Below are 71,890 nucleotides of genomic sequence, written 5' to 3'. Positions count from 1 at the left end.
ACTGTGAGGAGTAGATGCAACATGTCTGCCTTCACTAAACCCATCCAGACTATGCAACTGACTGAACCACTGCTTAGAACCCCTACCAACACTTGATATGTTATGTTGATCCATTGTCATTGAAAAAGTGAAAAAAAATCTCACAATCAAAAGCTAAGAGCCTGATACCCTTTTTTTTTTCTTTTTTTTTTTTAGCTTCAAGTAACTAATTTCCCCCTTTTCTCTCTTGACAGTTATCTCAAATGGAAAGAAAAAAACACCTTGGGGGATTTATATAGGCTATTCAATGAACCTCACTTATGATGGCGAATGACAAAAAGAAAAATATATATCCCCACTAACACACATTAAAATACACCTTCATATCAAAAACAAGTTCATTACTGCAACCCACAAGGAAACTTTTTTTTTTTTTTTTTTTTTTTGGTTTGTTTGTTTGTTTTGGGGGTTTTTTGTTTTTTTTTTCCGTGGCACTAACAGGCCACCATACAACAAAAAAAACACAGTCCAAACCCTGGTTCAATGCAATAACCGGACTCAGGATACCGAGGGAATGAATGAAGAACAGGCGAAGCGGGCGCGTGGAGAGCCACCGGTCCCACGTCAAGCTCACGGCGTCACCATGGAGACGAACCGACCACTGCAGTCACGAACGGGTCACGGCACCATTGTAGCGGTTCTTGTACTTCACTTGCGTTGTGTATTTAAGGACGAGGTAGTCTGTTTCACCGTTGGCACACTCGCCATTTATTTCTCGTCTGGACTGACCTGGCATGGAGATTTAACACACAGTCAGCTTTTTATAAAAAAAGGACAGGCTCGACTGTACGGGAGCTTTATGATTCAAAATATAACTTAAACCACTCCTTCATATTAAAATAAAGTAATTAATATAAAACAAAGACAGAGCTCATAAGTCATACACCTGCCCCGGAGGCAGCGAGGTCCGACTGTTGCTACCCCCCGGGGTGCACGACCCTAAACCACAGGGGGTGCTGCCTTTAATTGCAGTAGGAAACCCCAGTTCCCGTGTTTTGTGAATGTGTTTTAAATGGCAAGTGGGATCACAACTCTTAACTTCGTTACATCAGCATCACTTTGAGGTTGTTCGAAACTCTTACTACATTACTGTAAGCATCACTGAGTTGATTAGCAACTATCACTACATTACTGTTAGCATCATTTTAAGTTTATTAGCAGTTCTTCCGACATCACTGTCGCAATATTTTGAGGTTCGTAGCAACTCTTACTACATTATTGTTGCATTATTTTAAGGTTCGTCGCAACTCTTACTACATTACTGTCAGCATCACTTTGAGGTTATTCGAAAGTTTCACTCCATTACTGTTAGCATCATCTTGAGTTCATTAGCAATTCTTCCGACATCACTGTCGCAATATTTTGAGGTTCGTAGCAACTCTTACCACATTACTGTGTCATTATTTTAAGGTTTGTAGCAACTCTTACTACATGACTGTCAGCATCACTTTGAGGTGATTCAAAACTTTCACTCCATTACTGTTAGCATCATTTTGAGTTTATTAGCAATTCTTCTGACATCACTGTCGCATTATTTTGAGGTTCGTAGCAACTCATCCTACATGACTGTCAGCATCACTTTGAGGTTGTTCGAAACATTTACTTCATTACTGTAAGCATCATTGAGTTTATTAGCAACTATCACTACATTACTTTTAGCATGATTTTGAGTTCATTACAATTATTACTACGTCACTGTCGCATCATTTTGAGATCATTAGGAATTCTTACGACATCACTGTCGCATCATTTTGAGCTCTTTAGTAATTCTTCTGACATCACTGTCGCATTATTTTGAGGTTCGTCGCAACTCTTACTACATGACTGTCACCATCACTTTGAGGTTATTCGAAACGTTCACTCCATTACTGTTAGCATCATTTTGAGTTGATTAGCAATTCTTACTAAATCACTGTGACATCATTTTGAGATCATTAGCAATTCTTCTGACATCACTGTCACATTATTTTGAGGTTCGTAGCAACTCTTACTCCATTACTGTCAGCATCACTTTGAGTTTATTAGCAACTATCACTACATTACTGTTAGCATCATTTTGAGTTTATTAGCAATTCTCACGACATCACTGTAGCATTGAATTGAGTTCATTAGCAACTCTTACTAAATGACTGTCAGCATCACTTTGAGGTTGTTCGAAACTCTTACTACATTACAGTAAGCATCACTGAGTTTCTTAGCAACTATCACTACATTACTGTTAGCATCATTTTAAGTTCATTAGCAATTCTTACTACATTACTGTTAGCATCATTTTGAGATCATTAGCAGTTCTTCCGACATCACTGTCGCAATATTTTGAGGTTCGTAGCAACTCTTACTACATTATTGTTGCATTATTTTAAGGTTCGTCGCAACTCTTACTACATTACTGTCAGCATCACTTTGAGTTTATTAGCAACTATATCTACATTACTGTTAGCATCATTTTGAGTTCATGAGCAATTCTCACGACATCACTGTAGCATTAAATTGAGTTCATTAGCAACTCTTACTAAATGACTGTCAGCATCACTTTGAGGTTGTTCGAAACTCTTACTACATTACTGTAAGCATCACTGAGTTGATTAGCAACTATCACTACATTACTGTTAGCATCATTTTAAGTTCATTAGCAATTCTTCCGACATCACTGTCGGAATATTTTGAGGTTCGTAGCGACTTTTACTACATTACTGTCGCATTATATTGAGGTTCCTAGCAACTCTTACTACATTACTGTCAGCATCACTTTGAGGTTGTTCGAAACTCTTACTACATTACTGTAAGCATCACTGAGTTTCTTAGCAACTATCACTACATTACTGTTAGCATCATCTTGAGTTCAATAGCAATTCTTCCGACATCACTGTTGCAATATTTTGAGGTTCGAAGCAACTCTTACTACATTACTGTTGCATTATTTTCAGGTTCGTAGCAACTCTTACTACATTATTGTTGCATTATTTTAAGGTTCGTAGCAACTCTTACTACATTACTGTCGCATTATTTTGAGGTTCGTAGCAACTTTTACTACATCACTGTCGCATCATTTTAAGTTCATTAGCAACTCTTACTACATGACTGTCAGCATCACTTTGAGGTTATTCGAAACACTTACTACATTACTGTAAGCATCACTGACTTGATTAGCAACTATCACTACATTACTGTTAGCATCATTTTGAGTTCATGAGCAATTCTCACAACATCACTGTAGCATTGAATTGAGTTCATTAGCAACTCTTACTAAATGACTCAGCATCACTTTGAGGTTGTTCGAAACTCTTACTACATTACTGTAAGCATCACTTTGAGGTTATTCGAAACGTTCACTCCATTACTGTTAGCATCATTTTGAGTTCATTAGCAATTCTTACTAAATCACTGTCGCATCATTTTGAGATCTTTAGCAATTCTTTTGACATCACTGTCACATTATTTTGAGGTTCGTAGCAACTCTTACTGCATGACTGTCAGCATCACTTTGAGTTTGTTCGAAACTCTTACTACATTACTGTAAGCATCACTGAGTTTCTTAGCAACTATCACTACATTACTGTTAGCATCATCTTGAGTTCAATAGCAATTCTTCCGACATCACTGTTGCAATATTTTGAGGTTCGAAGCAACTCTTACTACATTACTGTTGCATTATTTTCAGGTTCGTAGCAACTCTTACTACATTATTGTTGCATTATTTTAAGGTTCGTAGCAACTCTTACTACATTACTGTCGCATTATTTTGAGGTTCGTAGCAACTTTTACTACATCACTGTCGCATCATTTTAAGTTCATTAGCAACTCTTACTACATGACTGTCAGCATCACTTTGAGGTTATTCGAAACACTTACTACATTACTGTAAGCATCACTGACTTGATTAGCAACTATCACTACATTACTGTTAGCATCATTTTGAGTTCATGAGCAATTCTCACAACATCACTGTAGAATTGAATTGAGTTCATTAGCAACTCTTACTAAATGACTCAGCATCACTTTGAGGTTGTTCGAAACTCTTACTACATTACTGTTAGCATCACTGAGTTTCTTAGCAACTATCACTACATTACTGTTAGCATCATTTTCAGTTCATTAGCAATTCTTCTGACATCACTGTCACATTATTTTGAGGTTCGGAGCAACTCTTACTACATCATTGTTGCATTATTTTAAGGTTCCTAGCAACTCTTACTACATTACTGTCAGCATCACTTTGAGTTTATTAGCAACTATCACTACATTACTGTTAGCATCATTTTGAGTTCATGAGCAATTCTCACGACATCACTGTAGCATTGAATTGAGTTCATTAGCAACTCTTACTGAATGACTCAGCATCACTTTGAGGTTGTTCGAAACTCTTACTACATTACTGTAAGCATCACTTTGAGGTTATTCGAAACGTTCACTCCATTACTGTTAGCATCATTTTGAGTTCATTAGCAATTCTTACTAAATCACTGTCGCATCATTTTGAGATCTTTAGCAATTCTTTTGACATCACTGTCGCATTATTTTGAGGTTCGTAGCAACACTTACTACATTACTGTCAGCATCACTTTGAGGTTGTTCGAAACATTCACTCCATTACTGTTAGCATCATTTTGAGTTTATTAGCAATTCTTGCTAAATCACTGTCGCATCATTTTGAGATCACTAGCAATTCTTCTGACATCACTGTCACATTATTTTAAGGTTCGTAGCAACTCTTACTACATTATTGTTGCATTATTTTTAGGTTCCTAGCAACTCTTACTACATTACTGTCAGTATCACTGAGTTTATTAGCAACTTTCACTACATTACTTTTAGCATCATTTTGAGATCATTAGCAATTCTTCTGAAATCACTGTCGCATTATTTTGAGGTTCGTAGCAACTCTTACTACATTACTGTCAGCATCACTTTGAGGTTGTTCGAAACATTCACTCCATTACTGTTAGCATCATTTTGAGTTTATTAGCAATTCTTGCTAAATCACTGTCGCATCATTTTGAGATCTTTAGCAATTCTTCTGACATCACTGTCGCATTATTTTGAGGTTCGTAGCAACTCTTACTACATTACTGTCAGCATCACTTTGAGGTTGTTCGAAACATTCACTCCATTACTGTTAGCATCATTTTGAGTTTATTAGCAATTCTTGCTAAATCACTGTCGCATCATTTTGAGATCATTAGCAATTCTTCTGACATCACTGTCACATTATTTTGAGGTTCGTAGCAACTCTTACTACATTATTGTTGCATTATTTTTAGGTTCCTAGCAACTCTTACTACATTACTGTCAGCATCACTGAGTTTATTAGCAACTTTCACTACATTACTTTTAGCATCATTTTGAGATCATTACCAATTCTTCTGACATCACTGTCGCATTATTTTGAGGTTCGTAGCAACTCTTACTACATTAATGTTGCATTATTTTAAGTATCGTACAAACTCTTCCTACATTTCTGTCAGCATCACTTTGAGTTTATTAGCAACTATCTCTACATTACTGTTCGCATCATTTTGAGTTGATTAGCAATTCTTACTAAATCACTGTGACATCATTTTGAGATCATTAGCAATTCTTCTGACATCACTGTCGCAATATTTTGAGGTTCGTAGCAACTCTTACTACATGACTGTCAGCATCACTTTGAGGTGATTCAAAACTTTCACTCCATTACTGTTAGCATCATTTTGAGTTTATTAGCAATTCTTCTGACATCACTGTCGCATTATTTTGAGGTTCGTAGCAACTCATCCCACATGACTGTCAGCATCACTTTGAGGTTGTTCGAAACACTTACTTCATTACTGTAAGCATCATTGAGTTTATTAGCAACTCTTACTACAGGACTGTTAGCATCATTTTGAGATCATTAGCAATTCTTCCGACATCACTGTTGCTTTATTTTGAGGTTCGTCGCAACTCTAACCACATGACTGTCAGCATCACTTTGAGGTTATTCGAAACTTTCACTACATCACTGCTGCATCAGTTTGAGATCATTAGCAATTCTTCCCACATCACTGTTGCATTATTTTGAATTTATTAGCAACTCTTGCTACATTACTGTCAGCGTCACTTTGAGGTTATTCGAAACTTTCACTACATTACTGTTAGCATCATTTTGAGTTCATTAGCATTTCTTCCAACATCACTGTCGCATTTTCTTGAGGTTAGTAGCAACTCGTACTACATTACTGTTGCATTATTTTAAGGTTCGTATCAACTCTTGCTACATGATTGTCAGCATCACTTTGAGGTTGTTCGAAACTCTTACTACATTACTGTAAGCATCATTGAGTTTATTAGCAACTATCACTACATTACTGTTAGCATCATTTTGAGTTTTTTAGCAATTCGTACAACATCACTGTAGCATCATTTTTGATTTCATTAATAATTCTTTCTACATCACTGTAGAATTATTAGCAACTTTCATTACATTACCATTAGCATCATTTTTTAATTCATTAACAATTCTTTCAACATCACTGTTGCATTATTTTTTGGTTCGTAGCAACCTTCCTTCAAAACTGTCAGAATCCCTTTGAGGTTATTTTAAACTTTCACTACATTACTGTTAGCATCAATTTGAGTTCATTACCAATTCTCACTCCATTACTGTCGCATCATTTTGAGGTTATTAGCAACTCTTACTACATGACTGTCAGCATCACTTTGAGGTTGTTCGAAACACTTACTACATTACTGTAAGCATCACTGAGTTTATTAGCAACTATCACTACATTACTTTTTGCATGATTTTGAGTTCATTACAATTATTACTACGTCACTGTCGCATCATTTTGAGATCATTAGCAATTCTTACGACATCACTGTCGCATCATTTTGAGATCATTAGCAATTCTTCTGACATCACTGTCGCATTATTTTGAGGTTCGTAGCAACTCTTACTACATGACTGTCAGCATCACTTTGAGGTGATTCGAAACTTTCACTCCATTACAGTTAGCATCATTTTGAGTTTATTAGCAATTTTACTACATTACTGTTGCATCATTTTGAGATCATTTGCAATTGTTACGACATCACTGTCGCATTATTTTGAGGTTATTATCAACTCTTACTACATTACTGTCAGCATTATTTTTAGGTTACTCGCAACTCTAACCACATGACTGTCAACATCACTTTGAGGTTATTTGAAACTTTCACTACATTACTGTTAGCATCATTTTGAGTTCATTAGCAATTCTTACTGCACCACTTTCGCATCATTTTGTGATCATTCGCAATTCTTCCGACATCACTGTCGCAATATTTGGAGGTTCGTAGCAACTCTTACTACATTACTGTTGCTTTATTTTGAGGTTAGTAGAAACTCTTACGACATTACTGTCAGCATCACTTTGAGTTTATTAGCAACTATCACTACGTTACTGTTAGCATCATTTTGAGTTCATTCGCAATTCTTACGACATCACCGGAGCATTATTTTGAGGTTAGTAGCAACTCTTACGACATGACTGTCAGCATCACTTTGAGGTTGTTCGAAACTTTCACTCCATTATTGTTAGCATTATTTTGAGTTCAATAGCTATTCTTTCTCCATCACTGTCGCATCATTTTGAGATCATTAGCAATTCTTCCGACATCACTGTCGCAATATTTGGAGGTTCGTAGCAACTCTTGCTTCATTACTGTTGCATGATTTTGAGGTTCGTAGCAACTCTTACTACATGACTGTAAGCATCACTTTGAGGTTATTAGCAACTTTCTCTACGTTACTGTTAGCATCATTTTGAGTTTATTAGCAATTCTTCTGACATCACTGTCGCATTATTTTGAGGTTATTAGCAACTCTTACTACATTACTGTAAGCATCATGTAGTTTATTAGCAACTCTCACTACATCACTGTGAGCATCATTTTGAGTTCATTAGCAATTCTTACTACATCACTGTAACAAAGTTGTTTCTATGGCAGTTCCCAAAGAGGTAGAAAATGATCCAACACTGTATTTAGTTCATCAATGTACTTCTTTAATGTTAGTGACGGATCCGGGATCTCCTGCTCATGCATCCCAGGCAGAATCAATGACTTAGCTGCAAGTCACCTTTTTTGAACTCTTGAACATCTGGAAGTAGTTAAAGGGGTTTTACAAGGGGGTCCCACAAATCTCCTGAGCACCAGGATTAGTTGGTACCGTTCCGACACCAGGAAGGAACTCATAAATAGTGGAGATAACACAGATAGACATTCCAAGAACAATTGTCTTTTAGATCTACATAAGCTTATATCATGTATATGCTTGACTTGTAAGTATGCGTGAGTACAAAGTATTATTAAAAGATAATATATAAGACAACAGAAAAACACTTAATATCAGTCAATGAAGAGAGCTCTGGACCCAGGTGCTTCCATCTCGGAGGAATGAACAGCTCCCTGCCCTCCAGATACCTGCTGCCATACAAGAGACACAGCGAGGGGAACGTCAACCACCCCCCCCCCCCCCCCCAGAAGAACAGGGTCCTGAAGGGCTTGAGATCCTTTAATAAGCCAAGAAAGGGATTCCAGTCATGTAAGTGATTTCCTTTAGAGTCCCAGATATTCTGAGGTCACAGAACTGTAAAATGCTAACATTCTAATCATGATCTTACTAATTAATTAGCAAAGGAAAGGAATCCGGCCATGTCAGGGATCTCCTTTCATTCTGTAGAATCTCGCTTAGTTTCTTTATTGTTTGAGCGTTCTCCTGTTCTATGTTTCTCTTATGTATCTTTTTCTGTGATTTAATGTGAGTTCTTCAGAAATGAGCTAATGGAAATATATGACTGTGCAGCTGAAGATGACCTGTTGGTTTCTATGTTTCTCTGCAAACGTCAGGCAGAATGTGGAAGAGCGTCACAGCTGAGACGGTTAAAACCTTAGAGAATGTTTGCTCATGTTGTAAAAGTGCTGTTCATGCAGAATAGGATGCTTATTCATGGACGTTAAAATATATTTGGGTCAAACCACAGGAGCTGAAGTGTGTACCCTCATGCTCCAGGTCTCAAAGTTGTAAACTTACTTTGTGGTTGGCAGATTGATGTTTGCATTTGTTGATTTTAATAATCTGAACTATTTGACCTCAACCTGGGCGCCTATTTTGAGATTTTGAGAATTCTTGGATGTGACATGACTCTACCTCCAATCTGTATGTCCCCTCCCCACGGTGGTAAATAGCTGACTGTTCCTCAGAAACACCAGAGAACTTCTGATGCTCTATGAGTGCTGTAACTTCTCTCTCATGCATGAATAAAGTTTGTAAGGTTTGAGAAAGAGACCACGCCTCCTTTCTGTTCACTGCTCCGCCGGACGACCCCCCCACGCAGGGCCACTTGACCACAATTAATGGCGACGAGGATGGGATCCTAAACACCTGAGGTTACAGACTCGATGCAACGACTCCACTGATCATGTAGACTGGTAGGAGAACACCTTTTACCAGTTACAGCAGCAGACTCCCAATAGCAAACCTACTCAGTCCTCCACCTCTGCTTGAGCAGCTGCTGCTGCCAATGATGATCTCCAAAGTCCTGTTCCGTCACTTGGTGAACTGTCTAAGCTTCCTAAAAGAGAGCAGAACTTGTCTGCCTCACTCTCTCCCACTGCTCAATGGAGCCCTGCATTTAGAAGAAGAACTAGAACCTGGAAACCTAGGATACCAGGACAAAAATGTGTTAAATGATGAAGGAGAAGAAGTGATTAATGAAGAGGATTGTATCCTAGAAGAGGTAGAGGGTTTGAAGGCCAAGACCAACAAGAAGAGGAAACTGGCACCCCAGACCTCAGACTCAACAGGGCCCCAGACCAGGACCGCCTCTGAACCTGTGGCATCCCCCTCAACAATAGGACAGCACTTCAGTGTCTTCCAGTGTGCAACAATGAAAATGAAAAACAGAAAGTTGTAACTGAATGCTCTCAAATAACTCTAACTGCTGAACCTAAAGTTGAATTATCAGGAGATGGAAAATCTGCTGAACTATCAGTGGACACAGGTGCAACAGTTTCCACCATTCATAAGTCAGATGCTAACTGTGTAGGATTAGTTCCTACTTCTGAAAATATAAAAACAGTAGCAATTGCTGGAGCAACTATGCAAAGTCCATTGGAGCACCAGCCAAAGTTCAATTTGGACTCATTTCATGAGAGCATCCATTTGTAATCACTGATAACTCACCAAGTAATCTATTGGGTCGGGATTTGTTCACCAAGTGGCGTGTAACTATTCATTGTTCTCCTGAAGGCGTTCATAGCACAGTCCCTGACCATGATTCTGAATGCTTCTTCAACATGCTACAGGCTGTAAATACAGGATGCTATTATTCTCTCATGTACTCCTTTTCAATCAGAAGCTGACGGTGTCCTGGATTCAGACGGATGATTTCTTAGCAGGAAAAGAAGACCTGCCAGATCATTCCAGGTTAACAGGTTTACAAGACCTCCATGTAACTCTACATGTTGATATGACAGGAACGGATGTTGCCTACTTCAAACTGTTAGACCCAAATATGGGATCACAATTCTCTGTGTTCTCAGATACTTTGGCAAGAACCCAAAAGGTGTTTTCTATTTACCAAACGTTGGAGGTTTGGCTTTGTCACTGTTTCAGGTTGATAAAACCTCGCCCCATATTTCCGTGGCTGTAGTAGAAGGAATAGAAGCACAACGACTCGGCCCTGTAGCACATTACATGACTCACAATTCCCCAGAGGAAGGGTTTCTTTATGATGACATCATGTGTGTACATGTGTGTATGTGTATATATGTTTTGACTCTACACATGGACACAAACTGTCCTGTTGCATGTGGCTGTATTGTTATTGGAAGACAAGTCGTGGCCAGATAGTTCATCAGTGGGGGTGGGGTGAGAAGATGAGGTTGCAGTTTGTTAATTGGAAAATCGTGTGTGTCTGTGTGTGTGGTTGTGTGGTTGTGTGTTATGGTTCACAAAATAAAGGAAAGACGATTAAGTCCCATTTATGTTTATTATGATTGTAATTAATTTACCAAGAAAAGGGTTTCAGTCGGCTCACATAAATATCTGCAGCCTGAGAAATAGAATAACAGAAGTGTCCCAACTCTTGTCCTTGGATATCCGTCTATTGGCAAGATCACAAACTCACCTTGATGATACATTCAATGAGGATGCACTGGGAATCCAGGGGTACAATATTTTTACAAGAGACAGGAACAGCTATGGAGGAGGTGGAGCAGTTTATGTACAAAATCACATTCCAGCAAAAGAAAGATTGGATTTGATGGCTGCAATACTGAAGTGATCTGGGTGCAAATCAGTCTACCTCATGTTCAACCATTGCTTGTAGGGTGTGTCCAGACCACCAAGTGCAAGGTTTCATGTTAGATAGAGGACGCCATCTTGATCGAGACATTTATTTGCCTGGAGACACAAACATAGATTGGAACTTGTCCACTTCAAGAGAAGCTGCGATGCAAGAACATGTAATTGAACACAGATGGTGGAAAGATCAACAAGAGTGTTCTAGGAAAGATGGGGCGAAAGTGAAACATGCACAGACCACATACTCCCAAACTGGAGCTGTTTCTGTTCCAAAGCATTATCTAGACCAGTGGGGTGTTCTGATCAGAACCCAGTGGTAACTGCAAGGAAAGGACATGCTCCTCTAAGAAAATATACAGTCAGGAATATGAAATCACCCTGGGTGGACACAGAACTAAGAGAAGCAGTGAGATGGAGAAATGAAGCAAAACAGGCAGCGATAATATCTGGTTTTGAATCGGATTGGCAAATCTATACAGAAATTAAGAAATTATGTTACTTCTCTTTCTTCTTTTTATTACTATTCACCACAACTGGGTTCCATTTGCAATCGTTCGAAAGAATAAAAACACAAGAACACACCCGAGGTTCCTTTTTAGCTGGAATTTTCCTTTCAGAGCTTTAAGAGTGAGGAGAAGGATTTTAAACTGTGTTCTGGATTGGTGATGTGGTCTCTCCTCCTAGTTCCTGTCCATGCACGTGCAGCTGCTTTCTGGAGCAGTTGCAGTCTTGAAGGGGAGGTTCACTTTTTTGGACCTTTGGCCTTCCCAGCTCACCAGGGTGCTACCAGCAACTGGAGACAGTTTTGGACCCATTGGGTCTGGTCCTGCTGACGCTATCTGCAATGCTAGTGCTAGCGCGAGTGGATAGGCCTGCCATTTAAATACCATCTTACTCACTCCACAGCACATTCCAGGCGACTGAAATAAAACTCCAGAATATCAATTTAAAGTGTTTGTTGATAGAATCATTCTGGGGAGGAAACTTTTAGTACATCGCGGTTCTTTTTGAGGGACAAACCTCAGATTTCAGGTGTAATTTTACCTCTCCTCTAGTCGGTAGAAGTGGGCTCACGTTACAGCTTCAGAGGACTGATATGCTACTGACTGAATGTATTCCTCAGCCATTGATGAGTCGGCCGATATTTATCTATAATATATATTTATATATACAGTAACTTCTACCAGTGCTGTCTCTGTGCTGGGCTCTAAAACCAGGCTGAAACCCTCAAATCAACTCTTGTTATGGAGGAAGTCACTCAGCTGATTAGCAGCTGCTTTCTCCAGGATTTTAGAGAGGAGGGGAGGTCAGCTATCAGTCCATAGTTGGCTAGAACCTCAGGGTATCCACAGCTTCCCTGACCAGGACTTGAACCCTAGGCTGTGGCAGTGAGAGCACCAGTCCTAGCCACTGGACTATCAGGGACCACACTGACCAGAGTTTGTCCTTGCAGGAGTCAGTGACTTAATAGTGTCTAACAAAGGGTTGAACATGAATGAGACAGTCACCCATCAACATGGGGCCATGGCAGAGTGAACCAAGAACACTACAATGGGGGTGAGAGTGGAGCCATGATGGATTCACAGTTCATCACCTCCACCATCATGTGGACCACCTGATCACCTCTCCCTCAACCTCTAAATAACTCATTCCCTGACCGGGAATCGAACCCAGGCCGCGGCAGTGAGAGCGCCGAATCCTAGCCACTAGACCATCAGGGACCACACTGAGATCTCCAACAACAGAGACTATAGACAATGACTCAAGAACACAGGACTCTGTGGTCTCAGCTTGAGATGCAGAGGGTCCACCAAGACCACCAGACACCTCAGCCCCCCCAGGATCCTGCCCCCCTCTGCTCCAACTCAGCCCTCCATTCATAACTGACTTTGTCTCAGTCTCTTCACAATGCCAGTCACTGAAACACTGACAATGTGATGGGGCTTCCTGTCTTTACTGCATTTTCTTCAAGGCTCACAACTGCTACTTCCTACAGTCGTCTCTACTGTGTACTTGTACTACCAGTTGTTATGAGCATCTGTGGATTTCTAAATATTCCAGTCCTCAGTTTGCAACTGTATAGTGATGATGGGTCAGTTTAGAGCTGTCAATCAATGTTAATAATTGATCTTAGCATCTGGAGATTATTTTAGGAACACAAATACTTTTACTTCATTCTGAGGATGAGCAGACGTTCAATATAATTCTCATTTCCTGGTCAAAGACTCCTGCTAGTCAGAGAGGATCTGGGCTGGATTGGAAAGCTTCAGAGAGGGAAACCTTCACTCTGGACTGGACTGAGAACGGAGCAGCCTCAGCTTCCGGGAGCCTGACTTGCCTCTGTGGTCTAAGGTTGTGAGGGCTGACATCACAGTGAAACTCCTGAGATCACAGAGCCTTTGAGATCACAGGCTGACTTCCTTTTTATCCCTAAAATGAAGAAGAAAAATGTTGTGTCTGTGTTTGTGTTGCTGCATCAGTGAAACAGTGACTCTGACAGAGGGGGTGTAGCTCAGTGGTAGATCGCTCAATGCTTGAACTCAATGCTGAATCCCTCGTCGTCATCACTGAGCTGCAGAATTGGTCCATGCAGGAGGCTGAGCAGGTCTTCCTCTCTGGTCCAGTGTCTCAGCACAGGTCAGAGTAGAGAATTAAAACATGAACACAAATCTTTATCAGCTATTTACTGATATCAGTGACTACCTTCAAGTAAGAGTGTTAGTGAATGGACCCTTTTTAAAGTTTATGTTATAATGTTTGAAAAATGATGCTCACAAAATCACAATAAAAGTGTTTGTGGTAAAATGATTCCAGTAGATTTTATTACCATTTTAAAAGTTCAAGCGTATTTTGATGACATTGTTTGATGTCATGACTCACAGTTACTTTAGCAGGACCATCGTGACATGAAATCTTCCTCATCATCCCATATCGACCCTCAACCCCTCACACAGAACCAGGAGCCCTCAACTGAAGGAACCTTTAAAACTGAGAAGTTGGACAGGAAGCAGTATTTTGGTGGAATGAACCTTTAAAACTATAAATTAGAAAGTATTTTGGTGGAACGAACCTTTAAAACTATAAATTAGAAAGTATTTTGGTGGAACGAACCTTTAAAACTATAAATTAGAAAGTATTTTGGTGGAACGAACCTTTAAAACTATAAATTAGAAAGTATTTTGGTGGAACGAACCTTTAAAACTATAAATTAGAAAGTATTTTGGTGGAACGAACCTTTAAAACTATAAATTAGAAAGTATTTGGTGGAATTGGAAGAAACCATTTATACTATAGTTAGAAACGAAAGGACAGGAAGTAGTATTTTGGTGGAATAAACCTTTTATACTATAGTTAGAAAGGAGTATTTTGCTGTCATCTAATTCGATAGGTGGCGCTGTCACCAAAAAGCTAAAGTCCGCGGGAAAGCCGCGATTGGCTTTCCCATCCATCAATCAAACTGATCAATCAGCTTATCTACAGCTGCTCCGCATCAGGTGATCAAATCCCTCGCTTCTGATTGGCCCCTCTCAACTTAAATGTCACCCGGCCTCAACGACCGCTCTGCTAGCTTCTGGCTATGCTGCTCTGCCTGCTGCTATCTGCTGCCATTTCCTGCCATTTCCTGCCATTTCCTGTACAGTTGCTCCTGCTCGCAACTTGCTACCCTCCACCTCCCCAGCTCCACCTTGTCGTGTATACATGGCATAGTTCATTCCATGTCATGTTGCTGCTCTGTTCACGGGGGTATGTTTGCTCTTCCAGTCTTAAACTGGGAGAACCTTCCCTCATGCTGCTGGTCCCCTGTTTCATGGTGCTCATGAAAAATTCTCAGGGGACTCCTCTGAACAGAGCCGTACCACCAGTTTGTGCTAGAATAAACAATCAAGCACATTATCATCTCTGTGTTTCTTGACGTGAATGGACCTGACAGAACTTGTGTTCCTCAATAAAAATGCAGAAATGAATCACTTTTTAGTCTTTTATTTTATATGATTCAACACTTAAGTTCACAAAATTCCATAGAGATGTTGAAAATTTCAGTTCTGAATTTTTTTAGAGACAAATTTGCTCCATTTTACAGAGCGACTCATTTCAGCATTTACACAAACAAATTGAACAAATGAAATTCTACAATGATGAGATGATATTTGAAGGAAAGGATGAGCGATTAAATGTTATTTCACAGGCTGATGTTGGGTTAGCAGTATGGAAGCTTTTCCATCTTTTTTCAGTAAGTTTACCTGCAATGATTGAGAACTCCTGCAGGGGTCGCTATTGAGTGGCCAACACAGTGTCAAAACAGTGCCGACACAGTTACTGTAGTGTGTCAGTTCACTCCTTAAGGGATCATCATCCAATCACTACCTTGCAGTCCTCATCCATGCTGAGGAGGACAGACCTGAATCCTGTCTCCCTTTAACGTCACATGGAGTTTGGTACTCTTTCAAGATGAACCTCACTTCTGACTTCCTTTGCTCAGCGGTTCAAGGAGTTGGGAGTCCTCATCTATTTAATTCTAACATGGATAGAAAAGAGAACGTCTGCTGGCCCCAGGGATTCATTTCAGCTCAGCTTCAACAACCTTTGACAACCTGAGCTCTTGGGAATCAAACATCTGTTTCATTTTAACGTCGTTGTAAAGTCTATAAAAAAGTTCATGTCAAGAAGTTCTCTTTGAATGCACCAGAAACCTTCATCAGGAGGGTTACCAGGGTCAGGGGTCAGCAGGAATACAAACATGAGACAATCAGGAACAACCTTCATCAGGAGGGTTCATCAGGGTCAGGGGTCAGCAGGAATACAAACATGAGACAATCAGGAACAACCTTCATCAGGAGGGTTCATCAGGGTCAGGGGTCAGCAGGAATACAAACATGAGACAATCAGGAACAACCTTCATCAGGAGGGTTACCAGGGTCAGGGGTCAGCAGGAATACAAACAAGAGACAATCAGGAACAACCTTCATCAGGAGGGTTACCAGGGTCAGGGGTCAGAAGGAATAATAACATGAGACAATCAGGAACAACCTTCATCAGGAGGGTTACGAGGGTCAGGGGTCAGCAGGAATACAAACAAGAGACAATCAGGAACAACCTTCATCAGGAGGGTTACCAGGGTCAGGGCTCAGCAGGAATACAAACATGAGAGAATCAGGAACAACCTTCATCAGGAGGGTTACCAGGGTCAGGGGTCAGCAGGAATACAAACAAGAGACAATCAGGAACAACCTTCATCAGGAGGGTTACCAGGGTCAGGGCTCAGCAGGAATACAAACATGAGACAATCAGGAACAACCTTCATCAGGAGGGTTACCAGGGTCAGGGGTCAGCAGGAACACAAACAAGAGACAATCAGGAACAACCTTCATCTGGAAAAGTTGAGAAAGCCTGAATCTTGAAGCTGTCTAGGGAACTGAGCCTCAGGGAATCAACCTCCACTGGTTGGGCTCACGAGCTGCACAGGGAAACTCAACACTCCTTTTCTTGGCAGGGAGAGACCAGCAAGGACGCACTCAAGTCTATCACACTTTCATACTTCAGGATGAACCACAGGAACAAGCTCCTCCTCCACTGTGTTACCATGGTGACGAGTCCCCACCCACATCAAAGAGAGACGGTGTTCAACCAGAAGCACTTGGAGCCGCTGCACTAAACAGGCAGACACCTCTGGGTGGCTGGAGCCTTTTTATGGAGGCGGCAGCAAACGCTGCTGCTGCCTGGAAACAACTGGAAATCCAGGCTGGAGGTCAGGAAAACAAGACATTGGACTCAGGCACTCGTGCTGAAGTTGACCATCACTTCTTGAGTGACGTCCCACTGCTACATGGTGACCACTGAGGGAGGTTTGGAAGGTGACCATTTATAAAGAACAGATTGACAGCAGTAGTTGACAGGCATTCCTGCTGTTGCCATAGCAACCAACCTGCCTCCGTGATGTGGCTCATCACTGTATAAGTGTCAGGTGACCTGAGGTTGGAGAAACGGCTGGTAGTTCTGCTTCCACTGTAGGAGATCACGACGACGCTGACCGACACTTCTGAGCGTTTGAAATTCCTCCAAATGTCAGACGGCCGGTTGCTCACTGATGAGGCAACGATCGACCCTCCAGAATAAAACTGACCTTCATGTGGCTTGAACATCGGCTCAAATCTATTCATTAAGAACATGTTTTGTTGTCACATGACCTTTGAACCCCAAAATCTAACCAGTTAATCATGAACGTTTGAGTCAAAGTAAAGAAATTGTGGGTGGAGTGGAGGCCTGCTAAGATGAGAGCTGGACTCTGACCTGAGAGTTTCCAGGTGACAGTGTGGATCCTCCAGTCCAGCACACAGCAGCTCCACTCCTGAATCCTGCAGCAGGTTCAGGCTCAGGTCCAGTTCTCTCAGACTGGAGGACTGAGAGCTGAGAACTGAAGACAGAACTGAACAACTTCTCTCTGAGAGCTCACACTCCTCCTGCCTGAAGAAGAAATGGAAACATGAGCAAACATGGCGTCAACACCAACTCATCAATGATGAAATCTGTTCTCATCTCTGGTTCAGGATCAGCTTTGATATGTGGACGTTTGGAGTTGATGCCTCATTTGCATAGGAAATCTTCAAGAACTTTGATAGAACATTGAAATGTCATGGTGGGAAAATGAAGTCATCATTGATCCTGAAGATGTCACTAAGAGGCCTTCAGTGATGGATGATGATGTCACAGTCAAGTTGACCTTTGACCTTTAGGATCCGTGTCATCAGTCAGAACTGGGCAGTCCCAGTCCTGAGCAGAACCAGAAGCAGAGCCACATTTCATGGTTCTAAGTCTCTCCACTGGTTGTCTTCCAGTGTGCACATTGATGGTCCTGTTGTGGGCTTGTTGTTCAAGCACTTCCTGGTCTCCACCAGCATGTCTACTGGTCTTCAGTGGATGAACCAGTGCAGCCCCTCAGCTCCTCCTAGGAGTTGAGTCACTGCTCTAAAGTGCCAACTAAAACCTCTGGCAAGGCCCCTTGAGCTTTAGACTCCCAGCTGCTGGACCAGTCTGAGCCTGTCCATGTAAAGAGACACCAGTAAAGACACCAGTCACCACTGACAGGCTTTACTGGTTGGAAGTTGCTCCTTGAAGCATTTGACTCCAAATGGTTTCTACATTGTATAAATAAATAAATGAATATACATATATATATACTGTACATGTGAATACACACACACACACACACACACTGATAATGTCATAATTATATAAGTATGTGAGCAGAGTCTCTGCTAACAGTTCTCCCCTGATGGAAAAATACGTGACATCAGCAGACAGTGGGAACCAGAAAAGTGTCTTCCTGACAATGTCCCATCATTCGTGAAGCACGTAGACAGAGGCCAAACCCATCTGACTTGGCAGGTTAATGATCTCTTACGCTGTCATCATGGAGACAAGACAAAGTAACATTCATTCTCCACAGCAGCAAAATTAAAGAAGACACAAAAATGCAGCTCTTCTGGAACATTTTCATATCCGTCTACCTCAGTTGCCAGAGGCAGAGAAACTGTTCATAGCCCTGCCAGAAGCTGCCTTCCCTTGATGTTACGTGTTCTATTTGCTTCTGTCCAATGTTGTTCTTCAAGTTGAACTTTGTGTCTGAGCTTCGGCTTCTTCTGTCTCCTTATTCCATTGAATGTTATGGATCTTAAGCAGTGTCTGTTTGACTGTATTTACTGTATATCACACTGGAAATTCTTGTTTCCAAATGTAATCATATGTGTATAAATAACTGCATTTCATTTCCTGTGTGTTTGATGATGAAGAACATGTGCGCTCTGACAAAAGTCTGACGGACAAAAATGAAGTGAAACCTGCTAAGAAATGCAGAAGTCTTTTTCACTTCAGAGTTTTCCAGCACCTTGCAAAGACATGATTGGGTGGAGGTCATCCTGCACAGTCTGATTTTTGTAAAGAGGATTAATGCGCTGACAAACGCCTCCGCAAGACGCTGTTAACCTGAAGCATCCATCCATCCATCCACTGTTTTCTGCTTATTCCTATTAAGGATCAGGGGGCTGGAGCCTATCCCAGTGGCTATGGCCGAGAGGCGGGGTTCACCCTGGACAGGTCACCAGTCCATCGCAGGGACAACATAGAGAGACAAACAACCATTCACACTCACATTCATACCTACGGTCAATTTAGAGAATCAATCAGCCTCATCGCCAATTGCATGTCTCTGGACGATGGGAAGAAGCCAGAGTTCCGGAGAGAACCCACGCAGGCACAGAGAGAACGTGCAGACTCACACAGAAAGACCCCGTGCCCTAACCGTGACTCGAACCTGAATCTTCTTGCTGTGAGGCCACAGTGCTGACCACTGCACCACCGTGCTGCTCCCTGAAGCATCCAGCTTGAATGAAAATGGTGTGCTTGACTCATTTCTTGAAATGTGCCAGGAATTTTGAGACTTCCAACAAAGACAATAAAAGACAACAGGAGAAATTCTTTTGGAATGTTCTAGTAACATTTCCACCTGCCTCAGCAGAACCAGCCACAACACACTTTTACTTGAATTTATCTTCTGTCCCACTTTTTTGATTTGTACATCATCCATCCATCCATCGGCTCTCCCAGCCACGCCTTTGGTCACCGTGGGCTCCACCCACAACCTTCTTGCTGGGGGGCCACGGTGAGGACCACTGCTCCATAGATGCAATATAGCAACTGCAGGACCAAATCAGATATTTGGGATTCTGTTCCCCTTCCATGTCACCCCAGTGAGCACATTACTCCTCTCCTTTTTTATGGATACAACCAAAGTGAAAAAGTAAGCAGCCACCACCTGGATATAAACAGGAGTGCCAATGTCTACATTGTCCTGAGGAGAACCTGACCAAGCTCTCTGGGTGAACTGAAGCTTGAGCTGCACAGTTCCCTGAAACTGTTTCCCTGCACCTGAAGCAACACCAAGGAAGACACTCCAACATCCAAACATCTCAGTAGCACTGCAGCACCTGGGCAGTTTTAGAGGCGTTCTCATGCTGTCATTGTCGACCACAGTAAGTCTCTGCATGTTGCCTTTGTCTATGCAGCCGAGCGTAAGCAGGGAGCAGAATGCTCTCCCCACAGTTACCTTCACGTTAACAGCGTACATGCCAAATTGACAAGCTTGAATATTAGCTTGAGCATATATTTTACTGCAATAAGAGTTTTGCAGTGGGGAATGTACCCATCTTGTTTTTCTGCTCTGAGAGGCAGAAAGGATGTTGACTACCTGACAAAGCTGCTGATATCCATGAACAGAGAGGTGACTACAAACGCTGGCCCCCAACACCATGATTGATGATCAGAGAGAGTTGAAGACAACAGAAGCCTCAGGGTTTCCAGTGGTACTCAAAGTAAGTCTGGGCGTGACAGCTTCTTTCAAAGTGTTTTGATTTGATACACATTTTATTCTGACACTCCCACATGAGTTTGTGATGAGTCATCTTACAAGCTCATCAACATTTAATTAAAAATGTGGCAGTATATATTTGTGTTGCTGAGACATTTGCAGAAGCTAAGCTTGGCTATGCTAGTGATCTGATGCTGACAGCTCCAAAAAGCCTCCAAGAAACTCACCATCTCTCACCTGGTAAAGGTCAGTGACCAATGATGTCAAGGATGATGTGACAGGGTTTGCCATTAACATTAAGGTGTTTGATCATTTAACCCTGGTTGTTTTGGTATTACTTCCATAAGTAACTTGTAAATTCACATCATATGTTTGGTCACCAACAGGCTTCTGCGCTGCCGGTCTCATCGATTCTGTCCCTCAGAAAGCCACTGCTAGGCAAGTAGACAGACAGGAAAATAATGGTCTCATCTACCTGTAAGTAGTAGTACTTGACATTTATTGAATTTGTATTTCAACCTTAATCAACCCCAAAGAAAGTCTGAATGGATGAAGTTTGATGTAAAATCTCCTGTGTCGTTTCCAGCAACTTTGCATCCCATGATGAAGGTGCTTCAGGGGACGCTGGTGCTCCTGCTGATGCAGTCTGTCACAGGAAGCACAGGTAAAGTGTCGATCATATTTTCTCTCTTTGCAGCCAAAAGAGGTGGACACATGTGGTCGGTTGAAATGGTTTAATTGTGTGGTTCATTCATCCTTCAAACTGTCATCTGACCAAAACTGACAGCCTGCAATTATCTTTCTTTAAATGGTTTGAGTTATGTCCTGGTTCCCAATGAACAACTTCATGAAGTCAGGTTGGTTGGTGCTGGGACCCAGGGGGACTCAACAATGAAGGGAATGGCCTGAGCTGGTGTACTGAATGTTTTTCATGTTATTGATTTCCGTAATTTCCGGACTATAAGGCGCACCTGACTGGAAGCCGCACCAGCAACATTTAGGTAAAAAACACAAGCCGCACTGGACTATAAGCCGCAGGTGTTTTAATGTTTCATCACCATATGTAAGGGTTCATGCACAAAGGGGATTGTCAGGAAAGAGACGGCTGTTTGGGGAAGCTTCCGATTTGTTAACATTTCCTACAAACAACAAGTTGCATATATGCATAACTTATAACAACAGTATGGAACATGTACCTGCTGTGTAAACTGTACTGTATCACATCACACCACGTTTAAGACACACAAACTTTCACAGCATTCGAAACGTATTTACTGAGGAGAAATAAACGGTGCGCTCTCAGCGCACGTACCATAAACAAAGCTTACAGCGCTCGTCGAGGCAATGCTTAAATTAAGTGTTTTTTAAAAGTGCTAAATTAAAAGTGCCTGTAACAGAGCAGTAGGCCTAAAGGTGCAGTAACATCTGTTTGAAATATAACCAGCCTACCAGAAACTGCCAGCTGCACCGTTGTATAAGCCGCAGGGTTCAAAGCAGGGGGAAAAAGTAGCGGCTTATAGTCAGGAAATTACGGTTATTATATCCACCATCCGTACATTTTCTATGCCGCTTCACGAAAAAGCGGCATGGGGGCCACCCCTTTATTTATCAAATGACAATTATTATGATCCTTTTTTCATTTTCTCCAGTGAGGCTGGTCAACTCTGACAACAGCAAATGTATTGGACGAGTGGAGGTCTTGCACAACAACCAGTGGGGGACGGTGTGTGACTACCGCTGGGGACTGAGGGATGCCGAAGTGGTTTGTCAACAGCTGGGTTGTGGCCAAGCTGTGTCCGCACCACGTGAAGCAGTCTTTGGGCAGGGCAGTGGACCAATCTGGTTAGATAATGTGAAGTGTGCCGGAGACGAGCCATCACTATTTGACTGTCAACATAAAGGCTTTGGGAGGAACAACTGTGAGCACTCTGAAGATGCCAGCGTCATCTGTGAAGGTACTGGTTTAAATACACGTGAGCTTGATCTGATGATATCGGAGATCCTGTTTGACAACTAAATTCAAATGAACCAACAGGTGGTTCTTGGTCCCAGTGGGCTCCAAGTGGTTCGCTTTGTGTTTGTGCTGTGTTCAGCTTCATTTTTTTACATTCAGAGGGCATGTAATCAGTGCACAAACCATGGTGCAAAGAGGCAGGGCGGGACCTAATTATTCTTAGGTGTGGATCAGGCATGACATCACTCAAACCAACCAGAGTGCCTCGTATCGTTGCCTTTAGGGTATGCCAGGATTTTACATGTTGCCATATGAGAGACGCACCCATTTCAGCTCAGGAGGAGTAAGCGCTTCTTATCTGGAGAAAGTGACCTCCTTGTGTGCCGGATGAAGGCGGGCATTCAGGTCATGTTTAGAAACAGGAGCAGCAGGAATCCACTGAAGCCATCTGAGGTGCAGCAGGCCTGGGAGGAAGTGGCGGCCGCTATTCCAACTTTGTCCGGCATCAATAGAACTGCATTGCTATGTTGCACATCTGCTCATCTGATTGATGCGCCCTTTAAATAGCGCTTGAACCATAACACGATTGACCAAAGACCAACCTCTTCTTGTTCTACGGTGCGAATTTATTCTGGTATTCTAAAATGTCAGTGCAGCATGGTTGCACCACACTACACCTCATTAACATACTTAAGCACCTGTTGGCACAGTCGGAGTGCAAGTTCGTTTGTTAGTTCAAGGGCGAGGGCTCTTGACACTAAAACATAATTTTAGCTGGCTCGAAACTATGATGACGCTGACACTTCACCGGGCGCCAGCTTTTAGATCACTTAAATAGGGCCCATAGACTGAAGAACCCTCAGGTACCGTTCTTTCTTTTTTGTAAAACAGCTTCTGCCACTGGATGCCAATATTTAGCCTCTGGTATGCCACAGCTGGCAGGATGAAGGAGTCCGGCGGGTTGGAGGGAGCTGCTGTTGTAAGCTACTCAGTACTCAGTTGATAGCCAGTGGATGTAGCTGATGTAAAAACAATGGATGAATCTCATGGAACTGGCCTTAATCAGGCTGCACTCATTGTTCCTGGTCTACTTGTGATGCTGCAGCAGCAGCTGCTCTCCTACTCCTTCTTGCTCCCCCTCCTCCCAGAACTGATCTCATGCCACCAGCGACTGTTCCCTGTCTCTGCAGATCTGGTCTAATTTCATTGTTCTCCTCGGTCTAAAAACAAATGAAAAATGTCACTGGGTAAGACCTCTAGTTTGCAAACTGACTTACTGCGGTCTGCCATCATTACTTCAATACAGACAAGAAAAGTGTCTGGTCCTTTTCCTGACCACCATTCATAGGAAACTCAATATTCATTCAAACTAACCTTGTTGTATTCATAGTCCATTTCACTTGTGTCTCCCCCTCACCACCCAATGACAGCAGCCGTCTGTGTGCTGTGTTGTGTGGTGTAACACCCTCCTCCAAAGGCGTTCAGTGCAGGCCTTTGGTACATCACATAGCTTGTGCCTTGCATTTTTTGCCTCCAGTATTTTGCATCCTGAGGTAAAAACCCCCATGCTGCATATTGTTGTGTGCTGAAGAGCCAATTGGTCAAAAATAATGATAACTGATAATTATAAATATAATTAATAATATATATTAATAATTCGGGGCACCACCCTGGAAACTATAAGACAACCAAACTTGTAACAGTTACCAGTCTCTAACAGAGTTGATCCACCAACAGTCAATATCCTGTAACATCAACTACCTGGGGACAGCTCTGATGTTGGAGGAGGAGGTCCGAGCACTGCTGTTGCTGAGACACGTGACCACAAGTTGGTACACAAAAGATACTACGACTTCTCTCATGTAATAAAAATATATTTATTAACACAGTGCATCAATCAATCAGCAACACGTTGGTGTAACGGTTATCGAACCAAAAGATACAAGTGATAATATGTGTGTGTGTGTGTGTGTGTGTGTGAGTGTGTGTGTGTAAACGTGTGAGTGAGTGAGGGAGTGAAGAAGGGGAGGGACAGTCTGGTTGCCTAGCAACCAGTTAGCGTCGCAGCAGGGTTAACAGCTAGGCTAGTTAGCTGAGGCTAGCTAGCCGCTAGTTAGCACCGTGGAGGTAGAACTTACGGAATGTTCATAACTAAGCAGAGCATTTAGTGATTCAACGAGACTGAGAGAGAGAGAGAGACAGACAGAGAGAGAGAGAGACAGACAGACAGAGAGAGAGAGAGACAGACAGAGAGAGAGGACAAAGGTAAACCCAAAAATGTGTGTTAACACATAACCGGTAACGCCTTCTTGAGAGGTCACGGTTATTAATAACTAACATCAATAAATAATGTATAATTCTATGTAATTTCTGCTACTTACAGGACTTCGTCACATAAACAGAGCATTCATAGACATCATACAACACACTAAGCTATTTCTCTGCCCAGAAAATGCCTAGTTAAGGGAATCCTTACTTGACCCGGTGGAGCGGTAAGGGATTCAGTTTCCCTGTTCCGGAGCGCGGTTCGGCTCGACTCGGAAGGCCGCAGAGCGGCGGTGGGGCAGCCTGCAGGGTCTGCTGGAGTTACTGGTGGGAAGGATGAAGAAGCTGGGATGGGCTTTCTTTCTCCTGGGACCAGTTCACGCGGGTTGCGTGGCTCGACGGTGGCTTCTCTGGACGAGTGGACAGGAGAGAGAGAGGTGTCCTTGTGGGGGCTCTGTCGTCGCTGCACTGTACTCGAGGTCCGAGGTGGAGAACCGGAGGGTGGGATCTTCTGAAGACGTTGCAAACCACCCGAGGGAAGAAAATCCCCGAGAGGCGAAAATCACAGAGAGAGAGAATCTTCTTCGTGCTGAAGTTTCTATGTGGAGGCCGATGATGTCACTTCCTGTGGGATGATACTGGCTCTCAGCCAATAGCATTTTGACAGGTTCTTGGATGTGGTCAGTGGCCAGGTTCTCAGAGGGGGGCCAGTGGCCAGAGTCATCACACCTCTTTTGTGACCCTTTGTCCAAGAACATGTGGTCACTTGAATTCAGGCTTTGTAAAGGGGTGTTAGGCCTCACAGGCCGAAAGCCTCTTCAGCTGGACTGATTGTCACATCTCTGAATTAATCTCTTGGTCTGGTTGAGTTGGCACAACAATATTCATCAAGGCAAATGTGCTGAGTCAGTGTTTGCTATCGTGCTCATTTGAGAGACAATCCTCAGTGTGCACCCTTAGCCCACCTGTTTGCAGGCGTTTGTGAGTGATGTCAATTCGTAGGTTTTACAAGTGAATGTTTCGCGAATCGGGTGCTTGTTGGTGGACCAAAACAGAGACTGCTGCTGACAGGTCAACGAAGACGGCTGCTAATGGTGAGAATGTAGCAGTGGGTTCAGTAATGACAAACCCCTTTAGAGATATCAGAGGATCAGGAAAAACAGAGAGATAGAAACCAAATTACAAGAGAGTCCAACACTCAAATGTTAAAGGTCAGACAAGGTGTCGCCACCAGGCTTGGACACAGGCGCAGGGTTCAGGTGTGTCAATGAAGTCTTTATTGAAGGTTTCCAGGTGACTCCAAGTTTTAGGAACAGAAAACAGGCTCCGAACCTGTCTTACAAGATCACCCCTCTCCTGTAGGGGAAGAGGCGTGGCTATGAGAAATATATGAAAGAACACTCCTCTGAAATGGAGGAATAAACGCAATAGGCTACGAAAAGTCAGCAAACAAAGGCTATAAAAATGTTAATTAAAAACTAGACTAAGGTTGACAAATTAACAAAATCTCTTCCTTGGTGGTAGGAAAACACAGAACACTGATTGAGGCTGTGGTCAAAGGACTGGGGTGAACCCACGGAGACGGAACACTGGCACAAGACAGAGGGAGACACTGACAACATAGAAACACAGGGTAACAGGGATCAGATGCCATAAGACCAAGCCACAAGAGGAAGGGCAAGTCAGCTGAAACAAGAGGGCAGTTTCTTTTCAAAATAAAACAGAAAACGACGAGACAAAACATGGAGACGGGAGAAAAACCAGACTTGACCTCACAGGTGACACAAGGAGCTGTGACGAGATCATTTTAGTTATTCTACTCACCTGTAAGTTCTCAAGTCATGAAAAACACTGACTTCTTTTAATCCTAGATTTACTGTCTGGCTCACTGGAACCTTGAAGATTCATACGGTGCCTTTTTCCATAATTTCCAAAAATGTGGCAGTAAAACTGGTATTTACGGACTTTATTTTCCATTTTATCAGGCGCTGACAGCACTTCGGCACCAAATCCTCCAGTGAGGCTGGTCAGCCCTGACAAAAGCAGATGTTCTGGACGAGTGGAGGTCTTTGTAGGCGACCGGTGGGGAACGGTGTGTGACGATCGCTGGTCACACAGGAATGCCAAAGTGGTTTGTCAACAGCTGGGTTGTGGCAAAGCTGTGTCCGCACTACGTGAGGCATACTTTGGGCAGGGCAGTGGACCAATCTGGATGGATAATGTGAAGTGTCAAGGAGACGAGTCATCACTATTTAACTGTCAACATAAAGGGCTTGGGATGAACAACTGTGATCACAGTCGAGATGCCAGCGTCATCTGTGAAGGTACTGGTTTAAATACACATTTCCGATTTCACCAACCGTACAATGAGAGTAGAAGTACATTTTCTCACCATAACATTGACAGTTGTAAATAAACCCAGCCTGCAGCACCAGTCAGTACAATGTGATACTTGGGTCTGCTTAGGAGGGGAAGATATACAGGTTTGATTGACCAAGGATGGGACACCTTCCACAGTCGGTCCACTTCACCTGCAGCCCCCCTGACAAGCTTGATCCGATGATATTGGAGATCCTGTTTGACAACTAAATTCAAATGAACCAACAGATGGTTCTTGGTCCCAGTATTCCAGTCACTACCACTCAGCAACACAAATGGTGTAATTTGTGAGGGCTAGAAGAAATTTGGATTTTAAAAGTAGAAAAAGAACTCCCCCAACCAACAGTTGTCCTGAGGTAACAGCTTCAGTAGCGTTCCAAAGTCGCTCGTGTACTGCTGACTTTTACTCCTGAAATTGACTTTGCAGATCAGGAAATATCTGCTTTGTGCCTCTGGAAGTGAACGTCAACCATCTCAAAGCTGCACCCAAGCTTTTAGGTCTCCTAACATAATTTAACCAACAGGGACAGAAAGAGCTGAAGTGGAGCATCAAAGCCTTGAGACCAACCAAAGGAATCCTAGTTTTGTTCTCATTCAGCTGCACGTGACTGTTGGTAGCATATGGGTAATATAAGAGGGTGTGTTTAAAACGCCCTTGTTGACGTGGAGGTGCCTGACACCTGCAAGTCCTCAGAATGGTGACTCAGGAGCAGTGATTAAATCTGGTCAGTGGAACAACAAGGTGTCTGTGGGGTTGAATGTCACTGTGAGGAGCGTCACTGGTGATGCAGAGTAGGAGCACCTTTATGATGGTAATTCAGTCCCCTCACAGGTTTGGAACGGATTCATCAGGACTGTGTATTTTCACATCTACAGAAATGCTAGGTGGTATTTCAGGACCAGGAACAGCATTTATAACCATGCTTTCTTTTCATTCTTCTATTTTTAGGGCCTTAGTGACTTGGTGTTGGACCGGCCTGATAAACTCCCTGCAGCGACCCTCCTGATCCAGTCTAGTGTTTCCAATATCAAATGTGGTTGGTTTTTGGTGTCATGACTGTCAAGATACTTTGTGGGTTATCCTCAAGCTGGCTCTGTTAGGCTCACTTGTAATGGAACTCCTTCATCCTTTCCTGTTTCCACTGGGACAAATTTCTCTGTTCTGTTTTGGTGAAAGTTAAACAAATGGTGTAACTTGATCTCAAGGGTCGTGCTGTTGACATTAGTAGTTAATCAGAGGAGCCAACTAGGCAACATATAATTTGGGTTCTTCAAATTGGGGGAAGTGTGACAGTCCTGTTCTGACTGCTGATTGTCAGTGAGTTCATTTTAAGAAATTCATCTGTAGTCATGTGGTTTGTTTCAAATTGTCAGCTTTCTTATGTTGTTCTCTGTCCTGGTTAATTCCTGTTTTATTTTGAAATCACAGGTGTCTGTTTTCCCTCCTTTTTTCTGGGGACTGTACCATGAAACAGAGTCAGCATATCCAGGTCATTTTCTCACTGTGGTTTGGCAAATAACATCAGTCAGGGATCAGCGGTAAAACTCAGTACATCAAGCCAGCATCTCGTCTCCTGTTTGTGTGTGTGTGTGTGTGTGTGTGTGTGTGTGTGTGTGTGTGTGTGTGTGTGTGTGTTCACATGAAAGGGGCGGAGCCAGCACTAGGTGACCGTCCTTCAACATGGAAAGGTGGAGAGCGGTGTGTTTCACTCCAGAGGAACATATTATAATCCCTCAGGCAACATTTCTCCATGTACACATTTTCTGCAGCCAAAACAGGAAGGAGCTGATTAAAATGACCAACTGTGAGAATGATGAACCTGTAACTCTTAATTTCTCTCATTTAATAAATCACGTGGATGGCATATTCATTTCAGCGTCCGTGTCATTCTTTCAGCTGCAGCTGGGTTTGGATTCGTCAATGCGCCAGTCATGCAGAAACATGGCGGGAGACCCGGTCGGACTTGGATCCATCCCACTGGCTGTAGAGACATGTTCCACAAGCTGCCAAATAAAAATAGGGGAAAATTCAGTTTGTTCAGAGAGACGTCTGTGACTGAGCTCAGCTGTTCAGGACACGGAAACTCTGAAGATGTGGGTTGAAGGCAACTGGATTGTTTCAGCTTGCTTGAAGAGGTTGGGCCTCTCATCCAGCAGGCTTCTCCAGGTCTAAGTCACAGGTGAGAAGTTGAAGCTTTAAAGACTGTGAGGGCGTGACCCTCAGCATGTTACTACACTTTAGGAAGCAACCTGGGTGTAACGAAGAGCCCTTCGTTAAGATAGTAATGTATGAAGGTTGCACAGGGGTTGTTTTAACAGTACTTCACAATTAGCACAGCACTTTAATAATGGCACACGCACTTTAAGATCGGCACTTTATTGAGTGTTGCACAGTAAATTACAGAGCGGATTTGCACACGTCTCCCTATCCAGCTTGCAGCATCTTTATTTATTGATTATGTATATTTATTTATCTATATAACCGTGCCTTGGTGGCGGTGGTCCTCAGGCGGGGGTGTCTGCGCCGGTATCGCTCCACCTGTCGGCAGAGAGATGTAACGATGAGGACTGGAGGCGTCGAGCAGTGGAAGGAGGTTTCGGGGTGTCAAAGCTCCACAGGGTAGAGTGCAATAGGGTGCCAGTGTTGGATTGTGCCACTCACCTTTCTGCTGTGTCCGCGTTCAAAAGAGTCCGGGCGGGTACCGTCACCGGATAAATGTTCCGGGAGAGACCACGGTCGGAATGGAGAGGGGGGGTGTTGCTGCTGGAATCATCTGGGCAAATCTAGTATATTGGGGAGTTTGGCCAATTTTTAAGGACCTATAACCATAAATCATGGGTGAATTTTAGACTGGTAATTTCTGGGTTTTTTTGATGTGGTGTTGGGACCTAAGAGATTCTGGGGATAGAGGGAGATCCCTGCTCTAGGTCGGGGCCAGGGGGGGAAATTCTTCAAGCGGGTATATAAGGCGCCAGTTTCCATCTGCCCGGGGAATGGTTGAACCTCTGTCACATCTGGTCGTACACCTGTTTGCCTGGGAATAAAAAGGTCCTCTTGGAAGGAACTGCTGTACCGGACTCTTTCTGTTCATTCCATGCCACCTCCACCGCAAGGAGGGTCAAGTGTTCACACTGGGACTTTTCTGGCCTTTTCTTTTTTTAAAGCTTTGTTTTGATTTGTATTCTTATAGAAGACACATCAACAATATGCAACAGAAGGGAGACACCCATTTTAAAGAAGGAAAAACACTCAGTCACTTCTCCACCCATTCAGATGTTATACTGATGGATTTACACTTCCCATGATGGCTCAGTGAGCATCTCTTCTAGCCATCTATTAATCTATCCATCTATTTGTCCCAGTGCTGCTGATATTTATCAGTCCTTAGATTTAACCAGAAGGTCATCCATAGTTTGGATACTGGTCACGATATCAATCCAGTCCCACTCTGTTGGAGGTGTGGCTTGCAACCATCTTGGAGTTCCAGTCTTCTTGCTGCTTGCTAATAATATTTAGAGAAGATCATATTTGTCTCGCCCCAGCATTTGAGGTGCAATGTTTCCCAGGTAAATTGTGGAAACAGAACTGTGAATTTCATGGTCAAATTTTGTTGTATTCCATGCATCATCTAAGCCAGTAGGGCTGAATAACTGAGCAGCTCCAGAATAAATGAAAATGGTCTGCTGGCTGCTTACCACAGCTCCTCCAACACAGCCCCTTGGCCTTCTCCCCTGTCTGCAAATGCTCCCATAGGTGGTCTTTCCTCACTAGGATCAGGGCCCTGCCGTGTTTGTACTGACAGTCAGTGTGTGGTTGTGTGCGTGCGTGCGTGCGTGTGTGTGGTCATGTGGGTTGGGAAGGCCGGGTTCTTAACATTTATTGTATTGCTTCATTGCTTTATATCGTATTTAATGTTGCCTGTTTTTCTTTCATTTCTGTGAAGCACTTTGTGTTGCAATTTCTGTATGAAAAGTGCTGTATAAATATAAGTAAACATTTCAACTTAGGAGTTATGAAATATCTCACCAGAGTCCACCAACAAAAACCTCTCCAGAGACCAGAACTCCTGGAAGTTGACCGCACAGAGCAAATATTCCACCACCCTTCTTCTGTGATGACCATTCCAGATTCTTTCTCCCATTTGAATGGAACCTTATCTGTTGACCGTTTGTCATTCGATCCAATCCTGGAGTGCAGTTTAGTTTCTTACTGTCCTTATTTTTGCCCATGTCAAGAAATATGTCAGTCAGGCTGGCCTCACTTTCCATGAGTAGTTTGATCTGAAAATAAGACCCGGTTTGAAGATTTCCAAAACAAAAATCCTTTTGTTCCTAACACATATATGACAGACATTTTTGAAAATGATCAAATTCTCCGTTTGATGTAACTGACCAGTATGAGGTGATTCCCCTTCCTTAGCAATGATTGGACCTCCCGTCGGGCCGTGCAGGCTTGAAATCAGGCTCAAAGGCCATCCATCTCAGTAATTTGGACTGACTTTTGAGCAATGGAGACGACCGTTCCTTAAACCATACAAAGGCACAATGTAGACCATTGGTTCAGGCTTAGGGTTAGACAGATGCAAGAAAGATCAAATTGGCCCCCAAAAATGTAGAAACATTTCTGTCCATTTAAAATGAGATTATTGTCAAAGAATCTGAAAATATGAAAACCTGACATTTTAAGATTATGAGGACGGGGCGGGAGGAGGTGTTTCCTAGCACCACAGTGGATTCTGAGGACCCCCATTATTTATTGGGACATTTTCCATACACACACACAATCAGGCCAAAACCCTTAATTATGAGGACCACACTGGTTTAAGTGGTCAATACTAACACACACACACACACACACACACACACACACACACACACACACACACAATCAGGCCAAAACTCTTACCTATGAGGACAGCACACTGCTCAAACTGTACACTACACACATACATTAGTGTTGTTTGGCAATGCATCAGTGAAAAAGTACCCCACTGGCCCATTACCTGGTATTATCAGAGAGTAATATTACTAAACTTTAAGACTAGTACTCTCTCCACAATACTCTGCACTGAAAATTTATTTTATACATCAAATTTGCACTGAATGCTATTTTTAACTAAATTTTGTTCCTTTTATGTACCCTCATGTCCTGAAATGACAATAAATGGTGTTTGAATCAGTTAATAAGTAATGAATAATGTATTAATGTGTTTTCACATCTTTCAATTCAAATCAACTGTTGATTTACGATTTAAATCGACATCAAAAATCTGAAGTGCAGAGTAATGTATCCCACCATAAAGTGCACAGCAACACTTGAGTAAGGGAATGACTTCATCACAAGTACTGTCCTGAGAGAACTGCAAAATATTGATTTCAAATTTAAACAACAGAAATTGAGCGGAACAGGAAGTCCACTGCACAAGAATCAAGGGGTAAAAACAACCCTCAACCACAGACCCAACACATTCACTGTAACAGCAAAGTGGTCTTTATCAGACCATATTTCTTTAAACATCAGGCCCCTGGTCCTCACAAAATCTCTGATGTTTTGAATGGTCCTGCTCATCAGAACAGGGTGCTCAGGAAGCCTGCACTGCTCACACTCCAACTTTGTGTCAAGGTGTCCCTTTGAAATGGGAGTTTTGAAGTGTTTCATGACAGCACTCATTTCATCCTTGGTCCAGGGCCTTTCCACACATCTTCTTGATTTGAACTCTGTCAATCAAAAAAAAAATCTCAATTAAGATAGTGAGGACAGTAGCTGTTATAAATTCAGTTTAATATTTTTTAAATGACCTTTGAGCTGCTGAAATTAAGGTTCATTATGTTCTACACCAGGCTTGTCCAAAGTCCCGGCCAGGGGCCAATCATGGCATGACGTCAGCTTCTATACGGCTATATAGTTTTGGCCCACCACCACTGTCAAACAGAACTAAGAACGCATGCAGACCCAGAACACAGTTTCTCTTTCCACTTCATGGTGACAGCAGCACTCTGGAACTTCCCCTGACTGTGTGCCCCATACAGGCCACTTTGTTCCATGGCAACTCTTGATGAAAAGAGGACGACTGATTTTTAGGGCTGATGCTTCCAGGGAAGGTGGAAATTACAATATGTGTTCACGTCAATTGCTTAACACAGCAAATATTTTGCCTTTCATGGTTAAAGTACAAGTACATCAGCTCTTGGACATTTGCACATTTTAAAATCTGGCCCTCTTTGAAAAAAGCTTGGACACCCTTATGATATACAAAGGTCACACACAGTAGTATTTCTCTTAGTGATGTACACATGAGATGATGACACCATGTACTACATTGAACTGTGCTTGTAGTATTCTGTCAAAATTTATCTATTCACTTCCATGTGCTGATGTACTGATACCACACTCTGGGTCACACACAGTAGTATTTCTCTTAGTGATGTATACATGAGATGATGACACCATGTACTACATTGAACTGTGCTTGTAGTATTCTGTCAATATTTATCTATTCACTTCCATGTGCTGATGTACTGATACCACACTCTGGGTCACACACAGTAGTATTTCTCTTAGTGATGTACACATGAGATGATGACACCATGTACTACATTGAATTGTGCTTGTAGTATTCTGTCAATATTTATCTATTCACTTCCATGTGCTGATGTACTGATACCACACTCTGGGTCACATACAGAAGTATTTCTCTTAGTGATGTACACATGAGATGATGACACCATGTACTACATTGAACTGTGCTTGTAGTATTCTGTCAAGATTTATCTATTCACTTCCATGTGCTGATGTACTGATACCACACTCTGGGTCACACACAGTAGTATTTCTCTTAGTGATGTACACATGAGATGATGACACCATGTACTACATTGAACTGTGCTTGTAGTATTCTGTCAAGATTTATCTAATCACTTCCATGTGCTGATGTACTGATACCACACTCTGGGTCACACACAGTTTTGTTTGCCCTGGAGAAGCAAGAAATTATTTTGTTGAATAGCTAGTACAATATCCTATCCATCTATGGAGAAGTTCACTTTCTACACCAAACAATACTACTTACTGAATAGCAGCTTGAACTTCTGGGTTGAACCTTCATTTTTTTTCTCAGTGGGGTAAGTTGGTCAGAGATCTTACTGGCTTAAGTTATTTTTCACTTTCCTTTACCAGGGGTCTGCAGCCTTTTTAGGCAAGGCAAGGCAAGGCAAGGCAATTTTATTTGTAGAGCCCGTTTTCACCAACAGTTTGTCTCAAAGGGCTTCACATGGCATCATAACAACATCCTCTGCCCTTAGACCCTCACATCGACTGAGGAAAAACTCCATAGAAAACCCTTTTAACAGGGAAAAATCTGAGAAACCTCAGGGTGAGCAACAGAGGAGGATCCCTCACCCAGGACGGACAGACGTGCAGTAGATGTTGTTACAGACAAGAAAACAGTTTACAATACAAAATGTGGGAAACACGGAAATGTTAATAACAGTTGAAGAAGGAAGCTTCTGGAAGGGGAGGCAGGGAGAGCAAGCCAGCTTGATGGGGGACTGGATGGCAGACTGGTTCATGGAAGGGGAGCGCAGGCCGGTGTAACAGTAGGGAATAAGAGGGGGGGGGGGGGGCGATGCAGGCGGCGGTTGGGGCTCTGGTGGATCTGTGGAAACACAGAGAGACTGCGAGACACCAAGGCCAAACTACAAAGTGCAACAAGTAGTGGTCGGGACAGTTCCAAAAATGTGCAGGGAGGAGAGGAGGAGAGAGGAGGGGAGAGGAGAGGAGAGGAGGGAAGGGCTCCATGTAACCTGATGTGTCCCCCAGCAGTCTAAGCCTGTAGCAGCATAGCTATCAATGGTTCAGAGCTACCTGAACCAGTCCTAACTGAAGGCTCTGTCATAGAGGAAGGTCTTAAGCCTGGACTTAAACGTAGTTAAAGTGTCTGCCTCTCTGACCCATGGAGAGATGCTGGTTCCACAGTAGAGGAACCGGTACCTGAAGGCTCTACCTCCCAGTCTGTTTTTATTGATACTGGGAGTCACTAAAAGACCTGCATTCTGGGAGCGGAGTGCTCTGGTCGGACAGTAGGGACTAATGAGCTCTTTCAAATAGGATGGAGCTTCATCATTGAGAGCCTTATAAGTTAGCAGAAGGACTTTGAAGTCGATTCTAGATCCTACAGGAAGCCAGTGGAGAGAAGCTAAAGTGGGAGAGATGTGTTCTCTCTTCTTAACTCCCGTCAAAACCCTCGCTGCAGCATTCTGGACCAGCTGGAGACTCTTTAGGGAGTATTTAGGACATCCTGACAAGAGAGAGTTGCAGTAGTCCAGCCGAGAAGTGATAAATGCATGCACCAGTTTTTCAGCACCACTCTGGGAAAGGATGTTCCTCATCTTAGCGATACTTCGCAGATGGAAGAAGGCGGTCCTGGTCACATGCTTTATGTGGGAGCTGAAGGAAAGGTCCTGGTCAAAAATGACCCCAAGGTTCCTTGCAGTTGTACTCGAAGTTAGGGTGATGCCATCTAGAGGAGTCATCCGATTAGAGAGTGTGTCCCTGTGGTGTTTAGGTCCAAAAATGATTACCTCAGTTTTATCTGAATTGAGCATTAAGAAGTTAGAAGACATCCAGGATTTAATGTCTTTCAGGCAGTCTTGCAGATGAGTAAGCTGGCTTGTGTCGTCTGGCTCCATCGACAAGTAAAGTTGTGTGTCATCTGCATAAGAGTGGAAGTTGATCGAGTGCTTCCGGATTATGTCACCTAATGGGAGCATGTAAAGAGTGAAGAGAATCGGTCCTAAAACTGAACCCTGTGGTACACCATATGTAACTCTGCTATACTCCGAATGGTCATTATTAACATTAACAAACTGAAACCTGTCAGATAAGTAGGACTTAAACCATTTTAGGGCAGTTCCTTTAATCCCAATGTCATGGTCTAGTCTCTGTAGCAGGCTGCTGTGGTCGATGGTGTCAAATGCAGCACTGAGGTCCAAAAGGACAAGCACAGAGACAAGACCTCTGTCTGAAGCTATAAGAAGATCATTAGAGACTCTGACCAGTGCTGTTTCAGTGCTATGGTGTTCCCTGAATCCAGACTGGAAGGCTTCAAAGAGCTTGTTGCTGTGCAGATGTTCATGTAGCTGCTCCAGGGCAACCTTCTCAAGGATCTTGGAGATGTAGGGGAGGTTGGATATCAGCCTATAGTTGGCTAACACATCTGGGTCAAGAGAAGGTTTTTTAAGTAAAGGGTTGATGACAGCCACCTTAAAGGCCTGTGGCACATAACCTGTGACTAAGGAAAGATTAATTTGATTTAATATAGAAGTGTTGACTAGAGGGAAGGCATCCTTAAGGAGGCTTGTTGGGATGGGATCCAGCAGACAAGTGGCTGACTTGGAGGAACCGACTGCAGAAGTTAATTCTGACAGGTCGATGGGGGAGAAGCTGTCCAATTATGCACCAAGTCTGGGAGGTGCTTCTATGGGGACTGTAGTCTGTCCTCCATTACCGGCAATCTTCGTTCTAATATTCACAATCTTTTCAGTAAAGAAAGAAAGGAAGTCGTTACTGCTGAGAGTTGGGGGGATGCATGGCTCAACAGCACTATGGTTCTTGGTGAGCCTGCCCACGGTGCTGAAGAGGAACCTGGGGTTGTTCTTATTCTTTTCTATCAGGGACAAGTAGTAAGCGCTTCTAGCATCACGGAGTTCTTTTTTATATATTAATAAACTCTTCTTCCAGGCTTGGTGGACTTCCTCGTGCTGGCTGGAATGTGTCTTCCTTTCCAGTTGTCTGGTCTTCTGTTTTAAGGCACGCAACAGCTTTTGTCTCTTCAGACGTTTGATTTTCTCTGTCAAACTGGTTTTGGCACCTGAACAGACATGTGAGGACGGCTGTTACAACACGCTTGGTACAAGTCAAGAAGAAACAGCAGGACACCGAACACCAGAGCAAGAGGATCAAGCAGAACCGGGCAGAACAGAACTGCTCTCAAGAAGTCGCTTTCAACGCCGGCGTGCGGGAGCGACGCACGGAACATCCCAGCCGTGCTTTCATCACACCCGTGTCCAGTATCTTTACCTCCAGCTTTAACCAGCGGCAGGAAGTGAGTCAACATGTCTCTGGTGGCGAAGAAGTTCGTCTTGAGCGTGACCTCGGCCTGGACGGCGAATGGAGCCGTGTCCGCCACTGTGGGGGGAGGGGGGATTATTATAACATGTATATTCTATAATATATTATCAACTGATATTTACTGATGTTATTAGCATTAGTTATGATATTCAGACGTCCTACACACTGAAAGAACACAACATTGTGAATTTGAAAAAATATTCAAGAATCTGACTGAATGGAAGTAAATCGATTCAGATCTCAGTGTTGAGCCTGAAGGAGCCACTCGTCAGTTCAGGACGTTAAACGCTGCAACTGATCCTCAATCCAGCATTCAAATATGAGATTAACAACAAAATCAGAACAAAACAAACACATTTATTGTAACTAGGAATCATTATGCTGGTTAATCATTCGTCATCTGTCTGAGGTAAAGTGTGAGTCATGCAGCTGAATCTATCCGCCTCCTTCCACCTTTGAAGGCGATCCCGGCGTTGTTGACCAGGACGTCCACGCCGCCATACTTCTCCTTGAAGAAGGCAGCGGCGGTGGCGATGCTGCTTAGGTCGTTGATGTCCAGCTGGTGGAACAGGGGTTTCAGTCCCTCCGAGGCCAGGGACTCCATCGCCTCCTGGCCGCGGCCGCTGCAACACAACCAGACGACAAGTTCCTCTCCATTCACAGAACTCGAGCCAAGCACCAGAATCCCTCGTCGGGACAATAAATGATTCCTAACAGCGGCGAGCGTCCCCGTGCTCCTGCAGAGGCACCTGACTGTTACCTACACGTCTCTGGCTGTCAGGTAAACGTCTCCTTGGAACTGTTTGCAGAGCGCCCGGACGATGGCCAGGCCAATGCCCTTGTTACTGCCCGTTACCACGGCAACCTTGGAAGACATGGCTGTCCCCTGACGGACAAACAGAGACGTTTGAATACTGAGTGAACAGAAGAGGCTGTAACGTCACAAGTTACAAGACACAAACGGCTCCCCAGGCTGTTCTGTTCCTGAAATTTGCTGAGTCATGATGACAGGTTCTGAAGTAACAGCCTCAAACCCAAATCTAACTGTGCAGTTACTAACATGTATCAAGTGGAATCATGTCCAGGACCCGGTGTAAGGTGCTCTGAACACTGTTACACAAAGAAGCAGGACAAACGTTACTGCAGGTGTCACCTGGAAGCTGTTGTTCTTTCATTTTGTGCTCAACCTGAAGCCCAAAATACATCAAAGGGCTCAATTTAGCTGTTTTGGCAGAACCATTTGCTCCCAACTGTCGGAAAAGTGCCAAGTCATAGCAGCAGCACTGGGATGACCTTTGACCTCCATGCAGCTTTTCATTTGTAATTTGATAGAGCACGGACACAGTTGCTGGCTGCTGCGAACAGCCGTGAAATTAGAGACAGAATCAGCAGTTAGTTCCCGTTTCATGAGGCATTTTGACATTTTAGCTCAAACGGCCACGAGGCCATGCGGGAATCGTCATCATACGGGAACTGAATCAGCTTTGACAAACGTGCTTGCTCGTTAACTTGCTAGCTAGCTAGCGCTCTTTAACGGTGCTAACTATCAGCTGTGGGTGAGTCGATCTTACTGATGTAGTCTGGCGTCCCGGTGAGGAGCGACGGTCCCGAGCTGGTGACGCTGCAGAGGAAAATTGGAGAAAACGAGCGAGTCAAATTGCGAGCTGTGCGCAGCTTGAGTGTGCGGAACTGGAAAAACAAGCTAACCATGTGGTGTTGGAGGCACCGCAGCGGCCGTGCAGCATGAAGACGCGGTATAACTGACGATTATTGAGGTGAAGTGTTGACTTGTTAACTTCATATGAACAATTAAACTCCCTCATTAGACATCTAATAATTTGCTTTTTACCTGCGTTTGTTCTGACGTTTTGGAGAAAATGTCGGTGACGATCTCGCTGAAGTTTATTAGATTCACTGGTACGCAGAAATGTTGGAGGATTCCACTTCAATCGAGCTTAAAACGTCGGTCACTGTGTTTGTAAGAGTTGTAAAGTTAATATACGTTTTTCTTGAGGTTGAAGTGTTTGATTTTATTGTAGTACATTATAAAAAAGCTGTTCTTAATATTTCACCCTTAATTTTTGTGAATGTGAAACGCTTCTGCTGTGGACTATGATTTTGTCAGGGCAAAATTTACGTCTAGATCAAACTAGTGGCGAGTGTTTGGTTTGAGTTGGTCCAGTGACGATGGACAAAGTCATGAAAGTGCATGAACCCTGGTTCTGTTTGTCTGTGTGATGAGGTAGAAGTACTAGTAATAGTACATAACATTGTAAAACATTACTGCGTATTTGTCTGTGCAGCTGGAAGCCCCGCCTCTCTCCTTTGTTGGTGCTCTGCATCTTCCTGGTGTGTGAGCGTCACAGAGGAGAGGCTTCTGATTGGTCCGCCTACATAGACGTCCTGCCCACCACCTACACCTGCCCGGCTTACTTCACTGATGATGTCATAGCTCTCCTGCCTGCCAGTGTGCGGAGGCGGGCTCTCGAGCAGAGGGAGGCGTTGCGAGAGATTCACTCGTACAATCGGGACTTTTTTAAGTGAGCTTACCAGAGACTGTTGCCTGGAAATAGCACAAGCTAACATGGCTAGCACGCTAACACCAATATTCTGTACGACCAGAAAAGAAAGTGACGGTTTATATCAACAACTAGTTTATCATCGTGTGTCGTCATATTTATACTACTATTTATACGTTATATTTATACTTCATATTTCAGCAAAGACACATAAACCTGCTGTCTCAACCTAACTTTTCCTAAATCAAAAATATAACAGTAACTAAAAATACCTGACACAAAAGAGCCATTTCTGCAACTTTTTGCAGTACTTTTCAAAATCGAGGTTGCACAGTTGTGCGGTTGACAGCAGTTTATATTCATACTTAGGACATTCAAATGTACTGTTGATTATACAGTGACTCGCTGATCCTGTAGGTCCCTGCAGCCGATCCTGGATCAGCCGGTGGAGGACGTGTTGAGCTACGAGGCTCTGAGGTACGTTCAGGCGCTGACTCGGGACACAGAAGGGGTTTCATCCTGGTGTCATTCCCAGGACAGCAGGACCTTTCTCGTGTTTCTCTTTTTACCCCCAACAAGTACCTTGTGTTGGTTCTGGACGGTTCCGGTCCGTCTCTGTGTCAGTGTGCTGACATCTGCCGCTGACGTCACCGTCTCCTGACGTGGCGCTCTGTGCAGCTGTTGTAAACGCTGGTAAAGTTCCTCCCTGGCTTTGTGTTTGTCTTGACTTCTGCTTCCCGGGGCCTTCGCTGGGTCGGTGGTCGTGGTGCTGGTGTCTCTGAGCTTCTGTGTTCAGCCAAACATGAAACTGTTTTATTTTGTTGAATCACTGCAGTGACAGAGCACTTTCATTGTTTTACCCGTGAAAAAGCAGCCGACTCTGAGGGGTGATGACGCTGTTCTCCCTGTCCCTCCCCTAGGTGGGCGTGGTGTAGCGTCAACACTCACTCGGTCTTCATGTCTCACCGGTCCAACAACTTCCTGTGTGGACAGGATGTTTATGCTTTAGCTCCCTTCCTGGATTTGCTCAACCACCGTCCTGATGTGCAGGTAAACGTCGCCCTCTTATAAACACAGAAACTGGCGTTGCCGAGGTCACAGCAAACTTTCTTACATCATTTCCTTTCAGGTGAAAGCAAGTTTCAATGACGCCACTAAATGTTACGAAATCAGGAGCGTCTCCGGGACTCGGCGCTTCCAGCAGACGTTCATCAACTACGGTTCCCATGACAACCAGCGCTTGCTTTTGGAGTATGGCTTTGTTGCCCCCGGTAACCCTCACAGCGTGGTCTATGTGGACACAGGTGAGCTGAAGCTGAGCACTGGTGTAGTTCTGAATGTTTCAACTCAACATTTATGTGAAAACATCACATCTTTATGACGGCTGGGATGAACTCGTGCTGGTAAGAAACGAAACGACCATCAAGCTTCGCCGTCTCCGTCTCTCTGCCGCAGATTTGCTGTGTGAGGTTCTGAGAGGCGACGAGAGTTTGGAGCAGAAGGGAAAGTTTCTCAGAGAGAACAACTTCCACCAGTAGGATTCACCAGCTTGTCATGTCTGAAGACAAAATATAGAAGTACTATTACTCTTTTTGCTCCTGTTAGTAACATGAACGACTGGCACGTCACTGCTGTGGCTTGAGTGTGGTTCTGGTGCGATAAAGTCGACACTCCAATAAAACATCACAGGAGTTCGTAGGTCAGAATGGAACCCTGAACACTCCTCAACAGTTTTTACGGCACAAATTGCCACTCACCTTCACCAGTTAGCGACCTGTGTAACTTCAAGCTTGTTAGCATTTGGGTTTTTTGCAAATCCTTTGGCTGACAAGGGAAAACGCATCACAGCACATTCAGTCTGATAAAAACATCTCATCCGTCTTCCTACACTTTTATTTCACATTGTCATGTAACCCTAAATCAACCTCAGGCTTTAAACAGATGAAAGTACAATGAAAACAGCGCTGCCTGTCTCTCCCTGGCGGTAGTAATCTGACGGTGAGCAGCGACGGTCCTGGCTGGAGGCTGATGACGGCGCTCCGACTGTTGTCTCTGCCACAGACGCTGTAGTAAGACGTAGTAACACACACACTCACACGCAGTCGCACGCTATCTTAAAAGAACCCATCAATCAGTTTGTGTGTCTCGCTAAGTTACAGTCTGGGATGTGTGTGTCTGTTCTTTTAGTCCCCAGTGGAGGGCAGTGTTGCTCGGCCAGATGGGGAGTGAGGAGAGAGAGCGCTGGAGTGTTCAGACAGCAGAGTGTGTGTGTCAACGACTGCTACAAGATACACACCAAGCTCTGGACGAGGTTCGAAAATCTACACACACACACACACACACAACAGCAACTACCAGACCATTTTCAAATGAGTGTGTGTGTGTGTGTGTGTGTAGATTTCTCGAAGTCTCCTGGGGTGTGACCTGTCAATCAAGGAGCAGCTAGATGTGGTGATGTCACTGCGACAGGAGGAGAGGTGCATCCTGGGAAGTAGTCTGGAGACATTGCAGGACTCCCTGAGACAATCAAATGTCGCCATGGCAACCCGATGATGCTGCAAACAGACATGTGATAGGTGCTCTGGCCGTTAGGATCTAGAGTGAACCAGTTCATCGGCTGGCCTGATCTCTGTCCCGCCTGCTGATGAGGACATGTGGACATCAGGTACCCAGGAGATCAGGGGTTTGATTCCAGGTGTGCAGTTGGAGCACGTTTGGAAAAGCACCGGCCATGTTAACAGCTGCAGCGTCCTTCAGGCAACACTGAGCTGCTGTAGCGGCTCAAATCAATCTCGTTGGGCCTCGTCGTCAACATGGCGTGCTGGGTGGGAAACATCCGGCTGTGTGTTTAAGAGGGAAACTCATTCATCAGAAAGGAGTGATGATTCTGGAGGAGAGGAGTTCTGATCCATCCGTCATGGCGTGTGATTCATGCTACTCTGAAACGCATAATACTGTTTTGTATCTTTCACTCTGACGTGTGCATGTCACAGTGGCGTCTGAGCACCAGACTCCTCGGTTCCTCCCCTCCAATTACATCACAAGCCAGCTGAGTAAGACTTCGCCAGAAGAAGAAGAAAGAAAGAATCTTCCTTTTAATTACATGAGTTTTACAGTCGTGCAAAGAAAGATGTGTGGATTCACAAAGGGGGGAAAAAAGAAACAAACTAAACCTGAAGGCTGAAGACCTCAGAGGACTTTGTTGGAGCCGACGCCCCAGAAGGAGCTCATCTCAAATGTGTGACCCGCATCAAACCTGTTTAGGAGCTAAATGTGACATTTGAGAAAACAGCACAGTCAAAAAAATGTCTGCATTTGAACAAGAGACAGTTGAAGAGGTTCCTTAGTAATGAAAGTGCTCTTTAAAGTTTTGAGTTTTAAAGGATCAGGTCCAGGTCTCACCGCCTCAGACATCCAGCAGCAGCAGCATCTCAGCTGAACTACGGCCTTTTTCTTTTTGCGACGCTGCACGCTCTCCATGGCGACCGTAGCTTCATAGAGAGGGACCGCCTCCTCAGGCTGGGGTCTGGAGACGGAGGATCACTTTTGATTATGACAGAACAGGACTTCCTGTAAAAGCCACAATCATGTTTTTGAAGTCAACCTCTTTTCTGGTCAAGTGAAACAGAGCTGGGATAGGATGGGTGGACTTGTGGTTGAGTTTGGGTGACGGGGTTGATCTGTGGCGTGCGGACGCTCCTCGTTCTGTGGATCAGGAGCTACGGGCTGGTTACAAACCACACTCAGATACCAGCTGGAACCACATGGAGCCCGAGGTGGATGTTGCTGGCCCCCTTGTGTGTTCCTCTGGATAGAAGCCACACAGATTTTTGACCCTCAAAACAACGCTGAACAGATCCCCTTTGTACTCCTGAGTTAACCTTGAGCCACACCCCGGTCAGATCAAACCAGTTACCCAAGTAGTGTTTTCTTGTTTGAAAATTCAAAGAAGACAATAATATGGAGTGAAATGGAAAAGAAATTTGGCAAAAAGTCTAAAGACACCAACTCCAGTGCTGCTTTTCCCGCATCGACCAGGCACATTCCAGGGAACCAAGAAGGGGAATGCGTGTTTAGAACGCTCTTCTCCTTTCTGTCCCTGCTTGTCTCGGGATGTGTCGATGACAGGAATCTAAATCCTGAGGTATTCCTTTGTCTCCCTGATCTTCCTGCTCTATTGAATTCAACAGCATCTTAAAACTTAGACCTTCTAAACCTTTTGGCAAAATATGAGGTGAATATGAGTTGTTCTCAATGATAAATTCTCAAATAAGTGTTTCCCTTAAGAAAAATCTGGAAGTGACTTCAACTTGAAGCTTAAATGTGTTGCGTTAGCATGAATGTTCACTAAATCTGCCATCAAAACGAAGTCAAAACCAGGGAATTCTTTTGATTTGTGGATTTGAGGACAGAGAAGCGAGTCTGCCGAGGTTGGACGTACTTGAGTATCCCAGCTGACATCTTCTCCACGATGTCCTTCAGAATGTCTGACACACGACTGTTAAAGACGTCATACAACAGATGCAATGATGTCACACCTTCCTCGTTTCATCTGATCGAACCACACTTTGGTGTCTTTTCCTCCATCCGGCTCTTTGTTTATTTGCAGGGGTGAAACCTCAGAGGAGGTGGTCTTCTGAGTCCTTTACAAACTGACTCTGGTACAGTTTGTGGCTCAAAGGTGATCTGAGGTGGCTGTGCACCAGCTGACTGGGTCCTGTGAGAGAAACAAACTGGAGCAACTCGCGCAGTTGATTGCTGCGAGTAGAAACATGAACTTGTCCAACACAGCAGACGCGGCACTACCTGATCTCACCGCACCTGCAGTGGCTGATAGAAAGTGAACCAAGGTTGAACTGATAGGGACCAGAAGCCACGAGCCGTTGCTAAGGGGACGGCCTCAGGTTGCAGTCTGCTGGTGAAGGATACGGAGGTACCGCCCCTGCTGGGCCAACGAAGCTGTCCAGACGTCAGCGTTGAGGAACGAGACCGTGGCTGCTTTTAAATACATTGAACTGCAATCTGGAGGATCCAGCTGGGGAAGCCAGTTGAGGAGCGTCAGTGACAAACTCAGGTAGGACACCAGAGGACACGTTACTGTTTAGTTCATGTTGGGATAAAAATGCTGGAACAGTTGGACAGGACCCTGCTATGAAGCTGCTATCAGGCTGGACATGCACAACTCACCTGCAGGTCCTGGTGGGATGTGACCCAGTGCCCCCCCACTCCCAAAACACTGATGATGTCATGCTTGTGTGGGAGGAGCTTCATGTCCTCTGGCTCTTGTTCTTGAAGACGCACTTAACATGACAAGAAACACAGAGCAAACATTGTAAATAAGAATTCCTGTTGCTGGGAAAGGAACGGCACTCGTGCGCAGCTAAAAGAGCAAACATGATGTGTGGAGGCAGCAAGGCTTCACGTCGATCCTCCATTCGATCATTTCATGGCCACAGTGTACAACTCTCGCGAAAAATATTCACTAACTGAAGTGAGGGAGCAGGCTAATCTGGATGGTCCCTCCAGGGCTCTGAACACGGTCCCGCTTGCACCAGCATTAACGAGGTCGTAGAGGAGGTGTGTTTACCTCCAGAGTCGATGACGATGTCCACTCCCAGTCCTCCGGTCTCCTCCGGGACCGCCGACAGCAGGTCTGACGAGTCTTCGTAGACCACAATGACTCGGGCTTTGTAACAAAGACACTGTCAGTCATTCTGCTGCGTCATGTCAGTGCTTTGTTCAAAATTCTAGTCTGAAGCTGGCAGCAGTTGCACTTCAGATTGCATCCACAAGGTGTCGGCGTGTGTCAGGTCAAAACTTGATTATTTGAAGGAGTCAGACTGGGTGTTCGGAGGTTACATGAGCAAACTTCTGCTTCTCACTCAGAAAAAGCTTCTCATTGACATAGCAGGTCCGATTTGTGTGTACTGGTACGGCTTCAGTGAGATGCTGACCCCAGTCCAGCTGGGTTGTGTAGGACGGAGAAGGAAGGAATATGAGAGAAAGATAGAACAGGTCTCACCAACAAGAGGATCCTGAACACCTGAGGAAAACATGGCAGGAAGAAAGAGAAAAGAAAGGGAAGTGCACATGAAAAGGTTGAAGTGACGCAAAGCTACCAGCAAAAGTCTGTTCTTAAAATAAACCCTGTGATTCAGCAGATTCAGGTTTCAGCTGCTTATTCTTGGCCTGCCACAAATTAAATCAAATATACCAGCAAGAAAACCGCAGTCATGCGTCAGACTGACAGCAGATGATTGAAATGTTCAAAGTCGCGAGTGGCATGGGCGCGTCTGTACTACTAGTAAATGTATGGCGTGACTGTTGGAGCTTTACTGTGTCCACAGAAAAGGTTCACAGTCCAAAAATGATGACAGAAAACTATCAAGACGGCAGTCACAGATGTTTTATTGAAAGTAAAATAAATGTGTCGTATTGAGTTTGTGATCCTTGATTTGTGAAAATCCTATTTTGCCTTTCAAATACTCACGAATAACAGACATTTAGTGACTCCAGAACGCAGGAAGAGCCAACCACGTACACTTAATTCAAAGCCGTCTGAACCCACGCAGGCACAGGGAGAACAACAAACTCCACACAGAAAGATCCCGCGCCTGAGCCAGGACTCGAAACCTGAACCTTTTTGTTGTGAGGCCACAGTGCTGACCACTGCACCACCGTGGAGCCCACGCATGGATTGATAGTAAGTTAAAAAAAATTGCAAAATCTTACATGAAACCAAGTTAAGATAACATTGATCTCAAATAATGGCCCCCAGGTGTTTAAACAAGCCTGGCGTTTATTTCAGACAGGCGTCTATTTTACAAAATGAGGTCGGACCCTCGGCCATCAAATGAGACCTGGCGGCACTTTGACACCAGGCTGTTAATTGATGATTTACGGTATTTATTTTACTGACTACTTCATTGACAGGTGGTACAAATGTCTGGTGTTTCCTGAACTTAACTGAGTGCTGCTCAGTAAAGTTGCCATGACTTGAGATTCTCTTCCTGCTTGGTCCATTTCAACATTCTTATCCTTCCTATCACTGGAGATAAAGTATCAGTCAGGGCTGTACTTGATTAGTACTGCATATAGTACACATCAGTCACTGCCATTACACAGTGGAATGGTAGTTGAAGTACTGTTTACCATCAAGCTGAAAACTGTTGTGGTCGTGTTGACGTTGACGTGTTATCACTTTGTAGATCTGCTATTTTGGCCTCATGAGACTGTCGTGGAAGTGGAAGGATACGGGCCTCAAGTTGTCACGCCCCTTTCCTTACTAATAAAGTGTTCTTGTGTAAAGTGTTCTCTGGACAATCTTGATATTTGCACTACTGTTCTTTAAAGTACTACAGTATATTGTTATACCTTGTATACCTATTGCTAAAAAAATAATAATAATGGCCCAGTGCTGGCCAGTGCCAAAATAAAAGCCTGTTACCAATCGACACCTGGTCTCTTTTCAACACCCGGGGTCCACATCGACTTTGGAAAAATAAACGCCTACCAACTACTAACTGGTCATTTACGGTACGACACTAAACAGTGGTTGAGGGAGAGCAAAGCTGGAAATAAGACATTACTGCAAGGGCAATAAATCTAAAACAAAAAAAGTTTTTTTTGTTTTTGAAGTTTTCTGTCATTTTCTGTCTCAAATACTTGACAAGTTCCAACCTGGTCCAAAACCTGCTCACCTCTCTGGGGTCAAGTGTGTCTGCACCGTCTGACCAAACTGCATCAGTGGCGCTCCCTCCATGACAGTCGAATGTGTGAGTCTTATTTCCTCAAATCAACTCTGGGCAGTGTTGATTGGAAGAAGAAGAAAAGTGGAAAAAAAGTGCTGTTAAGTAACATTAGAACCAGGCTCTGACCAAAGTCTGGTGCTTTTCAAGTTTCAGTCAGTGAGTAATGTTCTATTCATTTATGTCACTCTATCTCACATTGATACAGGGATTGATATTTGGAGAAAGTTCAATCATTCAGCTGCAGGTACAGTGACTTACAACACTGCAACAACAAAAAACACCCTCCACAAACACTCTTGTCCAACTTTTGTGCCCAAATTTTCTCCTCCTGAGGCACCAAATCAAGTCAAGTCATTTTTATTTGTTAGAACCAAATCACAACAAAGTTCTCTCATGACTCTTTACTAGTAGAGCAGGTCCAGCACCAAACTGCTTCAATGAATCTACACCCAACAATTCTCCACCAGCAGCACATCCTGCAACAGTGGTGATGAACACCTTCCTTTTAACAGGCAGGAAGGTCGAGCAGATCCAGGATCAGTGGGGACGGCCTTCTGCTTTGACCGGTTGTATTTAAAGCTCCATCAGATTGGAACAACCTTTCCTCCTCACTTGGGTCTCTCTCTTCCTTTCTCATCTTCAAATCATCAAGCATTTTCAAACATCTGCTCTCGTTTCTGATGCACCTCCCCTTTTCTCTCCAGGATTCACTCTCTACTTGTTCTTGTTTGTTCTCTGTACTGTAAATATGTGGATATTTGTGTATGAATATGCATTGTGTACTTTAATGGTGCATGGAAGCAGTATTTCTTTAGATGGGTGTTTAAATGTATGAGTATGTGAACACAGGCCCACTCCTTTTCTGCAGTGAGATCTCTGATCATACTTTGTAGAATACTGGATGGTGGGGGGGGGGGGGGGGGGGGGGACATTGTTGGCCTGTACCTGGGTGTATGATGTGTGTGTCCTTGTGTTGAAAATATAATCTACTTTTATTATTGTTGTATTGTTGGTCATTATTTGTCAGGACCCCCTCCAAAATGAGATGGTGCATCTCAAGGGGCTGCCCTTGAAATCAAGAATCAAGAATGAAGGTGTCTGGTGGTCTTGGTGGACCCTCTGCTTCTCCAGCTGAGTCAACAGATTCCTGTGTATCCTGAGTCATTGTGTATCCTGGCTGCATTCAGCGCTTTCACCGCTGCAGCCCAGCGTGATTGCCAGTCAGGACAGGTGTTATTAAAAATGGTAGAGGGGACAGTTTTGGCAGGACAAGTTGCTCCACATTCAGGAGATGGTGGGAAGTTTAAAGGCTGATGACAAACTCCTTCACTGTGTGGGAGGTTCAGAGTCCCTGGTTTGATTGCAGCTTTGACCTGAGCAGGTGTTCATCCACATCTCAGTAACAAGGGACACTTTATCACAGCAGTGGACAAACATCAGCATTCATCACCCAGCAGCTCCTCTGATCAACAGAACAAGCTGAAGTATTCTGAGAAGGAGGGCATGGATCCCTCTACCTCTCACATGCTAAGCTAACACTCCACCATTGGAGCTAAGTCCCTGCTAATGAGCACAGCAGATAATGCAGGTTGACCTTCATGCATGGTTTAATGAGCGTCACCACTTGAAGCTTCTCTGGTTCAACAAACCCTTGGGACCAAGACAGGAATTGGAACCTGTGCAGGTCCAGACCCATACTGAAGTTGGTGGAGACAATTGTTTAAACCAGGGACTGAATGAAAAGACTTGCCCAGACTCCAGCTCGCTCTTCTGAACCGACCCCTCATCTCTGTTGGGAGTAAATATCAGAGGTGGAGGGTGCAGGTTCTGCTTTGACCTCCTGACCTCCTGGGTAAAGCAGTGGAGATGTTGAGCTTGAAGGAGTTGACGGCCTTCTTCATCTTCTCATTGGTTTGCGAAACTCAGCATCATGAAGTGTTGCTGAAATTCAACATGTCAGCTGAGGCCAGAGATTCCTGCGTTCCCTGAGTCCTTGAGTGTCATCTCTGTTGTTTGAAAGCACAAAGCTGTTCCTGATGGTCCAGTGTGTCAGATTCTGGGCTCTCACAGCTGTAACTGGGGTTTGAGCTCCGTTAAGGGACTGGATTTGTGGAGAGAACCAAGCATCAGAATTGACAGTTTCAGCAGGAAAGGTGACCATTGCTCCACAACCTCAGTCCCAGGATTCATTCCTGCTTCACCCAGCATGGCCCTATGATCAACAGAAATGAACTGCCAGTGGAGGTCCTCAGTAATCCAGGTCATGGTTTCTCTAGATTGCTGTGTTGTAGTCAGGACACTTGCAAATATCAGCCTCTTTCCTCCATGATCTCTCTTTCTTTCTGTTCTCTCCATTTCTCCTCTTCGTTTCTACTCCTTGCTGACTGTTGTTCCTCATTTGTGGCAGAGTTCAGTCAGTGGACCGGACATTTTGCCACTACACTGTCCATCATCAGGGCATTTAACATCCAGGACTGGCTCCCAGATCATGGCCATGACCTCATCCCCTGCACCAGTGGACAGTTCATCAAGGATGGCAAACATGTGGGTCTCAATTCCCCTCCATCTTTGTAGGTTGGTTACATTTCCTCCTGGTCTTTAATCCATCTTTAGTTGACATTTTTCTGTTGAGCCCAGTTTGTTGACTGCCAGGCTGTCTTACTTTTCAATGGCACAACAGCAGACAGCAAGAGGGTTGCTATGGTGCAGCTGGTAAAGTCCCTATCTATGGTCTGCAGAAATATGCTGGGAGTTCTTTTTTATTATGAACCAGAATTCAAAGACTGACCAAGGAAACCAAAGCACAGAATTTAGAGATCAAAGAAAGAAATCAAAGACAGAACCTGAAGATCAGGAAATGGCACAGATCAATGAGATCCATGGACTCATCAGTGAAGGTTTTCTTTGGTTCACGGTCACTTGTTGTCGTACTGGTGTGATGATGTCAGACCCTTCACATTCAGTTCAAACAGACTCCAAAGTGTAGCTGTGATGCAGAGGGCAGCAGCCTTGTGCTTGGTACCGTCATGGTTCTCTGCATTGTTAGCAAACTCACCAAACACCTCCCTGAAAGCAGGATCATTTTCCCACAGTGCTTTTTTAACCAAGTACCAATTTGTCCCTCTTTAAAAACAACAAACAAAGATGAGGTCAGACTGAGATGGACGAGATGATATGGATGTGATTTATGGCTTTCAAACACCAAATATTCAATTTTTCTTCAGGGCTTTTGAGAGGTTCTGGGTAATGAATGAAAATTTAAGCTGGACAGAAACGACATGCGGGGTCACTGTGTGTGTTTACACGTGTGTGTATTTCTGGTTTTATTGTGTTGGAGACCATTTCCATCATCAACACTGATCAGGAGTCCTCTTCCTCATGGGGACCAAAGACCGGCCCTGATGCAGCGCAATGCAGTTTGTGAGTTCTTGCATGAATTTCAGAGTCAAGGTCTGGATTGAGTTTAGTTTCAAATAAAGATTAAGATTCAGTTGGTTAAGATTAAGATTAAGATTAAGGTTAGGCTGCACATAGAATGAAGTTGATCGAATGTTCTCATAAGAATAGCTGGGCACACCTGAGTGTGTTTACATGCAGACTTCCTCTTGTGACAACTGATGTCATTGGAAACCATCTTGAGGACATTTGGAGAAAGTTCAATCATTCAGCTGCAGTTACAGTGAGTTACAACACTGCAACAACAACAAAAAAACACCCTCCACAAACACTCTTGTTCAACATTTGTGCCCAAATTTTCTCCTCATGAGGCATCAAATCACTACAAAAACAGCCATTAAGTTGATCTGGTTGGCACTGGTATTTTTTCTTGCTGCAGCTCAGGAGTGATTCAGGAGAAGAGTTTCAGAACAGCCAAGGTTGGGGACTGGAATTTTGAACTTTCACCATGAACCAAACAACCTTGGGAGGTAAAATCTCCAATCATAGCCACTCAGATGCAGCAGCAGAAGAAGCTGCATTGGATTGAAAGATGGATTGAAACCATCCTCTGCTAGAAGAAGAAAAATAAAATGAACCAGTGTCATCCACCCTGACAGTCAGAGCATCAAGTCAAGAAAACATCACCATCTTGTATGTGGAGTCTGGATTCTTTTCTGGAATGAGACGGCAATGACAGTCCTGCCAAGTGACATCACTGACATGAATGGATGACTTCAGTCACGTGACTGGATGACTTCAGTCACATGACTGGATGACCTGAATGAATAAGAAATCAAATATAAAAATGCTTTATTTTAAGATCTAGAATATCTTGTGAATATCTGGAGCTTCATTCCAGCAGCAGACCTCCTCAGGTGATGACTTCATATTTGACATGTTTACCATTCAATGAGACTCATTGTCAGTCCATTGAAATCTACTGGTGTTCCTGGTGAGTTGATTTAACAACATGAGCTGACAGAATCTACGTTCAGGTAGGAACCACCACATCCAGGGGTCTGGACCTTTGAGCAGGCAGAGCCATCAAAGTAGCAGACTAAGCTAGCAGACATTAGCATTGAGAAGAAACTGATACCTGAGCCTACTTTTGGGTCTGGACCTTTGAGCAGGCAGAGCCATCAAAGTAGCAGACTAAGCTAGCAGACATTAGCATTGAGAGGAAACTGATACCTGAGCCTACTTTTGGGTCTGGTCAAGTGATGACACAATAATATGACATCATTGTCAGACTGACGCCTGCTCAACACTGACCAAACACTGCCCTATTGCATTGTGGGAAATTTCTGCTTGGCTTGTGTCCATCAATACACACAAAGAAATTTATTTCATGCTGCCGTGACCCGGATTCCAACCTGGGTTGCTGCGGCCACAACACAGAGTACTGACCACTCTAGGATCAGGGCCTCCTCAACAGCAGCTTGAGCTTCTATGTCTTTGTCTCATTGAGTGTTGCGGCGAACAGCTGTTGAACAGCTGAGGCGTGACTGCGGCGGCCCCTGATGCAGGAGACAGGCCAGGCACCGTTCAGAAGGTGGTGGATATTATTCTTGGTGTTTTTAGGGCATGTTTCGGCCTGTCAAATCCTGATCGGGGCCAGTTTGGTTGTGTTGTCTGCAGCGCCTGGCGCGCTCAGCGGGAGCGAGTCCGATCATTATAAAGGTGGGTCAAACAATTTAGGTTGAGACAAAGGACGGCACGGGCAGAGCAGACGCAGGTCTTCATTCCACCCGCAGAGCTGTAGAGCATGGATCATGTCAAGGACTAAATGAGGGGAAAGAGAGCAGGGCAGAGACAAAGACAGAGAATGCTGTCCTAAATCAAGGACTGTTCAGTCAATGGTAGAGCAGAGTGGTGCAGAGGAAGCGTGCTGGGCCCATAACCCAGAGGTCGATGGATTGAAACCATCCTCTGCTAGAAGAAGAAAAATAAAATGAACCAGTGTCTTTAGAAATGTGTGTCTGTTAAAAAGAGGTTCATAAGGATATTTTCTTCCACCAGAGTCACCAACCATTGTGAGAGTTAACAACAGTCCACTTTCTGACTGAAGCAAAAGTAGACTTCAAAAGGTTTTTCTGATTCAACATAGCAGCTAAATTTCCATTTCCATTTCCTGAACAGGACAGGTTAAAAAAAGGGAATGTCATGACTTCCTCTGTATGTTAGAATATGAACGACTAAAAATGTTCATGCCCAGTTTAAAGTTAGAATTAAACTGAAAATACAAAAATCTTCCTTCTTCAATCCTGTCACTCAGTGTTTTAAACTGTTTCAAACAAATTCTACTGTTCAACAGTTCAAGTGTTTCTAATGAGATGGTTTCCAAATCAAATCGGTTGTCACAAGGGAAAATCTGCATGGGAACACACACACACACACACACACACACACACACACACACACACACACACACACACACACAGAGTCCTACTGACTAACCCATGTTTTTCTTCACTTAAACCACCACTGGAGTATTGAAAGAGATTGCATGAGACACCATCAACTTACATTAAAAACCCCTGACTGCCTTTTATCCCCTCCTGGCTGCAGGAAATTAGACAGACCAGCCCCTAGAGCGGGGCTGCACGGTGGTGCAGTGGTCAGCACTGTGCCCTCACAGCAAGAAGGTCCCGGCTCGGGCGTGGGATCTTTCTGTGTGGAGTTTGCATGTTCTCCCTGTTCCTGCGTTGGTTCTCTCCAGTTACTCCAGCTTCCTCCCACTGTCCAAAGACATGGACATTAGGGGACGAGGCTGATTGATACTCTAAATTGACCGTAGGTGTGAGTGTGAATGGTTGTTCGTCTCTTTATGTTGGCCCTGCGATGGACTGGCGACCTGTCCAGGGTGAACCCCGCCTCTCGCCCGTAGATGCTGGGATAGGCTCCAGTTTATTTGACAGCTGATTGGAACAGCAACATTGAACCAAGTACAGGATTGGAGGGAGACTGATGGTCACTGTTTGGGTTTTTGAAGAACAAGGAGGGTGTGGCTTCAAGGTGGATTCTCAGAGACTATTTCCCCAACCTCTACATTGGCATCTACATTGTCATCCAGTCACGTGACTGAAGTCATCCAGTCACGTGACTGAAGTCATCCAGTCATGTCAGTGATGTCACTCTGCAGGACTGTCATTGCCGTCTCATTCTAGAAAAGAATCCAGACTACACATTTATGGGGCAGTTTTGGTCTTTAAACACTTGACAGTTCCAGGAGATTTAGTCTGGCTCAAGATCTTCAGATCAACCCAGGACAGAAGGCTGTGACTCCATGGGATTGTATAGTTGGAGCATTCAGAGATCTGGTGGATCTCAGTAGGAGCTGTATTTATCCACTGAATGATCCTGGTCAATGTGATCCTGCTCCTCCATCTCTAAGGCTGACAGAGCAGGAGGACCTGACTGAGAAGAAAGCTGCACTTGAGCAGCTTCAGTCTCTGAGTGACAACACACAGGCAGAAAACCAGAATTTGAGGGAACAAGTTTCTACTCTTGAACGTGAGAATAAAAGAGCAATCCAGGAGCTACAGAACCTCACTGCTATGGTGGCCAACCTCAAAACGGTCCAGGACAAGAACCAGACTCAGATAGAAGACCTGAACGCAACAATCCACAGTCTTCAGCGTGAGGGGAGGAAGGTTGATGGGGAGAACAATGAGCTCAGAAAAGAGCTGACCCAGGTTCAGCCTCTGAGGGAGAGAGAACAGGTGGAGATGAAATGTCTTGAGGAAGACCTGACTGAGAAGAAAAGTGCACTTGATCAGCTTCAGTCTCTGTGTGACAAGAGATGGACAAAAAAACAGAATTTGTGGGGACAGGTTTCTAGTCTTGGACAAGAGAAGATTATTGCATATCAGCTGGTAGAGAACATGTCTGCCATGGTGGGCAACCTTGAATCTGTGAGGGAGGAGAACCAGGTTCAGATCAGAGACCTGAACACACAAGTCCACAATCTTCAGCTTGAGGTGAAGATGGTTTACAAGGAGAAGTGTGACCTCAAGTGTGAGCTCAACTCCATCCAGGCAGAGAAGAACAAAATGAGAGAAGAACTCACTGAGAAGAAGACGACTCTTGAACAGCTGAGGTCCCAGAGTGAGGAGAGAGAGGCAGAAAATGGATGTTTGAGGAGACGAGTTTCTACTGCATCTCAGGAGACAGAGACCTTCACTGCTGAGTTGGCCCACCTTGAATCAAGGAAGGACCAGGACCCCACAAAGACTGGCAGTCTGAAAGGTGAAGTTCAGAGTCTTCTATGTGCAGTGACAGCACAAAAGAAGAAAAGGAGCAGTGCTCAGTGGGAAATCCTGGGAAATCTTCATGATTTAAAAAGCTTTTTGAAAGAGGAAAATCATGACCTTCAAGTGAAGGTCCAGCAAACTTCTGAAGAGCAAACAGACTCTCCCCTACGTCCAGCCAGAGAAGAGCAAGCAGACTCTCCCCTACGTCCAGCCAGAGAAGAGCAAGCAGACTCTCCCAGAGAAGAGCAAACAGACTCTCCCCTACATCCAGCCAGAGAAGAGCAAGCAGACTCTCCCCTACGTCCAGCCAGAGAAGAGCAAACAGACTCTCCCCTACATCCAGCCAGAGGAGAGCAAGCAGACTCTCCCCTACGTCCAGCCAGAGAAGAGCAAGCAGACTCTCCCCTACGTCCAGCCATAGAAGAGCAAGCAGACGCTCTCACATGTTCTTCTGCAGAGGAGCGACGGGATTCTGCTGCATGTCCTGCAACTGAAAAGCAGAATGATGGGGGCACCCTGGAGACTGGACCTGCTACGGGTCAAACCAGAGGTCTACTGAGCCGTGTGACATCTGGTGTAGAAGATGCTCTGTTCATGTTCATAGCTTCTTCTTTGTGTGCTTTTCCTCAACTCTGTTTTCTTTGTTTGTTATATATGATTATATCTTGATCACCACAGCAGTTGATCCCAGCTTGATTAGCTGAGTGCTTTGCAGTCTAAAGCACTTTAGTGATACCTGTGGGGTCCCTTATCCTCCCTGACCACAGGGATTCAGCCTCACTGAAGGAGAGGGAACCTTCCAGGTTGCAGCTCCTAGAATCTGGAACGCTCTCCCACTGGACATGAGGACGCTGTGGACACCTTTAGAAAGAAGCTAAAGACCCATTTGTTTAGTAATATTATTGTTCATGATGGAATCGTCCCTCTGTACCTGCCCACACAGGTCAAGAGGTCAAATGATTCCCTGTTTAAAACAGCTCTTCCATCACATGGATGTGCATCCCAACAGTCAGAGCTCACAGATGCTCCTATTCCCTCCAGTGGGAGGCACTACGAGTGACTGATGAGGGTCAGGGGGGTCAGGCTAGTCCAGATAGTGGGTCTGTATGAGGATGTTAGGGAGGGATAAGGTAGTGGCAGAGTTCAGGCTGTAGTTGTGCTCCAACAGTTGAGACAGGGCAGGACAAAAAATGACCTCCTGATGGCGTTAGGAGTGATTCTTACAAGAACCAATCAATAAAAGTGGGTGGTGACCTGCTCATGTGACGCTTGTGTTGATGATTACTGCGTCTCCTCCATGCTCGTTTATCATGAATGAATCCCTCTGAGTAAAACACCTGATGACTCCTGAGTTGTTTCACAAAATGTGTGTTTGTGTGTGTGTGTGTGTGTGTGTGTGGGCAATAACTCCAAGTTATCTATGTATAGATCAAACAATGATGAATCAGTTGGATACATTGACAGTGGAAGTTCAGGTTTCCTGTAATTCAGTTTGCAGACAACACAGAAAACTGCCCCTGACCCCTCCCCTCATTCTGGAGGCTTTAACATGAAAATGAAAATGCTGACAGACACAAATGCAAATCAGGGTATTTGACCAGAGGTGACATATTTTTAATGCTTTTCTTGTTATATTTGTTCTATCTGTTCTGTATGGTTATATTTGTTATGGTTGTTATGGAGTTTATGGTTATTATCTCTGTTTCTTGTGTCTTTGTCTTTGTCGTCCTCCCATTCGTCCGTCCTGGATTTTTGACCTTGGTTGCAGGAAGCCTGTGACCTCAACTCCTTTTTCTGTGTTGCTGAACGTAGAGCCTTGCTTCATTGTGCTAGCTAAAGTGTGATCCTCCCTGCTAATTCCTTATTTCGTTGACTAATTACCCACCAAAAATAAATACCTACTTGCTTTATTTGGCTGAAGTTTAAAAGACCATCATTCTGGTAGCAACAGTCTTTCTGCCTTGTAAACACGCTAAGCTAACGATGGCTTCTCCCTCTTGCTCTCCTCTCTCCTGCTCAGAGTGCCACATGTTTTGTTCCTCCTCTGTCTTCTTTAGTGATACTGATAAGTGTGTTAAATGTAGTTTTTTGTTGTGTTGGAGGTGAGGCTTAGCGAGGTTGAATTGGACCTGCAGCGGCTCTGCACCAAAAGCTGCAAGAGCTAGCCAGCCCTCACTAGCTGGTGCAGACCACCTTAGCTTAGCTCCTAGCTTAGGCCCAACTAGCGCTCCCCCAGCAGCTCCCAAGCATCTGGGAGAGCGCCAAGAAAAGTTGGGCCTAAGCTAGGATGTGCTTGCTCATGAAGAATTGTTGGGTGTAAATTCATTTAAGGAGTGTTGAACTGGACCTGTTCTACTTGTAAAGTGTAACTTTTGTTATTTGGTGCTTTACAGGGTGATGACTTGACTTCATTGCAGCTTTGACCTGAGCAGGTGTTCATTCACATCTCAGTAACAGGGGACACTTTATCACACCAGTGGACAAACATCAGCATTCATCACCCAGCAGCTCCTCTGATCAACAGAACAAGTTAAAGTATTCTGGAGAATGAGGGCATCGATCCCTCTACCTCTCACATGCTAAGCGAGCGCTCTACCATTTGAGCTAATTCCCCTGTTAAGGAGCACAGCATTTAATGGAGGTTGACCTTCATGCATGGTTGAATGAGCGTCACCACTTGAAGCTTCTCTGGTTGACCAATGTAATGGAGACCAAGGGTTCCATGACATGAATGATTAATTGAAGGTAGCATTTGTCTTGGTATTAACAATTTATGTAAATTAGAGGATCACACACATGTTCATGGTCAGGTTTATTGAATCAGCAAACATGTGAAACATTTTCTATGCCATGTGTTCCAGGGAGGGACCTGGGAAGCACAGGGGGACCGGCCATCCTGCCTGTGGAAAATGAAGACCCCAGTGTCAGTCAGTGGGAATCACTGTGCAAGGCCTGGTATTTAGTGTTGATCTAGTTTGTCTCATGTAAATGTGGCAGTTTCAGTCGTCACGGTCAGTCCTCACCTCTTCCTGGTGGTTTCCTTAAAGGGGTGGAGCCAAAAGGGGAGAGTGGCCCAAGGAAGCTCCTGAAGAGCTGTAGGTGCAAACCCTTGCTCCCAGATGGGGGAGGGGGTACAATCACAGGCGAGGTTCATTGATTGATAATGCATGTGGATGTATTATTGAGTTGGTGTAGTAGTCTGGAATCATGTATATATTTAGTCAGGTTAAGTTGTTGAGATGGTGCTGGTTTGATGTAAATATTGATTGTAGAGCATGGTTGTGGTCTCACCTCCACTCTATGGGCTGGTCTGTCTAATTTCCTGCAGCCAGGAGGGAATTAAAGGCAGTCAGGGGTTTTTAATGTAAGTTGATGGTGTCTCATGCAATCTCATTCAATACTCCAGTGGTGGTTTAAGTGAAGAAAAACATGGGTTAGTCAGTAGGACTCTGTGTGTGTGTGTGTGTGTGTGTGTGTGTGTGTGTGTGTGTGTGTGTGTTTCCACGCAGACTTTCCCTTGTGCCAACCGATTTGATTTGGAAACCATCTCATCTAAATCTCCTCTCCAAAAACCCTCTTCTGCAACTTTGTACCCAAGTTGTCTCCTCATCAGGCACCACAGTATCCAGTAGGTTCAGTTCAAACAGTCATCAGTGATTAATGTTCATGTTCAATGATGAGGTTTTGATTTATTCTTCTAGAATCATCTGAACAAACCCTCCTCAACACTGGGAAGCCTTCATCTGACAGGAGGAGTTTCTTTTCCCAGATTTTCCACTGGTAAAGTGAAAAGCTTCGTTCATCAGACTGGTCTGATAGGATCAACTACTGGTTGCTCTGGAGTGGAAACAGCAAAAATGTCAGGAAACATTAGCCAGATCAAAGCCAAGATTAAAGCAAGAGCCTCCAGATCAAAGTCAGAATTGATGATGATGTCATCAGGGGGCTTTGATAGTGTATTTATTTGTACCTAGAATTCTGTCTTTGATCTCAGGAGGACATGAAAGAAACACAATTGAGGAAAGTAGAGGAGAACATTCAGCTTCATTAGAAACACTTGAACTGTTTAACAGGAGAATTTGTTTGAAACAGTTTACAACACTGAGATTTTGGTATTTTCAGTTTAATTCTAACTTTAAACTGGGCATGAACATTTTTAGTCGTTCATATTCTAACATACAGAGGAAGTCATGACATTCCCTTTTTTTTAACCTGTCCTGTTCAGGAAATGGAAATGGAAATTTAGCTGCTATGTTGAATCAGAAAAACCTTTTGAAGTCTACTTTTGCTTCAGTCAGAAAGTGGACTGTTGTTAACTCTCACAATGGTTGGTGATTGTGGAGGAAGACAGAATCCTTATTAACCTCTTTTTAACAGACACACATTTCTAAAGACACAGGTTCATTTTATTTTTCTTCTTTTAGCAGAGGATGGTTTTGATTCATCGACCTCTGGGTTCGGGGCCCAGCACGCTTCCTCTGCGCCACTCTGCTCTACCATTGATGGTGCCAGGAGGCCTAAAAACACAAAACACCAATTCAATCCAGGACCTTGGATCCTAAACTGAAACTCCATCACACGGTGGCTCTGCTGGGGCTCCCACAGGTGAGTGAGGCTGAGCTCCAGTCTGCTCTGAGGAGGCAGCAGACATCTGCACCACTCAGAGGTTTGGTTGGTGGCTTTGACAAAATCCCAACAAACTAAAATCCTGTTGAAGCAGGAAGTTCTAGTTGAACTCTCATCCACGTCACATGACCAAGAAAACCTCCTCTTTCATTCAGACCAGAACAGACAAACATAGAAACATTGACACGACAGGTGGGCACCGTCAACTTAAAGCACTTTAAAATGGCAAAATATTAGGCCATGCATGCATTTATTATGCAAAATATTTGATACTTTTTTGATAATAAGGATTCCAAGAAACATTCTGAAACCAGGCCGACCTGTGCCGTGTGCTCGCCTATGGAAACAAACAGACCCAGAATCAGATATAGAGGTTCAGGCTCTGGATGGTTCTGGTTGGTTCCTGCAGTAATTGAAGCAGTTAAAGGCATATATATCCAAGTGTGTGTGTGTGTGTGTGTGTGTGTGTGTGTGTGTGTGTGTCTGTGTGTGTGTGTGTGTGTGTGTGTGTGTGTGTCTGTGTCTGTGTGTGTGTGTGTGTGTGTGTGTGTGTGTGTGTGTGTGCACATGCATATGTACCGTAAATGACCAATTAGTAGCCCGGGCGTTTAAAAGAGACCAGGGGCCCGTTTCACAAAGCAGGTTTAGAGTGCTGCTCAGTAAAGTTGCCATGACTTGAGATTCTATTCCTGCTGGGTCCAAAAACACCAAGAATAATATCCACCACCTTCAGAACGGGGCCTGGCCTGTCTCCTGCATCAGGGGCCGCCGCAGTCAGCTGTTCAACAGCTGTTCGCCCTAACACTCAATGAGACAAAGACATAGAAGCTCAAGCTGCTGTTGAGGAGGCCCTGATCCTATAGTGGTCAGTACTCTGTGTTGTGGCCGCAGCAACCCCGGTTCGAATCTGGGTCATGGCAGCATGAGACAAATTTCTTTGTAAATTTAGTCTGCTACTGTGGACGGCTCTGCCTGCTAAAAGGTCCAGACCCAAAAGTAGACTCAGGTATCAGTTTCTTCTCAATGCTAATGTCTGCTAGCTTAGTCTGCTACTTTGATGGCTCTGCCTGCTAAAAGGTCCAGACCCAAAAGTAGACTCAGGTATCAGTTTCTTCTCAATGCTAACGTCTGCTAGCTTAGTCTGCTACTTTGATGGCTCTGCCTGCTCAAAGGTCCAGACCCCTGGATGTGGTGGTTCCTACCTGAACGTAGATTCTGTCAGCTCATGTTGTTAAATCAACTCACCAGGAACACCAGTAGATTTCAATGGACTGACAATGAGTCTCATTGAATGGTAAACATGTCAAATATGAAGTCATCACCTGAGGAGGTCTGCTGCTGGAATGAAGCTCCAGAAATTCACAAGATATTCTAGATCTTAAAATAAAGCATTTTTATATTTGATTTATTGTTCATCAGCCTGCTTCACATTGTTTGATTCTATGTGTTGTATATCAATCGAACTTTGATCGTCCCTCAGGATGTAGAATGATGTCAAAAAGTCTTCTCTCAGCTCTCCTTTCCTCTGAACAGAGGAGTCTCTGCTGAGGTCATCCCTGTCAGAGTCCTGACGTCTATCAAGTCTTCTGTTTCTCGTAATTGTGAAAAGTTGAACAGCTACAAGAAAACAACACAGTTTTTGGGTTTTTTTTGGACGGGCACACAGAGCGGTGCTGCTGCTGTGGTGACAGGAATGGTCACCATGGCAACAACTCAGCAGCAGGAAGCAGGAAGTGCTGTGAGCAGTCTGAGTAGAACGTCTGAATGAATGCAGACTATTGAGATTTATTGAGAATTGTGCTGAACTTAAGTGAACTTTTTGAGTGTGAACTGTTTGGTACAGCATTTCAGACACACAGAGAGACTCAGGCAGACAGAAGATGCGGGGAAGGGAAGTAACCTGAAAATGAGAGGAGAGGTTCAACATCAAACTAAAACAGGAAGCACAGGACACAAATGGGATATCAAAATAAAAGACCAAATATGAGACATGACCCCCCTCCCTGCTGCTTCCAGCTCTTTATATCGAGCCCCTCCTACAGTGGTTGAGAGACCACAAATATTAAAGGTGTCCACATAAATGGAGACAAACACAAGGTGGCGCTGGACGCTGATGATATTTTAACATTGAAGTGAGCCCCTAACACAGGACCTGCATTAATAAAACTCTTTGAAACACTGGGAAGCTCTGCTGGATATAAATTCTCCATTCTAAAACACAGGTTCTGACCTTCAATCCCTCACCTCCAGAACTCATGGAGGAGAACCTCCACCTGGATTGGAGCCAGAACTCCTTGAAGATGGTAGAAGAAGAAGGAACTCCATTTCCTGTCTGAGTCTGAGTCTCAGGATTGATAGAGGAAAACTAAATGTCCTACCACAAGATCTCTTTCTAGTTCCAGGACCAACTGGAGAAACTGCCTTCAAACCTTTTCTGAATTGAACAAAATGCTTTCCAGATTTATCTGCAGGGGAAGAAACCCAGGCTCAAGTTTACACCACGACATGAATGAGCCCAGTTCCTGCTGGACTGGCCCATCAAAACCTGGAAAAATGCACTTGTGTGTTTAGATGCAAAGGAAGCAAAGAAGTGTTGTGCTCCTCTCCAGTGCTCTGGTGTTGTTGTGTTCTTCTCAGCTCCATCATGAAGACCTGCTGGCACTGGGCGCTGGTGGAAGTTTGCAGCTCTCACTGGAAAGTCCTGAGGCTCCTCCCACTCTGAAGCAGGCAGTTGCTCCCAGCCAGCCCTCACTTTCACTCTCTGGTGTAGGAGTGAAGAACAAAATCAGAATCAAGAACCATCACTTCAGGTGTGAAAGCTTCTGTTTATGAAGTTTGAACTGAGCCAGGAGTTGAACCTAGAATCTTCTGACCCAAAGTCAGACACGTTGTCCATTGCATCATCAGCCCTACAGAGGGGAGGGGCTTATACAAAAAAAGTCAACACGTTCATTTGTTTGACAAAAAATTTCAATGATATGGTGGCATTTTCTGTTTTTGTGCTGTCTGCTTTTCTAAATATCAGGTTTAGATCATCAAATTAACACTGGAACAAAACAGAATACAGTAATTAATAAAAGGTGATCAACTTTTTTAATATAACATTAATTATTTAACATGAAACTACTGAATTTTTTAAGAAGAAAATAAGAAAGAGAACCTGCATCATCACAGCCATGAAGACCTCAACATGGTTGAAGAGAAAGTCTTGGGGTGGATTCTTGTGCTTTGCAGCATCCTTGATGAGTCTGCATAGAAACATAGAGACCAGGCGCAGTCCTAGATGTGGACCTCGTGACAGCAGGAGTTGAATGTTGTAGGGTCAGACAGCTGCGAGCATCTGCGGCTAGTGAGGCTAGTGAGACAGTGGCTGTTGAAGCAGTTCTGGATAACACTCCCACGCTCCCTGGTTATCCCAGAGCTGAACTCCAGAGCCTCCAAGAGTCTGACCCGGCCCTTAAAGTGGTAAGAGGTTTCTGGGATAAACAGAAGAAACCGACTTATCAGGAAAAGAAAGGGTTGACCAAACCAGCGCGCTCTTTGCTAAAATTGTGGTCGCGGCTTCAAGAAAAAGATGGACTATTGTATAGAGTTATTGAAGATGATCATGTCGGAATCTGTCAGCAGCTCCTGCTACCGCGGTGCCTGAAGGAGCAGGTACTCAAAAGTGTCCATGATCAGATGGGACATCAGGGCATAGAGAGGACATTGAGTTTGCTAAGGCAGAGATGTTTCTGGGTGGGCATGGAGATGTTGAGCAGTGGGTGAAGAGATGTGAGCGATGTGTGTTAACTAAGATGCCTCATCCGAAAATTCAGGCACCCCAGACTCCGTTCCTGGCTACCCGTCCACTCGAGGTGGTTGCTGTGGATTACACGACACTCGAACGCGCCACAGATGGCCGTGAAAATGTCCTGGTTATTACTGACATGTTTACTAAGTTTAGCCAGGCCTTTGCCACACGACATCAGAAGGCCGCTACAATTGCCAAAGTCATCCTGAAGGAGTGGTTTCTCAAATATGGAGTGCCTGAGCGCCTGCACTCCGATCAGGGTAGGAATTTTGAGAGTGCTGTGATTGCTGAGTTATGCAGGTTGTATGAGGTGAAGAAGACACGAACCACACCTCACCATCCTCAGGGGAACCCCCAGTGTGAGAGGTTCAATCGCACGCTGCATGATCTTCTGCGCACACTTCCCCCTGAGAAGAAGCGGCGGTGGCCAGAACACTTAGCCCAGCTAGTGTATGCGTACAACGTCACACCACACTCAACTACAGGTTACTCACCCTACTACATGCTGTTTGGTGTTCACCCGCATCTTCCCGTTGATGCTTTGTTGGCTCATGAGCAGGAGAAGAATGAAGGCCAGACTGGTTAGCTGTGCACCAGGAACGTCTCCAGGATGCACATGCCAGAGCGAGAGAATGTGCAGAACGGAAGGCTGAGGAGAGAGCAGCTCAGCAGCAGGAGCGTGTGTATTGCCCTCCGGTGGAGGTAGGACAGTTAGTGCATCTTCGCCATAGGCCACCAGGAAGAAATAAGATACAGGATGCTTGGTCAGCCATGGCATACAAGGTTGTGGATGTTCAAGGTACCACATATACCGTGGAGCCAATAGAGGGTGGGCCAGCGAAACGAGTACACCGTTCTAACCTGCGACCACGTGTAGTTCCTTTGCCTGCACCTAGACGGCGTCGCTGTTCACCTTCTCCTTTGATTGAGCCTGTCCCAATTCAGGAATCAGAGACTGAGTTCAGGGAGCCTGACTTTATTTTAGAAGAGAGAGTGACTTTTCCAGTGCATGAATATGGAGTGACTCAGGAAACAGAGAATCTGAATCCAGGGACTGCAGAGACAGAATACCTGTTAGCTGGAGAACCGGAGAGTAGAGTGGAGAGCGAGGAGGGACACGAGCGGGAGGTGGATGACATGCCACAGGGGGGCTTGGCAATAGAACCTCCATCCTGTTCCCATCCACATTTAAAGAATCTCTCTGTACCTGTAGGAAGTCCAAAGGAGAGGCCTTTGCCTGCTCCACGGAAGGGGAGGGGGGAAACTGTCAGGAGAGACACACCCGTTCCTCCACCGAGAAGGAGTCAGAGAACCACGGCTTGGCGAAACAAGAATCCTTTAACTTGCCTATGTCTGCATGTAACTGTGTCCTTTAGTCCAGACTTACTGTCTCAGGTGTTAGCAGGTATGGTTCTTTGTTCCTCAAAACTGAAAGGGTCCCTAGAAACACTAGTCAGCGAGGACGTTGACTCGGAGCAGGGGAGAATGTAACCAGGTGAATAGGAGTGACTGTTGTTTCTTGTCACGGAATGCATTTCTGGGTGTATCACCTTAAAACCTGCTGTGGGGGGGAGTCTCGCGAGAATGCGGAAGTCACGTGAGACTTCGTGCGCCCGCGAAGAATCGCCTACTGAGGAGCGGAGTAGCGATTCTGCAGCCACCTGTCCGGGTGTGGTCCGAGTGTGTCGTCCGGTGTCCAGTGTGTTGGCGGTGCTGTGCCGGGAGTTCGCCTGAACGGCAGCGGTTCAGCGTGAGTGATGATGGGAGAGTTAGAAACGTTCGTCCGGTGTTGTTTATATGTTGTTGTTCACCCATTTAGAGGGGAGATACGGAGGTGTCCTCACCTGCTGGAGGAAGCTAAGCTCTCAGACGGCTGCACTGAGTGAGTTTGTCTCAGGTGCTGATTTCTTGTTATTATTATAATATTATTCTTGTTATTATTATAATATTGACTGTTAGTAGATAAACTCTGTTAGAGACTGGTAACTGTTACAAGTTTGGTCGTAGTTTAGTTTCCCTGAACTCACCAGGGTGGTGCCCCAAATAATTAATATTTAATATTAATTAGTAATTTATTTAATAATCGATAATTATATTCATAATTATCAATTATCATTATTTTTGACCAATTCGCTCTTCAGCGCACAACAGAGGTCACCGTGACTCAGCCTGCAGCAGTGAGATCTGCTCCAGGAGCCTCCGTCTCCCTCCCATGTTCAACCAGTCAGGATGTTTATAGTGGGAACCGTTTATCCTGGTACCAGCAGAGAGAAGGAGAACCTCCTAAACTTCTCATTTACCTGGCAACCTCGAGAGCATCAGGGACTCCAGCTCGTTTTTCAGGCAGTGGATCAAACTCTGGCTTCACTCTGACCATCAGTGGAGTTCAGGCTGAAGGTGCAGCCGTTTATCACTGTCAGAGTCTTCACTACATCAACAGTCAGGGGGTGTTCACACTGTGAAAAACCATCGTACAAAAACCTCCCTCAGTCACACTGAAGTGAAACTGAACTGACTGCTGCAGCTGGGAGCTGCTGACACACACACACACACACACACACACACACACACACACACACACACACACACACACACACAGGCTTGATAAGAAGAACTAGAACTAGAAGAACTAGGATTCAGATTTTCTGCTGATGACGTTGTGATCTTCATCACCAATTCTTCATCCTGATTGTGGTCCTTCATCAGATTAGCAGCTTCTCTCTGATGATGTCACTCACATCAACTTTGCTTCTGCTTGGATTTTCAATGAACTTCAAGAAAAACCAGCAGCAGCAGCAGGGAGGGACGACTGGACCCTGCAGAGAGAGACTGATCAGCTCTAAAAGGGACAGGAGGCTGAGACTTCTGCTGCTCGTCCTCACACGACTCTGCTGAGGAGACTTTTGGAGGAAACTCGTCTTCGGTCTCTCATTTCTCTCTGAGCTCAGTAACCATAGCAACCGAGAGGCATTGCTACTGGACCGTGACAACAGACGGTTTCAGAACTAAAGATAAAAAGAAGAGAGAACTCACCGTTCCTAAGTTTCAACAGACAAAATAAAAGCAGCTTTGGAAAGTTTGAAAAACCACCAGAATGAACACTTGTTGGTTCATCTGGTTTGGTTTCACTGAAGCCAAACACAAGATCCAGATTTTCCTGGTCCTCCTGCTAGCAGGCGTCCCTGACTGGACTAAACTACACCAAACAAAACTGTTTGTCAGGACAAGTTGATTTTACAGAGCGTGGAGAGAATTTTGAATTGAAACCATCTTTGTATTGCAACAGGAAAAGATGGAGGTCAACATGACACAAGAACCCATCTTCAACAGACGCAGTGAGAACCCACAGAACACTGAGGTTCTCAGAGCGTCTGTGAGCCCCACTGAGCCAAAAACTCTTCCACACTGTTCACTGGTGAATCAGAACTAAAATCTAGCCTGATTCTGGCTTCACCACGGACACAAACACAAATGAACAAACAACAAGTAGACGCTCCCTGACTGAATTCTACCACCTGACAGACTGAAGGCTCATATTGGTGATGCAGGTAGGTGCTGCCCCCTAGTGACCCTATGGAGAATGACATGTAATGACATGAACATTCTACATTTTCCATTTCTTGAGGCCGTTACATAAAAATATGAAGTTGATCCAAGTCAGAAACCTTCAAACTGGATGTGAGTCCAGTTGTTTAAAGTAGAGTCAATGGTGACACCCCAGTAGTTTGTAGTCTGCTGGGTATCATAGAATGTTTGCTAGTGAATGAAACGTGGCAGCCCTGCACCAACTGCTCAGAGTCCATGTTGCCTGGGTGGACTGCATGTTTGTGTTCCGTCGTCTGTCTTGGAAGCCTCGTCTGGTTCTTCCTCCACAGAACTCTTTGCTCACAGGACATTCCAGTCTGTTCATGACAGATGTGGTTTTCCAGGTCATGGAATGATTCACAGGGAATTGTTTTTGGGAGGCAGCGTCCTGGAGGGTTTGGTTTGCTCTCCGTTTGCTCAGTGATTAAATAGAAACCAACCTTTGACATGACAGTGCAGTGTTGCTGATGTTTGTGTCAAGTAAGTTGCATGGAACAAACAGCACTGCAAACTGGGTTTCAGCTGGAGGTTCAGAGGAAAGTAGAGAAGTCTTCCGGGGGCCTGGAGCTCTGTGGTGGGTTGGAGCTGAACTAGAGAGGATTGATGGTGGAGGACCAGGAACACGTCACTGGAACCAGAACCACACTGCAAGCCAGTTTGCTCTCTTGCTTCCTTCCAAACGTTCAAATGTTCCATTAGAAGTGGAACCTTCCTGTCTCACTTTACTGAGTCCCAATGAGGGTGTGGCTAATCTGAACAGGTCAGACCAGCGTTGACTGCACACTCCAAACATCTTATTAGGAAGGGGTGGTGAACACAAACATGCTAACTTCCTTAGCGCGAGCCAGAGACCAGTCAGTTTACAGTCCAGCCCTCATTTGGTCTCAAGCTTTTGGTTTGTGAGTGAAAGAAGAATGGAATCCAATGTTGTTGAGGAAGTCCAATCAGCTGAAACTCAAACATTTCTGTTTTAATGGAGAAACTCCTGGTAAAATCTGGTTTTACCATCAAAAATAATCTAAATGTTCTTTTCACCTTCAAACAAACTTTCCTTTCCCCGTGAACAATGAGCATAAATCAGCTGCAGCCATGTTTTAGGAATGTTCCTACTGTGTAGTGACCAGTGAGGAGAGGCTGTTACCATGGGGACAATGTTTACTTTGTCCTGTTACTAGGAGGAGGGATTTACCTGTGGCTGAGCATCGAAGGCAGCTTCAAGGAACCAGAAATGCCCTTATTTGGACATTACTTTGTCGAAGGATTCCCCTGAAATTCAAGGCCCTGAATGGGAAAGTATTTACAAACCTTGTAACTTAAACAACAAACCAGTCAAACCACAACTACCAGTTTAAACTTCAGACTTGGAGGTTCATGTTCATGGTCGACTTCCAAAACTTGACTTCAGAATTCTTTGAACCCAGAATTTTTTTACTCTTTGATTTCAGAATTTTGTCTTTGATGTCATCGTGACACAATGGACCGAACCTCTAGATTTGATAGTCTACTGCCCTCTGGTGGTGAGGCAGTGGGGATGCAGGTGATCTGCTGGTCTGGTTGAACGTGAGTGGACAGAAACCTTGTTGAGGTGACTGGGAGTTCCTGACTGTGGTGAGCTGCCTTGCTTCTCCTCAGGTCTTCATGGTGGCTTTCTGCTGGACTGTTGTTGAAGGGAACATGGCATCCTATCATTTTCAGCTCTGACATCTGGACAGTGGACAGATGTGACATCATCAAGGTCTCACTGCCTGCTTTGTTCATGGATCAATGGAACGTTGTGTTGGAACCTTTATTGTAGAACTGCTATGAGCTGAGAGCTCAGTGTTGTTGGAACAACACAGCTCCACATGGGACTGATGTGATGAAGAGGTTTTTATTGAGCTGAAGCTGGAGAGCAACAATCAAAATGGAGCAGCAAACATTCTGATGGCAACGTTTACAGAGGAAAACGTCACATCAACTGCCATCAACTAAAGCTTCTCTGTTCAGTCATGAAGATGAAGAACAAAGAAACCCCACACATTCCAATCTCCCTGATTCAGCTGCTGGTAGAATGGACTTGTAGCAGATTGAGTCCTTGAACAGACAGACAACATGGGTCCTCTGAGATGAAGCTGCTTGATGGTTGTGTGTGTGTCTCCTCAGAGTCCAGAGGTCAGGTCACTGTGACTCAGCCTGCAGCAGTGAGATCTGCTCCAGGAGCCTCCGTCTCCCTCCCATGTTCAACCAGTCAGGATGTTTATAGTGGGAACCGTTTATCCTGGTACCAGCAGAGAGAAGGAGAACCTCCTAAACCTCTCATTTACTGGGCCACCTCGAGAGCATCAGGGATTCCAGCTCGTTTTTCAGGCAGTGGATCAAACTCTGGCTTCACTCTGACCATCAGTGGAGTTCAGGCTGAAGATGCAGCCGTTTATCACTGTCAGAGTCTTCACAGCATCAACAGTCAGGGGGTGTTCACACTGTGAAAAACCATCGTATAAAAACCTCCCTCAGTCACACTGAAGTGAAACTGAACTGACTGCTGCAGCTGGGAGCTGCTGACACACACACACACACACACACACACACACACACACACACACACACACAGGCTTGATGAGAAGAACTAGAACTAGAAGAACTAGGATTCAGATTTTCTGCTGATGACGTTGTGATCTTCATCACCAATTCTTCATCCTGATTGTGGTCCTTCATCAGATTAGCAGCTTCTCTCTGATGATGTCACTCACATCAACTTTGCTTCTGCTTGGATTTTCAATGAACTTCAAGAAAAACCAGCAGCAGCAGCAGGGAGGGACGACTGGACCCTGCAGAGAGAGACTGATCAGCTCTAAAAGGGGACAGGAGGCTGAGACTTCTGCTGCTCGTCCTCACACGACTCTGCTGAGGAGACTTTTGGAGGAAACTCGTCTTCGGTCTCTCATTTCTCTCTGAGCTCAGTAACCATAGCAACCGAGAGGTATCGCTGCTGGACCGTGACAACAGACGGTTTCAGAACTAAAGATAAAAAGAAGAGAGAACTCACCGTTCCTAAGTTTCAACAGCCAAAATAAAAGCAGCTTTGGAAAGTTTGAAAAACCACCAGAATGAACACTTGTTGGTTCATCTGGTTTGGTTTCACTGAAGCCAAACACAAGATCCAGATTCTCATGATCTTTGTGTCTGCCTTGACCAATGGTGTGAGAGAGAGAGAGATTTTTAATTTTTTAAATCCATTTTATTTGCTGCTCTTATATATTAAAGCATTTCACTAGCATTTCCTAACTGACCAATGAACAGCCTGGTGTCAAAGTGCCGCCGGGTCTCATTTGATCGTCGAGGGTCCGACCTCATTTTGTAAAGTAGACGCCTGTCTCAAATAAACGCCAGGTTCATTTAAACGCCTGGGGGTCGTTATTTGAGATTAATTTGATCTTAACTTGGTTTCATGTAAGATTTTGCAATTTATTTTAACTGACCAGTAATTTATGTCTCATGATGTCAGTGCACCGCAGACAGCAAATCTTCAAGCTCACGGTTCCATGCAAAAAAAGAAAAAAAAATCTACAAGGTGGTAACGCGTCGTTGTGAATGTGAAGATCTGCTATTTTGGCCTCATGAGACTGTCGTGGAAGTGGAAGGATACGGGCCTCAAGTTGTCACGCCCTTTTCTTACTAATAAAGTATTCTTGTGTAAAGTGTTCTCTGGACAATCTTGATATTTGCACTACTGTTCTTTAAAGTACTACAGTATATTGTTATACCTTGTATACCTATTGCTAAAAAAATAATAATAGTGGCCCAGTGCTGGCCAGTGCCAAAATAAAAGCCTGTTACCAAGAGACGCCTGGTCTCTTTTAAACGCCCGGGGTCCACATCGACTTTGCTACTAATTGGTCATTTACGGTACATATGCATGCACACACACACACACACTTGGATATATATGCCTTTTACTGCAGGAACCAACCAGAACCATCCAGAACCTGAACTTCTATATCTGATTCTGGGTCTGTTTGTTTCCATAGGCTAGCACACGGCACAGGGTGGCCTGGTTTCCAAAAGTTTCTTGGAATCCTTATTATCAATAAAGTATCAAATATTTTGCATCATAAATGCATGCATGGCCTCATATTTTGCCATTTTAACGTGCTTTAAGTTGACGGTGCCCACCTGTGGTGTCAATGTTTCCATGTTTGTCTGTTCTGGTCTGAATGAAAGAGGAGGTTTTCTTGGTCATGTGACGTGGATGAGAGCTCAACTAGAACTTCCTGCTTCAACAGGATTTTAGTTTGTTGGGATTTTGTCAAAGACACCAACCAAACCTCTGAGTGGTGCAGATGTCTGCTGCCTCCTCAGAGCAGACTGGAGCTCAGCCTCACTCACCTGTGGGAGCCCCAGCAGAGCCACCGTGTGATGGAGTTTCAGTTTAGGATCCAAGATGCTGGATTGAATTGGTGTTTTGTGTTTTTAGGCCTCCTGGCACCGATGAATGAATGAACCATTGTTCCAGA

At 44.3% G+C, this 71,890-nt stretch overlaps 3 protein-coding genes across 3 annotated transcripts; 1 reads left to right on the top strand and 2 right to left on the bottom strand.

Moving 5' to 3' along the window:
• Positions 1-32,731: 32,731 nt before the first annotated feature.
• On the bottom strand, positions 32,732-38,312 carry LOC147271992 (carbonyl reductase [NADPH] 1-like). Its single transcript, XM_086202785.1, has 4 exons — positions 38,197-38,312; positions 37,886-38,055; positions 37,382-37,489; positions 32,732-33,021 (listed from the first exon to the last, which is right to left on the bottom strand). Exons 1-4 carry the CDS (start codon positions 38,307-38,309, stop codon positions 32,732-32,734), a joined length of 681 nt encoding a protein of 226 aa, XP_086058911.1. The 5' UTR covers positions 38,310-38,312.
• A 2,596-nt stretch (positions 38,313-40,908) lies between these two features.
• Positions 40,909-46,476, top strand: LOC147271991 (SET domain-containing protein 4-like). The gene is made up of 5 exons (XM_086202784.1): positions 40,909-41,001; positions 41,081-41,255; positions 41,407-42,020; positions 42,139-42,262; positions 42,349-46,476. Exons 1-3 carry the CDS (start codon positions 40,909-40,911, stop codon positions 41,487-41,489), a joined length of 351 nt encoding a protein of 116 aa, XP_086058910.1. The 3' UTR covers positions 41,490-42,020; positions 42,139-42,262; positions 42,349-46,476.
• LOC147271990 (ferry endosomal RAB5 effector complex subunit 4-like) lies at positions 43,141-47,482 on the bottom strand. The gene is made up of 7 exons (XM_086202783.1): positions 47,476-47,482; positions 45,539-45,637; positions 45,139-45,251; positions 44,881-44,986; positions 44,393-44,438; positions 43,354-43,477; positions 43,141-43,218 (listed from the first exon to the last, which is right to left on the bottom strand). Exons 1-7 carry the CDS (start codon positions 47,480-47,482, stop codon positions 43,141-43,143), a joined length of 573 nt encoding a protein of 190 aa, XP_086058909.1.
• Between the last annotated feature and the right edge of the window lie 24,408 nt (positions 47,483-71,890).

This window comes from Aulostomus chinensis, chromosome 1, assembly GCF_037954235.1.
Source record: "Aulostomus chinensis isolate RoL2024-O1b breed Wild chromosome 1, RoL_Achi_v1.0, whole genome shotgun sequence".
Lineage (NCBI taxonomy): Eukaryota > Metazoa > Chordata > Actinopteri > Syngnathiformes > Aulostomidae > Aulostomus > Aulostomus chinensis.
The sequence above is the reverse complement of the archived record's forward strand: the minus strand, read 5'-3'. Positions and strand labels throughout refer to the sequence as shown.

Coding starts and splice junctions, on each gene's coding strand:
- LOC147271990 (XM_086202783.1), bottom strand. Junction 45,252..45,538: donor CATCGTCATCGACTCTGGAG/GTAAACACACCT, acceptor TGTCATGTTAAG/TGCGTCTTCAAGAACAAGAG. Junction 43,478..44,392: donor ATGTCAGCTGGGATACTCAA/GTACGTCCAACC, acceptor CTCCGTCTCCAG/ACCCCAGCCTGAGGAGGCGG.
- LOC147271991 (XM_086202784.1), top strand. CDS start 40,909: ATGTCTCACCGGTCCAACAACTTCCTGTGTGGACAGGATGTTTATGCT. Junction 41,002..41,080: donor ACCACCGTCCTGATGTGCAG/GTAAACGTCGCC, acceptor ATTTCCTTTCAG/GTGAAAGCAAGTTTCAATGA. Junction 41,256..41,406: donor CGTGGTCTATGTGGACACAG/GTGAGCTGAAGC, acceptor TCTCTGCCGCAG/ATTTGCTGTGTGAGGTTCTG.
- LOC147271992 (XM_086202785.1), bottom strand. CDS start 38,309: ATGTCTTCCAAGGTTGCCGTGGTAACGGGCAGTAACAAGGGCATTGGC. Junction 37,490..37,885: donor CGCCGGGATCGCCTTCAAAG/GTGGAAGGAGGC, acceptor CTCCCCCCACAG/TGGCGGACACGGCTCCATTC. Junction 33,022..37,381: donor GCCGCTGGTTAAAGCTGGAG/GTAAAGATACTG, acceptor TTTGATTGACAG/AGTTCAAATCAAGAAGATGT.